Here is a 72,089-nt window from a genome sequence, read left to right as displayed (position 1 = left end):
TAATTTGACTAGTATCCCAGGCATTCCAGCCTGACAGCTTATTGTCTGAGGAAAGCCACACTTCTCATGCCTTAACCATTTGGTGGAATCGACAAGGGGTGATATGGTGCTGACGAACCCAGGGATCAACAATTATGGGTTCTGAGGTTCCCACAACTTCAGATCGACTTGTCTTGCCCATGGCTCCTTAAAGGCTGGGACACGTGAAGATCCGAGTTCGAATTGATCTTCAGTAACCCATGCTTGTCGTAAGAGGCGACTAACAGGATCGGGTGGTCAGAATCGCTGACTTGATTGACACATGTCATCATATCCCAATTGCGCAGATCGATGCTGACGCTGGTGATCACTGGATTGTCTGTTACACATGATACTGATGGGAAAACCCATCAAAAATGAGGATTGGTGAATCTTCAAAAATTACTAACGTGAAAATTAGTTCCATCGTGATCCATGTGTAAAAATGCAGGTTTGAACGAAGATTGATACTAGGCTTTTTCAGTTTACAATAGCAGTTGACATCCATGGCTTCAACATTCAACAGCACGCATGTGAGCATGCTTGTATATATTTGTGTTTACGTTAAGAATACGATTTGCACACATTTCACTGTCACAGGCGAAATTAATATTTGTCACGGTACAGGAAAATATTCCATTATAGTGAGGGAAGGTATATTAGGAAGCATGTTATTTTACAAAACCTTCAGATTTCTGTATCAATTTTAAATTTAAATGACAGATTTGTTGCGTGACGTTGTTGGATAAACACATGGCACACACACACACACTCACATACACACACACACATGCACGCACGCATGCAAAGGTACAGAAGTATTCATTTAGGGCGGTAGCTTTCTGGTTAATGGGCGAAAACGTTAAGCTGTTATCGACCATTGGTACCGAATGCCCTCTTACCATTACGTTGTCTCTTTCAAATCGGCCATGGGTGGATCGTTAGCATATACCATACTCACTCACTCACTCACTCACTCACTCACTCACTCACTCACTCACTCACTCACTCAAAGGAACATGTGTCCTCGTCGATGAGGTTGAGAAAATCAAATCAGGATATGTGAGCTCAAAAAATGACACTCCTTCTCAATCAAAAGAACTCATACAAAAAGACATTTTATTCACACATCGTCATGAACAAAGTTCGAAGTCGCAAAGCGCCGGAAACATCAAGATTAAGTCCTGAATAAAATCATGCGACATTTTGAAGAGAAATATCTGCTTAAAGAGCTACAAGCAGGATTATTATTTTAAAGACATCCAAGCGGTTTCATCAAAGTTCCCGGGATAAACTGCACAAATTGTTCTTAGGGCTACGCCTGATATAAGCCAAAGTAAAATAATGGGATCAACAATGGTAGTGTTGAAATATTTGTGTGTGTGTGTGAATAGGCTCTGATCTTGTATCCTATGACTGGGGATCGTCTTCACGAAACGTGTTTATTGCTGATCGTAGTATTAATCCTTGGCTCATGAGGATCGCATTTCCAACACGTAAGTAGATGCTTTAAGCTTCCTCTGTCCAAAGGCTCAAATTTGGTGTCTTAGCAATAATCATAGTCGAAATGGTCCATGTCCAAACATGCAAGTAGTACGCTGGTACTATTTGACTTGATTGCATCAAGGTCATTGACTTGTACGTATGATACAATATCGACCTACAGCAAACTGTTGACAGTTCTAAATGCATAAAAGACGTGGATCGTAGAACACAAAGGACGGGACAGTCAAGTCGTGTCTGGTGAGATGATGGTCGAATCTTCGTGTCTGGTTGTCCTCAAGCGAACTGTCTGCCCACTGAAGGCATGTGAACTCTCCCTGACCCTGCGAGGTTGTTGTGACCGCCAACAGCAGACCCGGGGTTGAACCAACCAAGCTCCCAGATGTCTGTCAATGAGTAGTCTGGAAAATAAACATAGGTGAGAAAATAGCACTGCGAGTGACATCATGATCATGTATGCTTGGAGGTCGAAAGTCAAAATCCTGAACCATAAACCTACTCCACCCATCACATGCTCACCGAAGGCTCTGGCTTGTGCAGAGTTGCGTCCCGTGCGTGTGCCATGATCCTGAATATGTCCGAACTCCAGGACCTAGATTTTCGTAAGTCGTAAGTGCCATGCATTAGCATTACCTTACGATTATCATAGCGCTAGGAGAGCATCGAATATTTGGACCCAGAGCCCTTATTCCCGGTACGTACGTAGCCTTATGAATTCTTAACTTCGAAGCCAGTGCGTTAAGAATGGGCTTAATAAGTTCATAAGGCTACGGCGGTTTCGAGAATAGCTGGTCTGGTCTGTCTTTAGTATTTTGTCAACGTTATACCCTTGTTCATGGGTGTCAGTGACGTAACCGCCAGGGTCCCAATGCACAAAACGTTTGTAGTGCTATGACATTCGTGAGCATATGATAAAGTATAGTGTTGCGAAACGTCGCAACGTTACGAAGGCTACTTGCTTAAGCTACGTTTTAGCATTGCAGAAAAAGCTGGGCGGAGATTTGAAATTGTGGTTCAGGGACTGTGACAGACTGTGGGTATTAGTGAAACAGACTATGGGTATTAGTAACACAGACTGTGGGTATTACTGATACAGACTGTGGGTATTACTGATACGAACTGTGAGTATTAATGTGTGACAGACGGTAGATATAAGTGAAACATACTGAGGGTATTAGTGTGACAGACTGTCGGTATTAGTGTAACAGACTGGGTATTAATGAAACAAACGTTGGGTGTTAGTGAAACAGACTGTGGGCATTAGTGTGACAGACTGTGAGTATACGTGTGGCAATCTGTGGGTATTAGTGTGACAAAATGTGGGTGTTAGTGAAACACACTGTGGTATTAATGTGACAGACTGGGTGTAAGGTAACAGACTGAGGGTATTAGTGTGACAGACTTTGGGTATTAGTGTGACAGAATGTGGGTATTAGTGAAACACACTGTGGTATTAGTGTGACAAACTGGGGGTGTTAGTGAAATACACTGTGGTATTAGTGTGACAGACTGGGTGTAAGGTAACAGACTGAGGGTATTAGTGTGACAGACTTTGGGTATTAGTGTGACAGAATGTGGGTATTAGTGTGACAGAATGTGGGTATTAGTGTGGCAGACTGTGGATATTAGTGTGGGTATTAGTGTGATAAGACTTTGGGTATAAGTGCACCAGCGGATAATACTTACATCCTGTTTTACTTGGAGTCAGCACGGATGAGCGAACATCAGACCAATATGTAGAATATTCCTTGACGACCACAAGCCTGAAACACCGGGTAATGTAGTCATGTTAGAACATCGTCTTCCATGCAGGGTCCAATTAGACCCAGTATGTCCCATCCGTGAGTTAAAGCGTTCGCGCGTAACGCTGAAGACCCAGGTTCGATTCCCAACGAGATTGCTAAAAGCGGCCTTAACCTCAACTCACTCCTCTATCAGGAACACGGAATTAAAAGTAGATAAAACCTTGGGGAGGTTATTAAACACTTTTTTGACGAATCAACGACCATCAACCGAAAACAGGCATCTGGCGTGAGGAATTCCAAGACGACACTTGCTGATGTAGATGTCTGTGTGACATGACAGTACAAATATTCACCAAAGAAAAGATTAAGGACCTATTCTTTACAGCGTTTACACAATGTAATATTTTATTGCATGTTTAACGGCAACAAATGACACTTTCTAATAACAGTCTTGTCACCTGTTCCCTTCAAAATGGCCTTCTTGTGTCATGCTTTAAATAAACCACGCAAGTTGACTGGACGCTGCTGTTTCGTGAGACAACAAATGGTCACGATATTGCAAGATGCGGGAAAACCTATATCAATTATTCATGTGGTGGCGCGTGGTCGCAGAGAGCTCAGGCCACATTCAATGGAGTTACGCACCAATGGGAGCTGACTCAGAGAGTACCATGTTTAGCAGCTTGACCCCTGAGAGTTTTCAGTACGACGCACTTGTGACATGTGGTTTCATCAGGCAAGTGAGTTTGTTCACAACTGCCTTTGTTCACCCAGCAGAAAATTGGTGCCCGGTGGGATAAGGCATATTACCATTAACCTTCTCACAAACAGCGTGGGTTTTCCGGGGTAATAATAATCACATTGTATGGGCGCTTCGAGCATGCATTGTGCATGGGAAAATGCGCACAATAAATGGACTGTTATCATTATATATTTAGTCTCTGGGCATTTTCGTGTCATAACTGAACCACTTGACGCTCGAATGTAGATTCCCTGAGTACACAGAAACCCATCGTCACTAGTTCGAATCCCGGTTCATCAGAATTCTTGCTTTGTCAGCACCAACTGCGACTGTTCGTGGGTATCACTGACCCACTTATGCCGTCCTCTGTTCTCTGTTCTCTTCACTGCTCTTGCTGTTGATCACTGGACTGTCTGGTCCAGACATGCCGCCATTTAACTGGGATATTGCTACAGTGTGGCATGCACCTACACCCTCCTACTCATCTGTTCCCCTTACAGAACACAGCATTTGAATACATTACTAAGATCACCATTCAGAACCCGTTAAAGGATCGATTCTGCAAATGAAACTAATTCTTCGACTGTACTTTCAGGCTGCTGTTGCCAATATTTCAGCATGATCATGACTGGAAACATCAGGAATGGACTTCACACAGGCTATGAGGAAACAGAAACCATGATTTTAGACCGTGTTTAGGCGATGGTGCCACAATAAGAGAGCCTTGTTTTCCTGTCTTTGAATATGGTTTTGCGACACTTTTAGCAATATTCCAGCACCATTTTGGTGGCCCTACACCAGGAATGGGCTTTGCACTTTGTATCCATGTGGGTATCGAACCTGAATGTTCCGCGATAGGGGCGGGGCAGCCTATTGGTTAAAGCGTTCGCTCGTCACGCCGAAGATCCGGGGTCGATTCCACATATATGTATAATGTGTGAAGCCCATCATTGGTGTTCCCCGCCCTGATATTGCAGGAATATTGCTAAGATCGGTGCAGAATTAAATTATTTTACTCATTTCCGCGTGATGTGCGGACGCCTTAACCACTATCACCACCCCGTTTTTATGAGCACTTGTAGATGAAGTTGTGCTTACTTGAACTGGATGCTGCCGACGTGCACGATGGTTGGAGGGTACCACAATAGCGTCACTGATGTCTTGTCACCACTGCTGGAGTGAGTCATGCCACAGTTGGGGACGGCCTTGGCATCGGCGGAGGTGTTCAGGCAGGTACCGTCAAACATCCCCGTTGTCGTGTCAGCTGTCACGAGGAAGCCTTTGAATGGGACGCCGTTGCCATGGATGGTAACTACAGCAGAATTAAACTCGTGGTCAAAAGGAAGTATACACTGACTCCTTGAAGAAAAAACCCCGAGAAAATATTTTAGTTATTTTCTATGTGAAATAACTTATGGCAAAACGCCCCCTTCTGAAAAGTATCGAATCTAATAGTCGAAGTAACGAGTAAAATGATATTGTACTGTCTTGAAGATTGAAATATATATGAATGTAACAAAGCAATTTAGCGATGTAGTGAGTGTGGTTTTACCCCGCTTTTAGCAATATACTAGGAATGGACCCCGAATCTTCGGGGTTACGAGCGAACGCTGTAACCACTAGGCTACCCCAGAGCCCCCAAGAAACCCGATTAGGCCTCTGTTTGCATAGAACACTCTCCCATACGTTCTGATATTACAGACCGATTAATACGACGTTGATGTTTATAGAACGGTCATTGATGTACCAATCACCACCTATATCGACCTGAACTCTCTTATATAAAGTAATGTATATTTAAGGACCGAACGTTATCAATAAATAACGGACATAACTATTACAGGAGTTTAACCCTTCTTTTGAAAGAAAACGCTCAACCGAGATCCACTTTGATCACAATATGTAAAGGAATTATTTCTATGCTGTTATATGTATTCACCGCCAGTATGTGTCACTGAAATAAACTAGATCTCTGTGGAGTGAACAGGTGTACACGCATTGATTAATGGTCAATATCAGCGTCTGTCTCTACTCCGGGATACATGGCGTAGAACAATCATGTTTCTCCCCCTTAAGGCATCTAAACCCAGGGAATACCTCAAGCGGTTTTGTTCGGTTTATACTAATAGAGTATTGTGTGTAGTTTAAATGGAAGCGGTTATCTGTCCTTGGTTGCCCGTGCACGTGATTTGTTTTTAACTAAAGGGTATCCCTGTTTGTTGTAGATTTGAACTGGGTTTCTAATTTACACATTATTTAAGTGTCCAGCACGTTAGTTTTTGCATTAACGCAAACGATGAACAAAAAATCTGTGCATATTCAAAGAGAACAAAATAGAACAGCCATACATTATCCTGCGGACAAGTTGTCGATCGGATTGGACCTATCTGTTTGCGTGAAATATTTTAATAAAACAAGGAAAAATATAACAATTTTGTGATCACAGTTGGTGAAAAACAGCAAAGTTTAACAAAATGATTGCACCAGAACATCCAAATCCAAATTCCTTAAAATAACTCAACACACGATTGACTTCAAAACAAACCCATTATAAAAAGATTCGAAATCATCCAAGACGAGCATGCAGAACGCGTGAATCTTAATGTCGATGGAAGGGAACCAGCTCTCGCCAACCAAACCACGACTTTATGCTTCACCCTTCTCATTTTCCAAAATCACGAAGCTATCAATCTCTAAACACAGGACTTCACTTCACACGAATTCATGAATGATTCACTGTAACTTCATGGCATTTACGGGAAGCTCTTCCTCTTCACTTAACACATTTGTCATTTTGTAATGGTTGTAAAAATGAAGTATTTGAAAATATAAACTATAAGCCGATGTTATACAAAATACACAAATTTATTAATGATTGATTGATTTCTGGTTTTTAGAATTAGGTATCTGTCTTAAACCGGTTGTAAAATATGATGATTGTGAACATTAACTGGTTTCTTTGACTGGCATTCAAGAAGTTGAGAAGTTGAAGAATGAGGGCATTTTTTTAAGGATATACAACTTCTTTAATCTGTAAAGGCGACGTTTCGACATAGATTCTAATGACGCTGCCGAGAAAATGGTTGACGACGACATTAGACTGTGTCAAAATCTGTCGATGTCATTCTTCAATGTGTGATAATAATATCCTAATATTTATTTTTGGTATGTCTGATAATAGTACTCGTAGTACTTCCGCTGCCCATTGACTCACACTGCAGTGTATTGGATAGATCATATGTCCAGAGGACCCCGTTATACTACAATACAGCTGCAGATAGTTCGTGGATATTTAAAGGTTGGAAGGCAACACAACGACATATGGTATGGATTTACAGCTGCTTTGATATTTACAACATGGCATTTCTAGGCTTCTTCTTGCCCCTTCATCAGGCGAATGACAGAATATGATCGCAAGTTCTATATGTAGTGCATAGATGAGGCCTGAGAGATAGAATTACGGATTGAAATGCACAGAGATCAAGGATATTCAGTCATATGTTTTGATTTAGATGTACGGGGCTCAGGAAGATAAGTGGCGTGTTTATACAGCAGAGTGGCATTGAAATATTACAGACTGGTATGTAATAATTTTAGAGTGTTCATACATAGCGAAGGATGTGTATATATCCAATTTTGCATAAGTCATTTTCTGTCTTCACCTGATGAAGAGGCAAGAAGAAGCCACGTGTTGTAAATATTACAGAAGTTGTAAATCCATACCATACGTTGTTAAGACAGTTGTACTTGTTGTTACCTTGCCTGGGCGGGGAATAAAGGCGATAAGAGCTGGTAGTCACGAGACCGTTCCCTTTATCTGGCATCTACGTTCAGTGGGATCATGGTTTCTGATAGACTGATACTATATTTATTCTGGACCAGTACAGGAATGTGTGAAGTGCAAATTTAGTTTGCATGATTGTAAAATATCCACAGTGAAACGATCATATTAAATATAAATCACACGAATATTCTTTGTTAATGACATGTATGGTGTGTAAAATTCGACATGTGTAATAGATTCGACAAGCATAAACTTGTAAAGAATTATTCTCGGGACACAGTAACTGTCAGACGTTCCTTTGACACCAGATAAAGTAATCTCAAACTGCCAAGAATGTACTTCATGCACTCGCCTCCGGGTTTTACATTTTTTAAATATTTAAAAATGTAGTTCACAACAGACATGCTACAATGGAGGCATGACACTTATTGTCCTGGATATTATGCAACAGCTGAAAAAATACTCTCACTTCTTCATATCGGCATTATTTCTGTTGTATGACCAACAATACAGTCATGTAATTTTGAGGGACGATCAGGACTGACACAAGCAACAGTTAACCAAGACGGACCAAGAATCCGTCATATTGTCTTTCACAAGCAGCTAGGATTTCTGGGTATCTTTCGTAACACTGATTCCAAACGTAAAACAGTGTATTCAATGATGTAAAGAATAGTGTATTAAGTGATATGAATAACAGTTTTCTGTGTAAGTAAATAACAGTTTACTGCGTAATGCGATAACAGTTTACGGAGTAATGTGAATAACAGTGTATTGACTGGTGTGAATAACAGTTTTCTGTGTAAGTGAATAACAGTTTACTGCGTAATGCGATAACAGTTTACGGAGTACTGTGAATAACAATGTACTGAGTGGTGTGAATAACAGTTTACTGTGTAAGCTAAGAACAGTTTACTTTGTAATGTGAATAATGGTTTACTGTGTAATGTGAATAATAGTGTATTTACTGATGTGAATGGGCATGACACCGATCAGCGGAAATGAAGTGGTACTGGGAGGTATGTCGACTGTCCACTATTTACTGAGAAATATCAACAACATAGTTTCCTTGGAAACAATATCAAAGTTTACTGAATGGCGATGGCATACTTCGACCTGTTGAAAGACTCTAACGTTTTACTGAGGAGGAACAATGTCACTATTTACTATGGAATGACAGTAACACTATCTATTGAGGAATATCCATTTTGATACAGTTTTACCTTAACCCTGGCAATATCTTATGATAATAACCCCACTTTCATGACCTACATGAGTAAGAAGATTTTTCTTGACTTTTTTTTCGGTGGGTATAAAGAGTCATTTCAACACTAAATGTGTTGGTTAGGTTGTTTAACGCCGCACTCAGCAATATTCCAGCTATATGGCGCTGGTCTGTAAGTAATCGAGTCTGGACCAGATAATCCAGTGACCAATGTCGTGAGCATCGATCGACACACAATGACATATGTGTACCCGATCCCGTTAGTCGCCTTTTACAAGCATGGGTTGATGAGGACCAATTTAATCCGGACCTTCTGAGCGCATTTTCAGCGGTTATCTGTGGATCTATTAAAGCATTTATATAGCTGGTTGAGCAGGCGGTTAATTGGGAATGCGATTAAACAGACTTACTGTTGATTGGTTGTTGTGGTCCGTATTCAGTGGCATTCACGGAGATTTGAAACGGACTGCAAGTGCTCTGTGGTAGCGTCTCGTTGTGCATTGGGCGTCCGAGGGGACTGCCGCATAATTCCGCAGGGGCACCATTTGGAAAAGCAAAAACACATGTCACAGCTGAGAGACAAAACGCGAGGGTCAGGGTGGCTACCATGTTGTTCTTTGACGGTCGTCTGTCGTCTGCTCGGATTGTCGTCTGCTCCCTCTTAGAGCTCAGGACAGGGGAATGACCCATTTTGTTTAAAGGGGTTAATTTTGTTAACAAAGGCCCTGTCAGCCTGATGTCAACTTTAAGATTAGTGTTATTTGAAGAAACAAAATATTTCCTGCCCTTGCTGTTACACACATTGTTAGTGGTAAACAAACTGTGTAAAATGTTTATATTAATTCTGAGGATTTCAAAACCAAGCTTCCCTATTCATGAAATGGACTTGACCAATGTAATTAAACAAGATTTCAAGTACAAAGTATTGACATTTCAACAGGTGCCTTTTGTCAAAACGATGGATGGACAGCTGATTCATGTCAAGAGAGGCGAGGTGACGAGTGCAACGGTGACGTCATAGTGGAGATTGTGTCACATGACAGGTCACCTCCCACGGCTATAAGCGTTTCGCCCTCCAGCCGGTTGTGCTGAACATAGACAAAGACGTGCGGTATAGAAACTGTGACATGACAGTAAGATTTATTTCTCTTCATGTTGGCAATTTGAAAGAGAGAGAGAGAGAGAGAGAGAGAGAGAGAGAGAGAGTGTGTGTGTGTGTGTGGAGCGGGGGGGGGGGGAGGATTGGGTGATGATGACCCCGTGAAGTATAGTGGATTTCTGTGCGGATTTTTACCGAGGTATAGCAATAAAAATGTGTACTGGGAAATAGCAAAGACAGGGTTTACTGTGAAATAACAATAACAGACATTACTGAGAAATAGCAATAATGTAGTTTATCGGGGAATAGCTACATAAGAGTTCGCTGAAGAATAGCAATAGCAGTGTTTAAATATGTAAAACAAGAAAATATGTTGTATTTTCTATTGACGATTCTGCTCGTATGGGGGATTTGGTGAAGGTGGCTCAAACCTGTACGCTCTCTTTCACTTGTTTCGCCTGTATGATCATTTTAATTTAATCTTCCACGTAATTCTACTCCGTACACCAAGCGTCTGTTTCATTTTACGTCGAGACCAAGTGAAAAGTGATATGTTCTAAACTGGGAGATGGTTGGATTAGTGTAATAACATCTGTTATACTTATTCACATCATAAACACGTTATAAGAACAGAGACGTGGCGTCTGATGAGAAATTACTCATAACTAATAACAGTTTTCGTATGCATATAATGTCACTGCAATAGCGTGCAAAACATTCTGCAAAATTAAGAAATATTACTGAATTTCCTACCCATGTGAAATCTCTTCTCAAGAAAACCCCTTCATAATCTAAGCTGTCTGTGATAAACATAATATACTACCCATCACTAAATGTTATGCATGTACATGTACATCAAAGATGAATTACTCCACTAACTTGGGGATCCAACCTAATGGAAATGAAATGGAAGAGCGCCATGCTTCAAATTGCTGAGAAGCATGCATGTGCAAATATCGCGCACGGGAACAGATGCTTTTTTTGGGTGAATTTCATCATTTTTTAACTCATGTCAATAATCTTTTCAACGAATTTGTATTATATTACAACAGCTCGTGTGTAAACGGTACCTTTAAACGGTATCGAATATTTTGGAAAATCTAGTCTGTAGAACAGCTGACTGAAAAGGTGGCTAAATATAGTCTAAACTTATGATGGGTAGTGTAATATATAAAGATAATATGCAAAAGTTGTATAGTGCCCACCAGGATTTAGGAACTAAAATACTCATAAGCACCATGAGACATAGTTTCCAAATACATGCAACAAAGTCCATTCATAATTGTAAGAATTTTCCTCTGAACGCAGGCTCTATTGTAGACAGGTGCGGTGGAGTAGCTAAGTGGTTAGAGCATCTGTTGGTCAAGCCAAAGACTCGGCTACTATTCCCCACGTGGATCTGTGTTGTCCCTGCCGAGATGCTGCATGAATATTGCAGAAGAGGAGTAGAATCTATTCCCCCACTCACTCGCCATTGTAGAGTTGTATAAACGTGTGCGTATGAAGCAATAGAGTAGTCACTTCACAAAACGGTGCGCCTACCCGGAATCTTAACACCCAAGGGACACTCAAAGTTCTCATTAATCTCCGAAGACGTTCAGTAAGAAGTAATCTTCTAACAATTAATCAGCCAATGCTATAACCTGTCGACATCGAACAACATACAAAGTTCATGATTGTTATATTTCCAAATCGACCCTGAACAACGACAGCAGTATGTTGGTTAGAGGATAATTAATGTGGATTGTTTCCCCAAATTCAGCACCCTTTGTTTATTCAACTTCTGAAAGGTTCACTTTGAGTTCAGCTGTGACAGTAAGCTTACATCAAATCAGTGACGGTAAAACCTGACTGAAAAAATATTACTTGATTACTTGATCTAGGTCAAGAAAATCGGGGTTAAAGCTGGTCTTCAGTTACACATGTTTGTCGTAAGGGCGACTAACAAGATCAGGTGGTCAGGCTCGCTTACTTGGTTGACACATGTCATCGTATTCCAATTTCGTTGATCGATGCTCATGATGTTAATCAATGAACTTCTTGTCCTGATTCGATTATTTACAGGCTGCCGCTGTATAGCTGAAATATTGTAGAACGTGGCCTCAAACAACAAACGCTGAAAACCAGCTACAGCTGTTGGAGTCAGTGACCGAGCGCCTCCGGTATAAACACCATCAGACAAAGGTTGTGGAGCAACGTATGTTCAGAGAAGTGTTCCATAGAAAAGCGATATACTGATGCGATCTACAATACTGACGTCTTTCTTCAGAACTGTAGCCAACATTTTATAAATGGTTCACTGTAAAACTCCGACACCGGGTGTCCGCAAAAAGGGTATGTCCTGTTCTTTTCGCTGCACCCAACCCGAGAAGATCCGCGTAAGAACTGATCTTCAGGAGCATATGCTTGTCGTGAGGGAGGAGTGGGTTTGCGCTCTTCATCCCACCCCACCCAACCGAACCCCGGCATCCGCCCCAGTTGGCTGACACTTGTCACCGTATCTCATTTGCGTAGATCGATTTCTGGTGTTGTTCACTGGATTATCTGGTCCAGACACAATTAATTACAGCCCAGCGCCATTGCTGACTGCGGCGTAAAAGTAACCTCACTCACTCATACCCTCGATCGGTGCATGCGTTTGGTTTTAACCGTACGGACCACCAAGACCAAAACATTCGCCTTGTTTTACCGAGGTTAGCACATCTGCGTCATCCTCAGATTGAAACTGTCATAACTGCACAACAAAAGGGGCGAGGGGCGAGGGTTATTCGTCCTCATTTTTTGTAAAGTCGGTTTGTTTTATCTCTAAAGTCTATCAAGATATTTTCTTTGCTGTTTATGGCCGTAGTCATGAACATTCCAGTTAAATGGCGGCGGGTTGTAAATAATCGAGTCTGAACTAGAAATCCGGTGGTCAGCAGAAATGAATATCGATGTACACAACAGCGGTGACATGTGTCAATCAAGTCTTACGAGAAGGTTACTGAAGACCAATTCTAAAGCGGATCTTCACGGGTATTTAATCAAAATATAACAATTTCATAAAAAGCTTTGACATGACGAATGTTACTAGTGCATATGGCGGTGAGGTACGTGTTTTGTGCGAATTTTGACACAATAATGATGAATGCTCCATGCACGAGCACTTATCGTACGGTTACGAATGTGAATATTTTCTGTATATTTTGTTATTACATAGGTTATAATTATGATGGGTCACGTTTCGTATAATAGATGGTCAACACTTTTAGGATTCTGGTTTTCCTGACATTATCTGCTCTTGGTTTTCTATTTGCTACTTCCGGGAGACTGCTTGAGAACAGTGTTGGCGATGGTCGTATGTGCCCGAACTTTTGGGAAATGACTGAATATATATATTTATATATATATATATATATATATATATAAAGGCAGGTTTACTGGCGGTACATCACCAACATATCCGTCAACGCCTGAAACACACCCATTGCCTTAGATTTTGTCTCACTTGCATTGTATTTGAAATCGGTAAGTCACGTTTGTGACTTGTCTTTGTTCTGTTTTGCTGGTTCACGCGATGTTTCTTACGTCGTTTGTCACGGCAAATTCTTAACCGTAACAGTGCAGAAAACCTAATCGTATAAAACCTAATTGTCGTGAATACTGAACAATCACTTGACAGAAATCTCACAAGAAAATGCCACGGGGCAACGGGAATGAGCCACAGTATTGTCATGAAATGGGTGCTTCCAACAGCCATATTGCAAGGACATCGGGTTGCACAAGACAAGCCATAATTCGGCAACTTAACCGTTTCAGTATAACAGGCGAGCCATGTGATCGACCCAGAAGTGGACTTCCTAGAGTCACAGCACATCAAGAGGACGCTTCAACGTACATTTTCCATTTCATCCAAAGACTTTGTTGTTTCTAACTTATTAGAAGAAAAACAACCTGTATACTTTCTTTTGCTCGTCAGTTTATTATAAACTGAATCAATAGCATCAATAATATCAGACTCGACCGGGAGCTTGCTGAATAGGATACGAGCAAATACGCCCGAGTACTTGTTAGTCCAAATAAGAAAGAAATACTCTTCAAAGGTCAAGGCATGCTTGCCATACAATCAGTATACAATATATACCCTACAAACCAAATGTTAAGTGCTCATTACGATATATCTCAAAACAAGATAATCATTTAAAGCCCTACCTGTCATTAATTTTCTGGAGATGTCCATTTATTTACGTTTTCGAATGAAATGCTTATATTGATCTATGGAAACCAAATCGCTAATCAGATGTCATGATTATACATGATTCGTACTTGAACGACGAATCTATAAGATGCTCGTTCTTCTAGAATTTCATTATGCGACCTTGAGAGACATACTGTGTTTTTCCACTAACAAGTGGCTAAAGTGCTCGCTCGCTCGCTCGCTCGCTCGTCACGCCAAAGACACAGGTTCAATCCCACGTATGGGTACAATCTATGCAGCCCATTTTTGGTGTCGCATGCCGTCATATATATGGTATATGTGTGACGGTAAAAGCGGCGTAAAACTTATTCTGAAATGAAGGGTTGTTGAGAAAAGAATTTCAGGTGCATATTTGTAAAGCAAGCATGTTTTTCAATTAAAGAGTTAGGTAGATTATCTGGATGACGTTATCTGACATCTACCGCGGACGCTTATAAAAATAGAATAAAAATGGTTAAAAATAAAAGCATCCAGACAAAGAGCGCAATATATCAAAGCTAGCACATGTAAAAAGGGCATGAAATATGGTCGGGTTCATCTAAAACCGTGCTGTAGTTTATGGGGAGGAGGGAGTGGTTTCTTTTGCTAATTGATGGCGTGAGAAGACATTTCTTTTTGATGGAGGGAGCAAGTTGTGGCTTTCTTTTACAATGAACATTTTATGTACGTTCACTAGTACGTTCACATGTTCACTGCGGTTATTTCCTAGAGTAAATATGGAACAAGCAAATATTGTAATATTTGTAACATTCCATATCTTATCACTCCTCCACACAAATGTTTTTTTCAGCGGTTTTATAGTATTTGCAGACAAGAGTGTGGGTGGTTTTAGTTTTCCCTCGCCCCTTTTCCGCTGGCCGTTAAACAGAACAGAACAGAACAGAACAGAATGTTATTCTCGTAAATCATCCAGAATGATATAGAGAACGTGCAATCGTCTATAATACAATAGTGAGTGAGTTTAGTTTTACGCCGCACTCAGCAATATTCCAGCTATATGGCGGCAGTCTGTAAATAATCGAGCCTGGACCAGTCAATCCAGTGATCAACAACACGAGCATCGTGCAATAGGGAACCGACGACACGTGTCAACCAAGTCAGCGAGGCTGACCATCCGATCCTGTTAGCCGCCTCTTACGACAAGCATAGTCGCCTTTTATGGCAAGCATGGGTTGCTGAAGGTGTATTCTACCCCGGGACCTTATAATACAATAACATGCGAGTACAGATATATTGCTTAAGATACGACTAAGTACGGTTTGGGCAGAAAGTGATAGTTTCAATAGGAATAAGTAATCCGATTATACAAGTGAGATAAATTTGTCCACATGTGGTTTATTACAGAAATGGGAGAGAAGTATCTTCTTACGTTCAAAATTAAGATATGTACATGATAACATGAAATTCGTCACAAATAACATTATTTCTTTTGCAAGCTGCTCATATTCTGTTTTCTAGATTAATATTAAACCATAGTCCCGCGTCAGTTGGTGATCTATGACTAGAAGTTCTTAATTTTGTTAACCAGATACGACATTTTGATGGTATATCTAAACGATAAGATTCTAAAGTGAGTGAAGTTTTATATAAATGATCATATTTTCCTTTGGATGAATTTAGTACAAAGCTATCGTTATGCAACATCATCCTACCCAGCCTCCCTATAGTGAGTGATACGTCACGCTCCGATGTCTCAACCACACAGACACGTGCTTCTGACGTACCCTCCGGGAGTATGGGAGACGAGGCTCACACAGATTTGTCACTTCCCATACTCTGTGACAGGTAATGGAGCCTAATAATCCCGCCTGGGACAGTTCTCTCAGGCCATTCATCTTCCACACTCGTCACTCTTGTGGACACTTGCTCTTAAAGGCACTATTTCACGCCAAATATCTCTAAAATCTCAATTATGCATTTAATTTTAACAACAATAACTACCAGCCCCAAGGAATGCTACTATATAATTTATTCTGAACAGATTACGTACTTAGATTACAATATCAAGTTCGACTGAATTGATGCAACATTGCATTAAATAGACTTTTGTGCCCTCTATCGACCGAACATTAATTCAAGCGAACCCCATAGTTATATCCCCTGGAGCGCTTTATATAAACATCCAACGCACGCCAGTTTTCGATGAACGCGGTAACTTTTTACAAACCATAAGTGGTAAGTGGTATCTGTTGGAGGCTGGTCACCTCGAAGTCTCGCGGTCTTTCATAGCAAAAACAGGAAGCTAAAGTGAGTGCATATGCCCCAATATGTGTAATAATATTAATCCAGCAATATCACAGAGGGAGACACCAGTGGGCTTCACTCTTTGTATCACTTGGGGAATCGATGAAACGCTTTAAACAGTAGTACTTTCAAGGACTTGATCAAAGGGGCCATGTATGATGTTTAGAAACACCAGGTCGGTATTTGTTTTATGTGAAATTGGTTTAACGTATTTTCAAATAATTACAACGAAACTCTTGCTATGCCCACAAGGGAACTCTACTGAAAGAGGTCGACAGTGCGATTCCGTCTTGGGATGTTGAGTGAGTGAGTGAGTTTAGTTTTACACCGCGTTTAATAAGGCTGGGGACACATGAACTGGACATTAGAATTTTTTTTACATGTTTGTATGAATAAGTCTGAGATATTTGAGAAATTAGATAACGTGAGGATTGAAATCTTTGAGAAGATTGTGACTTATCTATCTCATACAAGACGATGTTGCTATGCGACGAAGAAACTTTTTATGTCTTCAATTAGCGACATTATACTGGATGAATCAACAATTTAGCTTCTTATTCAAGTGAATCTGATACTGTCTTTGCCAGTAAATGTAGCATGCAGTATGTAAGATATGCAGTACATATCAGGTAAGACCTAGAATTGGAATGTATTTGATCTGCATCTGTATAGAAGAGCCCTAAGATCGGCACCAAATGGCACTTAGTCTTTTCATGAATGTCATACATTCAGTGACCTACACAACTTGACCATGTAATCCATGCATGACTTCCAACTATGAGTAACTCTAAAGCATACAAACGCACTTCGCAAGCCTTTAAAATACAATAATCACGTTAATAACCCTAGTATGGTCAATGATGACATGTGTCAAACGAGCCTGACAACCCGGTCCTGTTAGTCGTCTCTTACGACAGGCATGGGTTACTGAAGACCAGTATCCTAACCCGGACCTTCACGGGTACGATTTAAGGAGAAAAAACCTTAATGGTTTTGCGTAAGGCTTTAACTCCAAGATTATCCGATTACCTCTCGATCCTATCATAATTCAGTGTTAATTGTATGCCTGTGTAATGTTTAAAACCCTAACAATGATCTGTCCATTCCTTCCACACCAATATTTATACAAATCGTCAGAGTTATGTCAATCGTTAATAATATCAACTGCAGGCAAAAAAAAAAAAAAAAAAAAACACAAATGAAGCAAACATAAAAAGTAAGGAACCGATCATTTTTAACCTTCAAACATTTATTTGATAATTCATCACAATCAATCATTTATTCTGCAAAGACCTCTGCAAATAGGGACTTCATCCAAGATGTCAATATTGGTCACACGAGGTCTGTGAATATCAGCTATCGGATATCCCGATGGGGACAACGATGAGTAGTCCGCTATAGATTATGTCAACACCAATAACTGGGCGGCTAAAACCAAGCATATACTCGGCCTCTGCGTTGCAGTCAGGTTTAGTATATAGGATCGGCAGACATGACCTTCGATTTTATCACCTGGGGTGCTATCTATTTATATATCTATACCAATTCGAGTTGTCATCTGCGCAACGTCATCACAGAGAAAGAATAACGTTAGGCGTTCTGCATTCCTAAGAAAGGAAATAGCGGGACATCTTTTATTGGTTGGTATTTTCTTCAGAACGTCTTCAAAATAGTTTGCTTTGAGACCATAGTTTTTGATCGGTCACAATGGATCGTAGCTACAGTACGTGTTGCGGTATGCTGGTTCTGGCCGTGACGTTGATGGGTCTTCTCGATGGCGCTGTGGGTATACCCAAAGGGGCAACTTGCAACTTGTCTTGGGATTTTGATGTGTTTCTTGGGAACCGTCTCATCGACCACGTGACAGACACAAAGCAGGGTTTGAGTCTGCTTCAGTGTGTCCGGGAGTGTCTGGACATGCCCTCATTTGACTGCAGATCCGTGAACTACAACAGACAGCAGAGAGAGTGCGAGTTAAACAAAGAAGACGAGAGGTTAGAACCAATTGCTTTGTCATTGAACTCCGGATGGAACTACTATCAGAAGAGAATTACTACCCCAGATGTAAGTTCCCTCAGCTATGTCTTTTCTTGCTAACATACAGTATCAAGACTAAAACATAATTTTATGTATCTCTGAAGGCCACGACAAGTTAATTATTAGATTCCCATCCTCAAGTGAAATCACACCGTCTCAGTTTAAACTAATTGTGACACTTTCAGTTTGACAGCGACTTCTCCGAATATTTCTGTATCGTGACCAGACAAGCTAAGTAGAACCTGCCTTGCAGATGTGGTACGACTCTATGGGTTAATTTGGTCTAGTGACATCAAAGTGCAGAATGTGTTAACATTCAGTGAGAGTAAGGACTCACTGACATGATAGAGAGTTGTTTTCAGTTTTACAAAGGAGACTGTGAAATATGTACAAACACAAGGCATAAATTTATCTGAAAACACCCAAACAATACTCGTAGATACTTTGAACAGAGACAAACTGGATCACTATTCTGACTTACCTTTACAAGCCATGTGAATCTGTAATATGTTTCTCCAGAGAAATGTGTAATGATAGGAGTGACGTAAGTGATGAGGTCACTTTCTAATTGGAAAAATAGTTTCGGTGACGGGTATTAATTGAATATTAAACATGATTCCTTAGATACTCGAGGATGTAACGGACGTAAATTGGTATTTATGTTTGAAGCATTTAATAGATCGACACAAACAGGATTACTAACACAACGTATTCTCAATGTCATGTCCTCTGTTCCTTTTCACAACCCAACAACACTGACTGATTCGCCAGAGAATCGCGCCATACAATGGAGACCATTGCTTTGGTAAGTAATAACATAAGATCATTGTGCAGATACAGATCGGATTGGATGTCAACAACACTAATATTTTCCATAACATCTATGCAGTTGGAAAGACGGGTATATTAATAGCATTCCTCTAGACTAACGCATAGTCCTTGTAAATATATAAATCTGAGGGAATAAGGCTGGCTCGTTGATGGTAAGTTGCTTTTAGCAATATTCTAGCAATATCACGGCTGTTGACACCATGATTTGGCTTGGCATGTTGTATCTTGGCCTTCGGGCTTTCCCAAATCCATAAGAGTTCCAATCTGTCCGTGGATTCATGGTCCCGTTTCACAAAGCTATCGTAGCGCTTAGACTGTCGTAAGTCTATGAGACAATGCCTACTTGCACAGAGCGACCTTCTCTACGACTAAGCCTATGTTGGAGAACGGGGTTACGATCATGGTAGCGCTAAAATCTCTTTGCGCAAGTGAGTCCTGGTCCCCGTATCACAAAGCTCTCGTAACTTTAAGATATCGTAGCTTTTACCGTAGCATTCGTCCTTCCTATACTTACGATAGTCGTAACACTGCGAGAGCTTTGTGAAACGGGGTCCTGTAAAGGAGGTACGACAGCCATAGGTACGATAACGTCAAGAATACATCAGTGTAAAACTCTCAGGCACAGGCAATACTTTATTTGAACATAAGATGGATTATGAATGAATGAATGAATGAATGAATGAATGAATGAATGAATGAATGAAATATCAACATCACCAAAAGGCATTGCGCGGTCGCGGAGATAACCCTAGGTCCAAAACACTACTATGATACCCATCTCACAAACATCCCCAGTGAGTAACAATGCATCTCAGATTCAGTTGGCCATACCTGGATTGGATTGTATTGCAATAAAGACATTGTTTTCCTCACAGTCAACAAGTGCCCTCCTGGTACCTATGAATATCTCGACACATGTGTTGAGATCAACCTCAACAGACCAGGGTCATTTGAGTCCAGCAGGTCAAGGTGCCAGTACAAGTATGGTGACCTGCTCCAGATTGAAACTGAAGAAATGTACGACCACCTCCTCCCACTGTTGGAAGGTCAAGGCACTGAAGCCAAGTTCTACATAGGTAACTTCCGTCTATCCTTTAACAAAGCCTGCTTGTACACTGATGGAAGTGTGCCTCTGTGTGATACATAGCAATGTAGAGGCTTTGCTCTCATTTTAACGGGACTCAGTGGTGAGGTTCGCTGGCTTGTCATCGTTGTCATCGTTGCGTAGATCGATATTCATGATGACGGTCACTGGATTGTCCAGATTCCATTATTAACACACCGTCGCCATATAGCTGTAGTATTCCTAAGTGCAGCGTTAAACAAACATATAAACAAAAGTAAAAGCAGAAACTCACGCCCACCCGCCCGCCTGTCCGCACACACGCATACACGCACACACACAAACTCACGTTTGCTGCTGTATAGTTTTATGTTCCATAATCTTGAACTCGTCGCTAAACTCTTTATTTCACCCAACATCACGTGATCTTACGGATTAGGTAAAACGGCTGTCTCGAGACAGACTTGATTCAAGGGATATAATTCATCTTTGCAGGATTCAAGCGACACCTATCGGGAGAGCTGCAATGGTTGAATGGGGTTCCGGTGAATACCGCCAGATTCTTTCTGAACGGAGAACCAACAAACATGGACGGTAAGTATGCATAATGCATTCGACTTTGGGCTCCTCTTGTATTGGTCTTCATGTTAAGGGGCGGTGGGGTACCCTAGTGGGTAAAGCGTTCGCTCGTCACGCTGAAGACCCGGGTTCGATTAACCACAAGGGTACAATGTGTGAAGCCGATTTTCTGGTGTTCCCCGCCGTGATATTGCTGGAATATTGCTAAAAGCGGTGTAAAACTAAACCCACTCACTCTTCATGTTAATCCTCAACCGTGACGATCCTGGTTAGAATTGATCTTCAGCGGCCAATACTTCTCGTAAAAGACGACTACTACAATATTACAGCAATATCTAGCAGCGAAATGGACACGCAATGTACCTTAATAAGGTAAACGATCGCCATAGTTTGTCACGTATCAGTTACGGATACTTTTAGTCAGCTGACTCTGAAAATCAGATTTCTAAACATTCGTTATTCTGATCTCATCAGGCATCGAGAACTGCGGTGGCTGGGAACATAAGCTGGGCCAGTATGGGACGAATGATGTCCCCTGTGACATGGACTGGAGCTACGTGTGCCAGTATGGTAGGTGTCATACATGTCAGTATGGGACGAATGATGTCCCCTGTGACATGGACTGGAGCTACGTGTGCCAGTATGGTAGGTGTCATACATGCCAGTATGGGACGAATGATGTCCCCTGTGACATGGACTGGAGCTACGTGTGCCAGTATGGTAGGTGTCATACATGCCAGTATGGGACGAATGATGTCCCCTGTGACATGGACTGGAGCTACGTGTGCCAGTATGGTAGGTGTCATACATGCCAGCATGGGACGAATGATGTCCCCTGTGACATGGACACATGTATGTGAGTATGTGAGACAGTATGGTAGCTGCCTTATATGTCAGTATGGTAGGTGTCATAAATGCCAGTATGACATGTGTTATATATGCCAGTATGGTAGGTGTCTAATATGCCAGAATGGTAAGTGTCATATATGCCAGTATGGTAGGTGTCATACATGCCAGTGTGGCAGGTGTCTCTCATGCCATCATGGCGGGATTGGGTGGTCAGGTTCTTTCTATCCGGTCCCGAGGTGTACAGTACGCCGTGTGTGAGCAAGTTAAATAAAAAAACATGTAAGTTTTCTAGTGGCATACGCACATTTTCAAACACAGAGTAAGCTCCCTTTTCAACTATGACGGTGATTTCGCACAGTGACTTCCGGTTTCAGTTTTAGCAGAGACCATCCACTAGATATGGTCTCTGGTTTTAGTTTTGAATTCGCAACATGCATGATGGTATCACGTGTCGTATTGGGGCAGTCTGTGCAATGGATGTGGGTGGGGAAAACTTCGTATGTTTCTATGTATTTTTGAAGACGAAATTTAGCGAATACCAGTGCCACGTTCGTAAAATATTATCCACTCTTTCTTGGCCCGCGGTGCAATAATGTTAGCCGGTTTGTCATATTTTTATTTAAGGGTATGATACTGACCATATCTTACGCTTTTTCTGAACAAACTACCCTTTGGTATCATACTTGAAAAGCAAAATGTCACTTGACTGCTTCAAATGTTAACCAAAATATTATTAAGTCAATCCGATTTCGTGTTTTCATTTATCTGCATCCCCTGTTTCGGGGGCATTGTATGGAATGTCTCCTTATATACATGTAGGTCTCTAGTTCAGTTTAAAACTGAGACGTGTAACATGTATAATATTCAGCACCAGAACGAATAGCGATGGGGTAGGGTGGGCAGGATTGACGTGAAACTTGCCTCACAACATCCAGAAACGCTTCGAGTCAACCGCAAACGTACCAAGTTCCTATCTTTAATTGTCGCATGGGGTCCAAGTGTTTGTGTAATTATACGGATTATACATATGACAGTAAAATGTATCCCCTCTCTTGCAGACTCATACGTGTACTCATTGTGGTGACGCAACGAAGGTCACAGCCTGTGTCCTGGAGCTTCACACAGACATATCAACTATAAGATTATTTTAGATTCCATTGTTTAACTCAGACTAAATTCAGAAGCATCGTCGATATTCTATAACTGGAAAAAGGACATCGGAAGCAGAGAAGAGAGGTGTGCGCAAGCGTCAAGTTATTAACTACATCAAATATCATCAAATAGCTTGGATTGAGCGGGACAACGCAGTCGGGGTCTTTTGGTGGTGGTGTTAAATGTGAAGAGGTATCCGCTGGTTATTAAATTGCATTGGTTAAACCTACGCAGTAGTAAATGGCATAATAATGTACATATAAAGGTCTTGCAAAACGAAAACGTATTTGGAATTTTCCGATCCTACTGAAGTCTTACCCTTTACCTCTCAGCGTGAAGATTTGACATCTCTTGCACAGTTCATGTCATTAGTGCATGACTTAACTCTCACCAGGGAGACTATATAGAGATTATCCCTGCGCTCACCGACCAATTCCAACACATATCCTAAATATAATGGCGCCACTGATCACTTTCGAGGTGGAAATGTAAGATGTGTTATTCTTTCTAAATGCTATACAAACTCATGATAAATTGAACGTTGACTAGAAAGTTCACCTGAAATATGCCCCGTTGGAATGGTCATGTTCCCTTGAATGCTATTGACAGTTGTCTGTAACCATTTCGATCCAGCTAAAACACGAGCGGGTGACTAGCACGTAACACAATACAAACTTTATGTAGTGTCTGTCCGAAACATGGACCAGGGGCAGAAAGTATCTGTCCATAGTTTATATTCGTGAAATGTCAAAACCCTTAATCCTATTCCAGTTAATAATAACACATAACGACAGTGACATCTGAACGTTGTGTTGTTTGAACTGCGCTAAATGCCACACACACTGTGTTTTGCATGCGCTCATTTATTTTCGTTATCAATGAATGATTCTGAGTTAAAGAATCAACAACTGAAAAATCGTCGGGAAAAGATGGTTGATCAGATATTCTCTCTCAGAGGCACTACTACTGAAAAGGTTACATTTAAAATTAAGGACTTCTTCAGTATCAGTGCTCCTTGGGGTACACAAACGATGCTGTACATTTCAGCAAGAATCAATGATCTGTGCAGCACTGGTGCACATTGAGACATCATAGGGAGATTTTTCAAATGTCTGGAGACTAACCACTTCAGGGCTTTTGGTGAACACCAATCAGGAAGGTCTTCAGCGGCGTTGACCCAAGGGAGCCTTTGTTGTCATAGCTCTTGGGGAAGACCAATCAGCACATATATATATATACAGGGGAGTCCTCAGTATCATTGTTCCTTGGGAACATCAGGCAATGACTCTTTGGAGTCCTCAGAACTGGAGCTTCTGAACAATGAATGCAAACAGATCCGGAACATGAATATACTTTATTAAAGTCAACATTCAAGAACAAAGCAGCAGAAATTGGAACATGTTGTCTTAACAGCAAATAACCGCTAACATATACACTCAGATAAAGGTGCAGGAAGACCCCCTCAATCTAGTCATTTCTAAAGGCTAGAATACTAATACTATTCATTTTTGGCAAAACATTATTTCTGTTTACAGAGTGACGTGTTCATACTGAAGTCAAGGCTCTTGTATGTTCTTTTTAAGTAGGTATCGGACGTACAAGATATATATTGATGTAACTGTTATTAACGATATTTGCAGATATTTCCAAAATACACATGAAGCACGGAGATATAACACAACGAATGGGAGGTGATGTTGAGCTATATTCCAGACATATCTTCATCAGGATGTAACACTGAAAACGCAGCCGTGTTCACTATTTCTTCTGATTGGAATCGTTGATAATTGAGGTCTAACATACTTGGATAAGATAATATGAGGTAGAGTTGCGTCCCTTGTCATAGCGAATGTATATTTCTCATGTTTTGTAACTTTTGTTATTGTGTAAGGTGCTCATTTCTTTCAAATGAATAAAGTGTATATTCATGCACGTGCATGGCGCAATGGCAACGTGCTATGGCAACGAACTTTTATGTTCTCCCTCAATTAATTTGAACTTGGTATATCTTCTTTTCAGAGAATTCCGACTTTTTAATTGTCACGTGTTCAGTTTCTTTTCAGACAATTCCGACTGTTTAATTGTCATGAGTTCCTAGATCATGTTTTCATTGTGCAACATTCTTGTGTTGTTTTGCTTTGTTTATAGCTAATAAAGACTGTTTTCTCTTTTTATTGTTTGTCAAGAATGTCTGATGTTTTCACAAGATTAAAACCTTCTCCACTGGCAATAACAAAGTGTATTATTTCGGTGTGTAATTTGACCTATCATTTAATATAAGCAGTTGATTGTAAGTCGATGAAATCCCTATCCCTCCTCAAGATCAGTCACCCCAAACATAGCTTCAAATTTGCTGATTCTGCATTAAGCAAAGCCCAGTCAATCCTGGTCAAACTTTTTTTCAGGTTTATGTCTGACTTTATTGTATCAAAACTAGTTTATGCAGTTATTAATATTTTAAGCAGGAGATGACCAGTTTCTGTCAAGTCTTGCCATTTTTTCAGTTTAAAGCCTTGTTTGCATGATAGATATGTGTACTAGGGGAAAGGAAAACATAGACTGAAGGACTGATTTAATTTTTACACATCTTTTAGCAATATTCCAGCAAGATCACAGTGGGGGCACCAGAAATGAGTTTCACACATTGAGCCAATGTGGGGGAATAGAATCCTGCCTACAGAGTGATGAACACTTTAACCGTTAGGCTACCCCACCACCCCTTAAACTGGGGGAACAGGCTTATGGACTCCAGCCTGTTCAAACATACCCCAATTTTCATTAAATTTGACTGCCTTTCCACATCTCCCCAGCCTTCGATATGATAGATGAACATACATGTGAACACGCTGAAGGTTATTTCACAACTTGTAACCCAGGCCACATGGCAGACATAACTGCAGATGGATATTCCTTAAAATGTATGTACATGTGTGGTTTCTCTGACAAATAGATCACAAGATACATTTGCTGACAAGAATGCTTTCTGCTGTCCAATGATGGCATGCCACAAATAATTCAAAGTGTCAATATTTTTGTGATATAAATAATGATTTGTTGTTTTACCCTCATCAGTTATTGGATTCTTGTAAGTTTAAAAATGGTAAACAAGAAGAAAGATTAAGTGCCCATGCTATGAATGTAATGAGAACGATAACTCACGATCCATCAATTAATTAAAATGTATTGACTGACAAAATTATAACCTGTACAACATTATCTGTTTGCTAAATTATCACAATAACTCTACATATGTTTAGAGATGATATATACCATTCAAACAAAGTAGGGGATATAGGATTGACAAGACTGATAAATGTACATGATGACGGAGGAAACACATGATGTAGTGAAATTAAGGGAAAATGTAACAATTTATTCCATTCCTTTGGAAATGTTTCATCTGTATGGATATTACTTTTTCTAATATGCATAGGCATTGGCTTGTGGTATGCTCACAAAATGGAATGTCCCTACATTTTTCAATGGTATATAACTGAAATGACAGATTAGGTTTAGTAATTTGAAAAAAAAGGACTTTCCATAAGTTTTTTTGACTGCTGTCTTTTAATTGACAGAACTTACAGATAGACAACAAGGTACATGTTTGGAGTTTTGTCATCAACTTTCTATTTTGAAGACAGTGTATCACTATAACCATTAAATGATTAACTGACAAATAAGAACAGTAACAGCTTAAACCAAAGCAGTAACAGCTTCAACCAAAGCAGTAACAGGTTCAACAACTTGTATGACACATGATACAGACTGGCACCACAAAACACAACATGTATATAGTCATTATACAAACATATCAAATTAGGGCAAGAGTCAGTCACAGCAGGGACCAGTCATTAATGAGCGATGTCCAAGTTTGGGGTATCGGTAAGTCTGCCAGAACTGGTCAGCAAAGATGATCGTAATGTAAAATACACCATCTGAGCAAGGTTGCTTATAACTTTCAAAAGACAAAACTACTTGTCTTGCACAATGGAAAAAAATACCCAGTTTTGTTAATGACTGGTCCCTCATATGTAATGATAACTGATAAACATAACATAAAGTATACAGTATATATCGTGTGAACTGTCGACTGAATGACGTTATTTTCAACAATGAACAAGAACATGTACATGAAAGAAGTCGTGACATATTCCACATGTCTACCTTCATCCATCTCTGACCAACCTACTACATGCCAACTTTAGAAACCTATCAAAGATGCAACCTGCTGTCAGTTGTCAGTAACAGAACATACTTGTACTCATTAAAGAGAAGCAGCTGGTAATTTACTTCCGTCCATACCATCATGCCATTATTTCTTCTGAAATAATCATGTTTCTTTCTTGAAGTTGTTTCCTGAAACTGACCAACTAACCCAAACCATAAGAACAAACATTATAATCAAGTAGCCATATATTTTGAAAAAAAAAACAAATATGCCTCCTCAGGAAGAAAGAACGGTTTCAGTTATCATGTCCTTGAGATGAAACAAAAACACATATTGTTTCTCTCACTATCTGTTGTCAAAGCCATCAAAATAGGATGATGGTGTTTCCAGGAAGTCTTTTCTGTTTTCTATTAGATTCAATTTTAAATTCTACTTTCAGGGAAAACTTGAACATTATATGTGTTAGAGGAAAACCACAGAGTTTTGTAATGACCAAGTCCTGGCAGAATGAACCTTGATATTTTCTTCAAAAACATTTCCTTGTAGATAAAATAAATGTTCATTAATCAAATCTTTCTTCTGTATCAAAAACAAATATATTCAATAAATTTTCACTCCCCACACTGCTTTTCATATTCGTACACTTTCAATATATGGCCACCATTTACTAAAATTTCTTTTCCATTTGTTCATTTTCAATAGCTAGCTTTCGCAATTCCTGCTCTTTCAATATCTGGCCTTTCCATTCCTACCATTTCGCTTCATGCTTTTTCCCTTTCTCCACATTTCTTACACAGGTTTTCCATCTTACCCATTCCATATATGTATCTGTTATCCATTTCCATCTTTGTTCTGCCCCTCCCACCACACATTGCTTTCCACGCCAAATTTCTTTCTTCCCACCTTCATGGGTCTTACTCACATCTGAGTCATTTAGAGCCATATCTGTCAAATTAGTGTTCATCTCCATATGTGGTTGCTTCATTGAAGTGTTCCCTTCCATATATGGTGTTGTCCAGGATTCACTCATGTCTCTGTATGGACGGACAGCCAGACAAGCATCATGTCCATATGCACCTGCTTCATCATCACACCAAGTTTCAAAACAGATGAACATATTACCCAAGTTAAAAATGTCATCAAGATTTGGCTCCAGTATATTGCAATTTGAATATAACATTACATAAAGTTTCAGTTCAGCATGAAAAACATTCCCAAATCTGGAGTTCCAGATTGGAAGTGGTACATCTGCTGCTGTCACAACCAGTGGAGAAAACATGGAGCTGATTCTCTTGAATTTTAATCATAGCTTGGCTCAAGTTTGGGGTGACCTTGAAAGAAGGTCATCACCATGGATTGATCTCCAACCAGAATCACCACACAGAACACTTTTTTTTCGGGTTCATGCGACTTCCCACTGGACAATTGTAGGCTTCAGCAAAGTCATGTGAGTTAGAGAGTGGACCCAAGATCCGGAGAGGTCCAGGACTGTGGACTGCAGTGCGGATCTTGTGAAGAGCTTCTTCATCTCGCATCTTCCCACACCAGATCTGGAAGGATAACGTGAAGTATCAGTGTTGCAATACAAATGCAACTTTGAATATGATGAACTGGCATCAAATCAAGGCAACCGGAAGATGTGACTCTTTACACTGTCATGAAAACAGCAAATGGATTCTTCAAACAAACAGATTAGGAGGTCCCAGCAATACAGAAAAAAGAGAAAACATCAGAATATGATACTATGTTGATATAGATTTAACATAATGATTTCCCCTGTGTCTTGAAACTGTTCTGAAACTGACTTCACCCTGCACCACTTACCTGAGCATAGTTGAGGAAGAAGAGCTGGTTATGACTCAGCCCAATTCCCGGGAGAAGCTGCTCTTCTCCATTTTCCTGCACCCACTTCCTGTAAGCCTACACCAGAAACACAGTTCATGTGACTAAGGACAGCTTGGGACTATATGAAAAAAAGTCACTCAAACACTTTGTGTAAGTGAGTGAGAGTGTGGTCTGATGCCACTTTTAGCAATATTTCTGCATCATCACAGCAACCAGAAACTGGCATTTACACATTCCATCCATGTGATAAATCATACCCAGGTTTTGGCATGATGAGCGAACACTTTAGACCATTCCCCATTGCACTTGAACACTTTTCTTTAATGTAAAGTTATATCAGTGAATGTATAAAGGTCTGAAACATTTATTTTTACAACTGTTTGAAATGTAGAGACGGCTTGCCTTCATGTCACAAATAGGCCAGACCAATGATATTTCTTGTTTTATGGATTTTGTCCTCTGAAAACCTAAAGGCAGACAGGAAAAAAATAAAAATGAAATTACCAATCAAAGTAATATTCCTTCTACATACTCAAAGTATTTTAGTTTTGGCAAGATATGAAGTGAATATGGGTAAAAAAACAACCTAAAAGGTTGTGAGTTTACATTTTTAGCCAATAAAAACATCTGGATTTAATTTTTTGAGGGGGGAAAATTAATATTTATTTTTTTCTTATTCTTGAAAAATATGGCAGGCGGATCCATAAAACAAGTATTAAATTGGTCTGGCCTTATCAGAACATCACAGACTTGAAATATATTTCTCTTAAAACACTGCACTTGGCAATCTTGCCAGGCCTTGTCAAATAATGCCAGAGTAAAGAAGATTCTATTTTCCTGGTGACTATCACACTGAACTTCAATTGCATTTCATTAGTTCAAAAAGACAAATATATTTTACAGCCTGAGTTGTAAATATTACCACTGTGCAGCAGAATGGGAAAGCATTGTACTGTACTCTTCCTGCATCACTTTAGAGGACAGTGGGAGGAACTGCTATTTGCAAATCTGGTATTACAGTGTTTGCCCTGGCACAGAAAACCTGCATATTTGATGCACAAATTATCTAAAAAAAATGCAGTGAATTTAACAGCTTGTGTCATTGTTGATGCAGTGCTACTGGTCCTTAAGTTCAGATAATCTTAACACGTACATGTTGAAAACTACTTAGTTTATTTTTTGCCAGTTAACTTCTAAGTGCTGATCAGATACCTGACCTGCTTTACCTTGGTTTTAATCATTATTAGAGAAATCACAGTTGATGCCTTGTTGAAAGTTCCATACTGATGTTGAGTCCCATAAACATTTGCATGACTCCCTCTCCTAACACCAGAGAGTCATGATGACTCCTAAATTTGCATGTCTATGGCAACCACTGGTTTAAGCCTTGGCATCTTTGTAAGGGAAGTAACTTACTCTGTATGCTTGTTTCAGTCCTCCATTATCGGCGATGTTCTCACCCTGGGTGTTCTTGCCATCCAGCTGGATATAAGAACAGAATTTCATAATCATGTTATCAGTTCTATATGCAACAATAGATACTTTGTTGGGTGGCAGTTGGTAACACCCTAGTTGTTTTGTTCAGTATCCATTGAAGATATCCAAACACAGTACCTGCTTGGTACCCCCACACTGCTAGCAAAGCACGATACTTGAGTTGTTTTGGGGGTGGGGCTGGATGGAGCAGTTATGAAATCTTACTTTTTTCACATGGTGATATGGGTATACAAAACTCTTGGTAATCCATGCATCTGCACGTGACACTGCAAAGAGGTTTGCATAACCCTCTTCATTTTGTGTTTTTATAGTCAGTTTGGCTCAAAAGTGGACCGATGAATTGCAATGTAACTCGAAAAACACTATGTATAACATACTCAATGAAATGCTGATCATAATCAAAACATCATACCGACTCTTTGTGGTTTATGCAGAATGTTTGTCCTAATACTAAAAGTGTTGTTTAACAAACTATCTTTCAAATACCTGCACAGCTCACTGTTTTATTACAAGGGGGGAGTGTAGAGAAAGACACAGCGAGGTGTTTGAGAAGCATGTGCACAAGTGCTGATAAAGTTATTTATTCATTAACCTGTGCTGTGCTGTCTCCATGCTTTCTCACACACCTGGCTGTCCCTTTCTCTGCACTCCTCCCTCATAACAAAAAGTGAACTGTGTCAAGATTTTAAAGAAAGTTTGTTAAACAACGATTTTATTTTAAGGAAAAATATTATGCAAAAACCTCACACTGGTATGATGTTCTGATTATGATCAGCGTTTCATTGAGTATGTTATATTTACTAGTTTGAAAGCTAGAACGCAATGCATCAGTCGGCTTTTGAGCCAAACAGACTATAAATAATACTTACATACATCCCGATCTGCTCCAGCTTGTAGCCTGAGTACTGGTTGATCATACACTGAGCCTGGTTACGGAAGGCCTGGATGGTGTCCTCGTCCCACCACTGTTTCAGATTGCCGTCTTTGTCGTACTGACGTCCTGTAGCAGAATAACATTACGTGACATTGAGTTTGATGAAAGGTCTCTTTGAAAAACAGTCAAACATGCTTACAGAATCATGAATAACACAACAACATGAATATTGAACCGATGACGTGTCAACCAAGTCAGCTTGTCTGACCACCCGATCCCGTTAGTCGCCTCCAACAACAACCATATCACCTTTTATAGCAAGCACGGGTTGCTGGAGAATACCTATTCTATATGTTCGTGAGCCTATCATAGAGATTGATAATCATAATTATGTTTAATATCAGTCTCTTGTAAAGCCAAATGAGAAATGTCTAACCAAACTTCCAAAAAAAAGACATCAGTCTATTTCATGTTACTGTTTTCTCCTGCTTGTTTACCATTATTATGGGTTTCTCCTGGTAAACATTCAAAACTTGCATCAACTTTGAGCTTTCACCCACATTCAACTGACATACAATGATGTAACAGAATCCTGTTCAAAGCAGTGTTAAGGAGGTTGGATACAAAATATCAAAACGTGAAGAAATTGCTAAATTTGGTATCATTTTAAAGAGAAATGTGTTCTGAATCTAATTATGTAACAAAAATGGCAAGTCACCACACCATTTGTTTGACACTGCTTGTGGCATCTTCCGTGAACAGTAATATGTCAATAAAAGTTCTCTTAAAAGTCAATTATTTTTCAGAAGATGATTTGAATATAAAAAAATTAATATAGTAAATTCATACTAGCTTAATATTCAAAAACTCTTAAAAATATGTTACCATAGGGTATCAACATTATCTCCAATTAAAACTGCAAACCCAAATCGACTTTGAGAAGGGGGGATAATTTTTACTCAGGTTTACCCCAGGATAACTGCTTGTGAGTCAAATATCATGAAGAATGATTAGAAGCAAGATAAAGGGAAATAACTGTGTACCACAAATGCACGCTCTTTTTGTCACATGCCATCGCATACAAAATGCACAGAAACCATGTTATCCAACCTCTTTAAACCTTACAGACTCACTATTGACTTTGTGAAGGGAATATCTCACTTGAGAGATAAATTCACTTGACAGATATATTTAGTGTCAGAGTGATAAGGTTCCACTTTTCAGTTGATTGTTACAGCTTAATAAAAACACAAAAAGACTTTGTTTCACGTCACCTCAGATGAACTTAGTTGACTATCCTTAAATCTGTACGAAAAACCCATCTGTTTAATAATCACTGACAATTGTTCATCACTACTGATGTATGTGCTTGTTTCATGCTTTGTGTGATGTCAAATTCAGCAGCATATATATTAAGATCTTTGAGAACTCTCCCTTTAGTACGGTAGTCAGCAATACAGAAAGCAAACCTTCAGTCATTGCTGGGTCACTGTGATGAAAATTCAATTACCTTTATCATCAAATCCATGTGTTATTTCATGTCCGATCACTACACCAATGCCTCCATAGTTGAGTGACCTGCAACAAACAAACCATCTGTTAGACATCTTCAGATGATAATACATCACTATTGTTACATGCAACAAAGTGAAACCTGCCAACATCAGCACCCTCTTATCCAGCATTTTACAACAATATTATCACTATTAAAACATTGTCTAATCTGGCACCTGTCTCTTCCGTATTCTGGCACAACTATTCTGTATTCTGGCACTTTCCAGCCCAAACAAGAAATTAACCTGTAATTAACACTGTTAAAACCGGCATGGGTTTGAGCAGTCCAATCAAGGACCCATAATCCAAAAGACTAATAGATTAAATAATCCTCTTGGCATCCTAAATAATTAGGAAGTATTATAATTTCATGGTGAATCAATGTAGGATTACCACAGTTACGCTTTATGGCAGCAATGTTGGAAAATGATCGTCACTGTCAAATCCAGAACGCTGTCTAAACCTGCATTTTATTCAGGTCCCATGGGGTGCTGGTTTAGACAGATTTCTCTGTATGGTCACTCGCATTCAAACAAACACTGTAGTGAAGAAATTGTGGTAAAAAAAGATTGGGAAGAAACGGAAACACAAAAAATCTTCACTTGAAAAAATTCAAGTAATGGGGCTGGATGCCATTGTTCAAACCTTTGCACAAAGGTACCACATTGCAGTCATGTGACATTTTGTCTGGATGCCTCTCAGGAGAACTCAGTAACTATGTTATGATATAACATAATAAGTTTCCACAAACGCATGTGTAGTGGCCAAACAATGTCCAAGTCCAATGCAGGGATTTAAACCACTGACCTTGTGGTCCCAAGTTAGACACCTTGCACTTGATTTTTTAACCTCTCTTAGCACTAAGATAGTCATATGTTAATGTTAATGTATGGCACTTAGCGCTAAGAGAGCTTAAAAAATATATGCCCTGGTCTACACAACAAAAGAGGTTAATCCCATCAGCCAGTTGACAAGGTAAGGAGGTCATCTGTGGGATGACTCCACATCCTGTCACACAGGATTTACACATTAATGTAATCCTATTTTGGTACTTGATGCAAGGCGCCAGTTCCTTACTTGGGAAAGTGTCTGCTGTAGAAAAGTGGCTGCAGGATACCGGCGGGGAATACTGCAACATGAACAGAGGACATGTAGGTGAGACAAGTGTCATTTAACACAAGGACTTCACTAACACAGCTTTCTGGTTATGGAGAGAAAAGATTCAATTTTGAACCTCCTTTCTTCCATTGGTCCATCCATTTATCACTCAATCCATCTATCCCTCACTCCTTCCATCTGTCAGTTCATCACTGTCTCCCTCCTTCCTCCTCTGTCATTCTTCCCGACAAATCACTTCTTCCCTCCATCAATCATTTAGCCCTTCCTCCAACTATCCATCATGCAATCCCTCCCTCCCATCATCGATCATGCCCTTCGTCTCTCACTCGGCCCACCCCTCCCCCACTCATTCTCCATTATAAGAGAAATACAATGCTGTGATGACACAAAGGAAGATAATTACAAATACTTTCATTATACTGAACACATCTGGTTAGCAGAATTCACAAATAACATACTAAATCGAATTCAGTGTGATCGATTGATCAAACTTTTAATTTAATTAATGCTGTGTCTATTGCAAAAGGTAAATACTCAGGAAAATCATTCAAACAATTAAAAAACTGAAAGATTTCTTGGCTTTGAATAACAACTCAACTGCACAATGCAGCCCATGAAATTATTCCTTATGCTTTTATCATGATAATTTATTTTTCGGTGCATCTACATCATACCAATATCATTCCTGTTGGGATTGTAGAAAGCATTGACAACAGCAGGGTCCTGCTCCCAACTGAAATTAGAACAAGTACAATCATATGGTTAATATTTAGGTGCAAGGAATAAATCTGATGAACACGGTATCAAGATCAAATAGATATGTGCAACAGGGATAGCTCTGGGTCCCCCAAATACAACTCTGTTAGTGCTGTAAGTCTGTTTTACTCTGTGCACAATGCATGCTCGAAGAGCCCAAACAATCTGATTACTATTACCCCAGATAACTCAAGTTGCCTTTTAAGTGCTAGTCACATGACGGTTTCCTACCAGGTACCCAATTTCTACTGGGTGAATAGAAGCAACATTGAACAAACTCAGTATCCATACATTGATGCAATGCCTTCAGTGTTGACTTCAGTGTTCCATATTTTTAGGTAAGAGTTTCCCAATCCATGATATGCTAGGTCCTCCTTAGAAAATCCTTTTGAACTGAAACCACATTAAGGCAAGAAATCATCTGCCACATAAGTTCCTGTCATTTATGGGGTGCTTCTTTCAGTATGAAATCAAAGGACTCACGTGTCCTTCCTGACTGGTTCACGCAGTTTCTTCATCATGTTGATGGCGCTGTATTCTTCAACACGAAGAATGTTTTTGAAGTACTGCTTTGCATCAAACTGAACCTGTACACAACAATCAGACTGCAAATACAATACTTATTTTAGCTGCATTTTTCCTTAAATTCTGATAGCAATAAATCGATGGAAGAAATGAAAACTGTTGATGTATCGATGGTATGTGACTATCAATAGTTCAGTAACTGACCTTATTTTATCAATATTTATGGGTTTCTTACATTTTGTTTATTGTTTGGGTGCAGACTTGCAGCTTCCTTGAGTTTATGCTTTAACTGTTTACTTGATCTGGATTACAAGCTTCTTCTCAGTTATTAACATATAAACTATGCATTCATTTGGGAATTGAGACAACTGAGACAATTCATATATAAGAAATGCTATCATAGTGTGCTGCGAAAGGCTATCGCCATGGCATGAGTTGTTCCCGTCTCAATAGTCAATAGTATCTAAACATTAAAAAACTGCTGCAGGTGCTAATAGGGCTGCGGTAAAAGAAGAAGAATATTTCTGTCTCGCTCACTGACTGATGATGGTTCAACAAGCTGAAGCAGTGACAGCCAATCAAACCTTTGTTATGTTTTGGGGCAGTGGGGTAGCAAAGTGGTTAGAGCGTTCACTCATCATGCCAAAGATCCAGGTTCAATTTCCTACATGGGTACAATAAGCCCACTTCTGGTCTCCCCGACATGATATTGCTGGAATGTTGCTAAAAGCAACATAAGACTAAACTCACTCAAGGTTAAAGGCAGCAGGAAGCCAAACTCACTAACTCACTCATTCACTTTTATGAAAACTGTAACACATCAAGCTTTCCTCTACCAGCGAAAGTCAGATAAGTTGGATTACCTCCCCTGTTTCAGACCATCTTTCAAATGCTTGTGACATCACAAGCAACAACTTGATTAATCCATTGCTGCATGCATGTATGCATTCACTGATATGCATGCATGTATGTGAACCTATATCGACAAACGCACATACATGCATACACACTTATATGCACACACGCATATATATAGGGGAAGAAACCTTTCAAAATTTCCCCACTAGAATACAGGACCAGTGAGTTTACAAACATTAGTGGTCCCATCTTAACTTCAGTGGTCCAACGTACCATTTGTAGATTTCCTTAACTATCAATACAAACTTCACTAACCATCAGGACCACTGCAAACTAATCATTTAGTGGTCCAGATGAATTTGTACTAGCTAGGGAGCACAGCACCAACAGAAATTTCGAACACTGCTATGCATGTACACCTTTGCTCTGTTAAGATCAAGTCCACAGAATAAAAAAATCTCAGCAAGAAAAGTGAGAGTCTCAAGACAATCACCAGCCTTCACCCATAAGACAATCACCAAATCAACCTTCATCCCCAAGACAATCACCAACCATCACCCACACGACAAACACCAACCATCACCCACAAGACAATCACCAACCATCACCCACAAGACAATCACCAACCTTCAACCATCACCCACAAGACAAACACCAACCTTCACCCCATGTGCATGCAGAGTGTGGAAGCCATGTCCTGATCATGAGTGATCATGAGTCAGTGTTTCAGTCACTGTATTGCCCTGACTGGTGGACACTTACCTGGCTATACTTTTCATCCAGCTTCTTGCTGTCTTTGATGAAGTCTGGATACCCAATTCTTTCATTCATGGCATTGGCCTGAAGACAAAATATTCATCATTATAACACTAATTTATAATGAAAACAACAACATTTATGAATGGTTGCAGATTTCAAACAGAGTTCCAAATGAAGTTATGAGTTCTTAAGATCAATGCACGCAGATAAACAAAGTATGATGTCTTCACGTCATGAAATCTTCACACACATATGCTGGTCCTTACATATGCTTCAGTTTGACTGGGTACATCTGATTTTCAAGTTTGTTCTATATTACACAATTACATCTTAAGAGAGAAAATACAGAACAAACTTGTGAGATGTCATCCTTACAAAGAAACTTATCTGAGCACAAACATACACAACACTGTGCAAAACAGAAACTGGCCCATGAGCTTGTGGCTAGTAAAAATCCAGTTGGGCAAGTAAATCTCCACAGTCACTGACCCAAGTGAATTTTCATGGGATCATTTTGTAATTTTCCCTCTCTCCAACATTTTAAGTTAAAATATACTGAATAAGCAAAATTATATTCATCATATTAGCAGCATCTACATCCAAATTTCAGACTAGTGAATTATTTTGTGGCTTAGTTTCAGGCATAGTTTGCCTTACTGGAATGCAAAATTTGGAAACTGTTTTGCACACTGAACTAGATGCTCTTTGATAAATATCTGTGTGCAATAGCCCTTGAGCAGCTGTTGATAATATGACAGTTAACGGTGACCAAAACATTTCTCATGTCTTGATGAATGGGTGCTGATGCTATTTTGTCCATTCATGTGACATTCTCAGTTGGGGACTACCTTCTGCTTAGCGAATGATTTGGTGATTTCATCCATCCAATGGTTCTCTTCCAGGAGTTCGTTGAAGGCTTCTCGGATATCATGGATCATCTCCAAAGCCTGCAAAAATACATGAGTTAGGATCAAGTTTATTTTATGATATTCCAGCAACATCATCAAAGGAACACAAAAAATGGGCTTCACACATTGTACCCATGTGGGAAAATGAACCCAGATCTTCCGCATGACGAGTGAACTCTTTATCCACTACACTACGTCACTGTCCCTCAGTATAATGGCTTGGGTACTTAATGGCCTAAGATGCTATGACATACTTAATGTAGAGTTATGTAACTTGGACCCACAAGGATCAGCTGAATGAAGATCTGCATCCATATTGACCTTGACTAAGCTCATTGGTTTATTATTTCAAAACAATCCCCATGTCCCAATCCACAAAGCTTTTGTAATGCTATGAATTATCCATAACTTTACACTTCATCATGAATGGTTTAGTGCCACTGAATTGCTATTGGTTGATCTCATAAAACCGATGTAAACTGAGGGGACCACAAGGGAACACCCCTTCATCAGTGTCCCTTTATTTAATTTCAGATTGTCATCCACAGTGCAATAAAAAGCTTGTGAAGAAACAATGAAAAGAATATTGGAATATGTATTTCCTTATTTCTTTCCATGAGTATACAATGATTTGATGAACAGATGACTCCATGAATCCAGCAACATATATTCAATCTCACCGTGTCCTTGCTCTCCTTCTTGAAGTTGTCCCTGATAAACATACTGCCCACAGCCATGCCCATCCGCTTGTTGACATACTCCACACACTTCTGCCAGCGTATCTTGTCACGTTTCACACCCTAAGTTGTGTGGGAAAGGAACATACAATATAAGACAATTCTTGTTTTTCGGTCAAGGATGGACGCTGACTGACACTTTTTCATGTACTTGATGAGCAGGATGTGTCTCGATAAGCTAATATGATGTCATAATATAATGCATGCAGTGCATGGAGTTAAAAAAACATTTGACTGGCTGTTTTTTAGTTCAGTATGTACACATTTATCTAACCGACTTTCACTGTTTTATTTAAACTGTTTTATGCATTGAATGGTTTGCACCCTCAACTTGAACATACCATTTTTAAAGCAGATTTAAGCTTGTCAGAATATGATTTTTAAAATCCAGTCAAGACGCAGACACCATTTTGTTTACATGTCATATAGTTGGCAGCAGTCTTCCAAATAAAATATAATGATATTTTGTACATAAAGATAAATACATTGTATGCTTCTTCCTCAGGTACTACGCCCTGATGTATGATTCTTTGGAGCAGCGTAATCCCTGGTAACACTGAAGAGGCATACATCAAGCCATATTTCCCTATAACACCTTATAATGTCAAACAGAAGGCCATATGACCACATCAGGAAATGGTGGATGGTTGCTGGGAGGTGAGGGAGAGAGGTGGAAAAGGGGCCCTGGGTCTTCACACTTAATAACTAAGGACTGCATGATAGTTGCTGACCATCAATACACACTAAGTAACATGGCTTCTCACCCAATTATCTTTTTCCTTGAACCTCACCCAATAATAAATGACAACTTCACGAAGTGCAAACAACTACTTCCATTCAAAACAATATGTGTAAGTTTAGACTGTGCCTCTTGAAAATACTGCCCATTGGGCTTAGAGACACGGACAGAATCAATTAAAGAAACTGCCTACCTAAAGGCCATGCTTAAACACTGCCTACCCCGTGCCCTACCTGTAGGCTGTGCCTGAACAGTGCCTACCTGAAAGCCATGCTTAAACACTGCCTGTCCTGTGCATTACCTTTAGGCTGTGCCTGAACAGTGCCTACCTGAAAGCCATGCCTGAACACTGCCTACCATGTGCATTACCTTTAGGCTGTGCCTGAACAGTGCCTACCTGAAAGCCATGCCTGAACACTGCCTACCCTGTGCACTACCATTAGGCTGTGCCTGAACAGTGCCTACCTGAAAGCCATGCCTCAACAGTGCCTACGTCTAGGCCATGCCTAAACACTGCCTACCTGAAAGCCATGCCTGAACAGTGCCTACCCTGTGCCCTACCTGTAGGCTGTGCCTGAACAGTGAATACCTGAAAGCCATGACTGAACAGTGCCTACCATGTGCATTACCTTTGGGCTGTGCCGGAACAGTGCCTACCTGAAGGCCATGCCTGAACAATGCCTACCCTGTGCATTACCTTTAGGCTGTGCTTGAACAGTGCGTACCTGAAAGCCATGACTGAACAGTGCCTACCATGTGCATTACCTTTAGGCTGTGCCTGAACAGTGCCTACCTGAAGGCCATGCCTGAACAGTGCCTACCCTGTGCATTACCTGTAGGCTGTGCCTGAACAGTGCCTACCTGAAAGTCATGCCTGGACACTGCCTACCTGAAGGCCATGCCTAAACACTGCCTACCCCGTGCCCTACCTGTAGGCTGTGCCTGAACAGTTCCTACCTAAAAGCCATGCCTAAACACTGCCTGTCCTGTGCATTAACTTTAGGCTGTGCCTGAACAGTGCCTACCTGAAAGCCATGCCTAAACACTGCCTACCATGTGCATTACCTTTAGGCTGTGCCTGAACAGTGCCTACCTGAAAGCCATGCCTGAACAGTGCCTACCATGTGCATTACCTTTAGGCTGTGCCTGAACAGTGCCTACCTGAAGGCCATGCTTAAACACTGCCTACCATGTGCATTACCTTTAGGCTGTGCCTGAACAGTGCCTACCTGAAAGCCATGCCTGAACAGTGCCTACCTGAAAGCCATGCCTGAACACTGCCTACCATGTGCATTACCTTTAGGCTGTGCCTGAACAGTTCCTACCTGAAAGCCATGACTGAACACTGCCTACCCTGTGCACTACCTTTAGGCTGTGCCTGAACAGTGCCTACCTGAAAGCCATGCCTGAACACTGCCTACCCTGTGCACTACCTTTAGGCTGTGCCTGAACAGTGCCTACCTGAAAGCCATGCCTGAACAGTGCCTACCATGTGCATTAACTTTAGGCTCTGACCAAGCCATGCCTGAACACTGCCTACCCTGTGCATTACCTTTAGGCTGTGCCTGAACAGTGAATACCTGAAAGCCATGCCTGAACAGTGCCTACCCTGTGCATTACCTTTAGGCTGTACTTGAGCACTGCCTACCTGAAATCTGTGCCCTAAATCTGCCTACCTGTACCCTGAACACTGCCTGCCTGAAGGCCATGCCTAACTACTGCCTTCCTGAAGTCGATGACCAAACTCTGCCTATCTGTAGGCCATGCTTAAACACTGCCTACCATGTGCATTACCTGTAGGCTGTGCCTGAACAGTGCCTACCTGAAAGCCATGCCTGAACAGTGCCTACCTGAAAGCCATGCCTGAACACTGCCTACCATGTGCATTACCTTTAGGCTGTGCCTGAACAGTGCCTACCTGAAAGCCATGCCTCAACAGTGCCTACCTCTAGGCCATGCCTAAACACTGCCTACCTGAAAGCCATGCCTGAACACTGCCTACCATGTGCATTACCTTTAGGCTGTGCCTGAACAGTGCCTACCTGAAAGCCATGCCTAAACAGTGCCTACATCTAGGCCATGCCTAAACACTGCCTACCTGAAAGCCATGCCTGAACACTGCCTACCATGTGCATTACCTTTAGGCTGTGCCTGAACAGTGCCTACCTGAAAGCCATGCCTGAACAGTGCCTACCTGAAAGCCATGCCTAAACACTGCCTACCTGAAAGCCATGCCTGAACACTGCCTACCATGTGCATTACCTTTAGGCTGTGCCTGAACAGTGCCTACCTGAAAGCCATGCCTAAACAGTGCTTACCTCTAGGCCATGCCTAAACACTGCCTACCTGAAAGCCATGCCTGAACACTGCCTACCATGTGCATTACCTTTAGGCTGTGCCTGAACAGTGCCTACCTGAAAGCCATGCCTGAACAGTGCCTACCTGAAAGCCATGCCCGAACACTGCCTACCACGTGCATTAACTTTAGGCTCTGACCAAGCCATGCCTGAACACTGCCTACCCCGTGCCCTACCTGTAGGCTGTGCCTGAACAGTGCCTACCTAAAGGCCATGCCTGAACAGTGCCTACCCTGTGCATTACCTTTAGGTTGTACTTGAGCACTGCCTACCTGAAATCTGTGCCCTAAATCTGCCTACCTGTACGCTGAACACTGCCTGCCTGAAGGCCAATCCTAACTACTGCCTTCCTGAAGTCGATGACCAAACTCTGCCTATCTGTAGGCCATGTCTGAACACTGCCTACCTGAAGTCTGTGCCTAAACACTGCTTACCTGTACGCCATGCTTAAACACTGCCTACCTCTAGGCTATGCCTAAACACTGCCTACCTGAAGTCTGTGCCCTAACTCTGCCTACCTGTAGACCTAATCTTAACATTGTCCAGTGCTCACCAGCTACCCATATGATTCATCTTAACATGGCCTACCTGTAAGACTCGTCTGTACTGACGTCTTACATGTTGATAGGATTCCGTCAACTCAGCAGCAAAGTTCAGAATCACTCTCCACATGATGTAGTTGACGACTGTCCTAAAGACAAAATCAAAATTTCAAAATTTTACTTAATTTGCACTTAGCTGGATACATTATCCAGATTATCGTGGGAAGGATGATAAGTCAAAGATAATCACAATACAAAGATAATCACTATACAAAGACACAACAACCTGATTCACTGCCACTGGGAGAGTGACTAGGACTTACTGTCTGTCTGTTTCCATAACAGTGTCAAACATGTCATGAAGATACTCCGCAGCAAATACAACCACTGGCTCCTCCTCTGTGATTTCATCTGGCATGAACAGGTTGAAGTATCGCACCCAATCAAACTGCAGCATACATACACAAGTGTCAGTCCATGCGGGAACATTTTGAAACATGAAATATTATTGTATATATTGTAAATTAGTTTGCTTGTTTGAGTGAGTTTAGTTTTACACTGCACTCAGCAATATTCCAGCAGTCTGTAAATAATCGAGTCTGGCCTAGACAATCCAGTGATCAACAACATGAGCATCGATCTGCGCAGATGGGAACCGATGGCGTGTGTCAACCATGTCAGCAAGTCTGACCCCCCGATCCGGTTAGTCACCTCTTACGACGAGCATAGTTGCATCTCAGATAGAGAATTCTTTACTTTTATCACTGAATGAGTTTAGTTTTCCACCACCTTTAGCTATATCCAGCAACATCATGGCGGGGACACCATAAATGGCTTTACATATTGTTCCCACGTGGAGAATTGCACCTGGGTCTTTGGCGTGAAGAGCGAAAGCTCTAACCAACTGGGCTACCCACCACCCCTTGTCTTTTATGGTAAACTCATGATCAGCTGAAATCTAAGAGCTGATTATTCCATAGTCAGTAAGAAGCATGCAACATATGTCATATTTGGGATTTCACTTTCTTAGTAAAGTACAAATTCTAGTACTTTTTTCGGTTGAGTCCCATCCGTGCGGTGGCTGAGCAGGCTAGGCGGCTGACTTTGTGTGCTGGCGATTAGGTGCCCGACTCTGAGGGTGCGGGTTCGAATCCCGGATGGGACTCAACCGAAAAAAGTACTAGAATTTGTACTTTACTAAGAAAGTGAAATCCCAAATATGACATATGTTGCATTTGACCACTTTCTAAATGGCATCGTGTAATCACAGTAAGAAGCATGATATAATGTGGGTTACTTCGTCAACACATAGGGTGGTGGGTCTGTGCATAAAGTGCTTGCTTGTAAGGCCAAAAACTTCCCCCTTGTGTACAATGTGTCAAGCCCATTTTGATATCCCCTGCACAGATATAGCTGGAGTATTAGATAAATACTCATAAAACTCACTTCCTCAAGAATCACAGAAATTTTCTCTAAAAAGACTGAGCTGAAAAAATCATGAAGACTCAAAACAGTTTGTAGACCATGCCAGGGCTATATATCTTAAATATTGTTTGTGATATCTGAAGTAATTATTTACTTCAGGAGAAAATTATCTTTGAAAAACAATTTTTGCAGGAAACCCCAAAACCTCAAGTGGTGTCACATTTGCCTATGCTGAAAGGTTCAGGAACTGAGAGGAAAACAAAATCATGTGAATCACTCATAAAATATTAATAAGCTGATACCATGGTTCACAGGGACAGTCACTGGCAAATCACCTAGTGCTTAATTTGTCATTTATATCTAAATTGTAGTTTAGGTTTTTTTTCATTTGATTTTAGCTGCAAGAGACTGAACTATTGAGATGTCATTTTGCTGGTTAAAAATGTGTTATTTCTTTTAAGCCATTTGAATACTGGACAAATTCTGCAAAGTGAAATAAAATAAAAATAAAAGTGTATGAAAGCTGGAGCATTCATAGTTACTCGACATGAATGATAGACATGTATACTAGTACTTAATATACCATGAAACACAGACTAATATAAAATGATGTTAAAGAAACAGTGAAAGGAAGAATTGTGATAGATTTTGCATGTAGAGCTTCTATATTAAAACATATTTAGCATATAGTGCTACTAGATTGAGATATTTAGCACAGAGTGCTATAGAATGTAACGGAGATGTAGCATATAGAGCTACTATATTGTAACAGAGTTAGAATACAGATGCGACATCATCTGTGAAGAACTTACTGTTGGTGTTATTTGTTGCAGCTCCTTTAGAGTCATCTTCTCATAGATGGCGCCAGTATCGTGGCGCTCTGATTGTGGCTTTGTCACCTATAATAAAGAAATTGTACGGTCAAGAGTTCCACTGACGTGCAGAAAAGTCAGATGTTTAGAAGTAATGATAGCTATTCGATGTGTTCATGTATTGGATAAGTAAAATATATTCCTGTGGACCAAACAGGATCCCAGATAATCCCAGAGAACAAACTGATCCACATCAACCTGTTCTACATCATTTAATATTACAGTGGAAGCTGTCAAAACCAGCATCTGTCCAATCCAGCAAGCTGTCAACACCAGCACAAAAAGTCAGTCCCTCCTGTGGCTTGTACATTTATCTCTACAATCCAGCACACTGTCTAAGCCGGATTATTTCTTCAGTGCTGGTTTAGACAGTTTCCAGTGTATATCCACTAGCTGTCAATATTTGATCCGCTAAACCCAGGATATAGTTTGACTGTTGATGTCCATGAGGTGTGAAGTCTAAATAACAAGACTGGAAGGAGACTGAAAGATAATACAATGGATTAATGTTTTTCAATGAATAGAAGAACTCACATTTGCCAGTTTGATCTCAAACTGGAGGACTTCATGCAGTTCGTCCTGAGCCATGTGCATGTCTGCCCCGAGTAGGTGAGCCACATCCAGCATGTACTTGTAGTAGGCATGGAAGTACAGGGTGTCCTCCGCCTGCAGGTAGTACTCTCGGCTGGGCATCCCCAGCTTGGGCTGATCTATCTGTTACAGTGAGTGAGCGAGTGAGTGAGTGAGTGAGTGAGTGAGTGAGTGAGTGAGTGAGCGAGCGAGCTTTGGGTGGGTGGGTGAGTGAGTGAGTGAGTGAGTGAGTGTACTGTTTACTTGTGAGTCAAGTAAAATATGTTACCAACAGTAATGTTAGTCTGGTGAAAGCAACTGCACACCAAGCAACAGTCTTGCTATGGAGTAGTTTACTGTAGGAGGTTGTATGCAGTGATGACAACAAATTATCAAAAAGACAAACAAAATTCTAAAGAATATATACCTTCAAACATACATTAAATAATAGGAAAAGGGATTGCATGTAATTTTCGAGACTTCTGTTCTCTTATCTTTACTGGCATGCATCGTGATGTCAGTTACCAAGGGTACGCTTGATTACAAAAAGGAAGACTAATATAGCTCAGTGAGGCCAATACAATGTGAACTGATACAAAATATGTACATTATCGCCTGATAAAGTACTCTCTGCACTTTGGATATTTCACCAAAGTATCTTAGAAAAATGTATTTTAGACTGTGGCCTTTTGTCTGTTCAAAACCATTTAGGAGATAAACATCATTTGTTGGCCAATTTCTGTGTGTTATTGAGTATTTGAAGCAAGGGAAATACATTTGGAACCGATGGCAACAGCTGGAAGTTTCAAATGACAAAATGAACATAAGAATCATTTACTCTCTGATCCAGGGAAGCTAACCAGGTGTTCCCTGTTCCTACCTGTAGAATATTGACAGAAGAGTTCTTGTCATCAGCGCCGACCCAGATGTCCATTAAAACTGGAGCATTGTACTTCCCTCTCAGTTTTCCAAGCAACAGTTCAAGGTCAAAGGTCGATGGATCCCAAGTAGCATCAATAAGTGGCCATCCCCCAAGACTGTCCAGTACCTCCCGAAGAGGAGTGTCTCCAACTCGCTCCACTTGAGCTGCCAACAATGAAACTCAACATTACGGCTGCAATGATTCACCCAGATTTCAATCCTGTTTAGTTTTTGCTTCCGGACCATTGGTTTGATAATTTTCAATTCGAATCTTCATACAAAGATAAACATCAGATTTCATTAACTCTCAGAGTGTTTTTTTTTTTTTTTCCATTATCAACTTCGCAAGGTCAGTAAGAACAACTATGCACTTTGGATAAATACCTCAGTGTCAACCAATTACTTTTTTGCCTTATTTCAGCACTTGAAACTGCTTGAGTTAGAGTCAAAACTAGGTTCTGACTGTGTGGAAATAATTGAAATAGGTATAAATCAAATTTGTGTTAATGGTTATGAAAAATCGAAACTAAGGGGTCAGATTCGATTATCAATGAATTGAACCAAATCATTGCTCAGCCCTTATAAGTGCTCAGGATTATTTCAGCCAAAATGATGATGGCTTGAAGATAGTCAATCCAGTGATCGATTCTGTGAGCAAAGTCCCACACAATGACACGCCATGTAAAAATCTTGAAATTGACCTCTTTCTACAAAGATGGAACTCTTTCCACAAACTTGACACAATGTACATCAAGGAATGAGTGAAAGAGCTGACACTATTGTATTAGGAATATTAACTCATGGAGACGTTATTATGCAAATACAAGGACTGAAAGACAAGCCCACCATAAAATCATGCTGCTGGTCACTATAGATACTTCTCTCTTAAGACACAGGATACAGACGCTAAACCAAAATAGGTAACATGAGAACCCTCTTTTGATATAGCACCTGAAGGCATCAATTCATTTTTGCATAGGAGAAATATAATATCCAATTAAATTCCCTGCTCTCTGAGCATCATCTGACTGATCATATCATGTGACATCTCAGATATACATCAATGTTTCTTTCTTAATTATAATTCTGTCAAAACTGCATTAATTTCTGATACGTGCCTTTTAGGAAAACTGAATTCTGTCATACATTTCACAATCAGATTACTATTTCAAATTTCTTTCTTAAAAAAAATGTCACAAACAAACCGAGTCACATAACTAAGCTGCTGTCTTGACAAGAACAAACTTTGTTCCTGATGTAGAATTTGTAACATTACAGTATACATTGTTGACTATGTGCTTGGCTCACATTCCATAAGTGTCTACGAGGTGGAATAACTCTTGAATGGACAACCACTCTAAAAAAATATTCTTCGCAGCATAGTAACATTACAGTATACACTGTTGCCTGTGTTCAGCTCACATCCCATGAGTGTCTGCAAGGGGAATAACTTGTGGATGAACAACCACTCTAAAAAAATTACTTTTCGCAGAATATGTAACATTACAGCATACACTGCTGACCATGTATTCAACTCACATCACATGACGATTGTCTGCAAGGGGAAATAACTCTTGAATGGACAACCAATCTAAAACAGTATTCTCTGGAGCATATGTAACATTGCAGTGTATACTGTTTACTATGTGCTCGGCTCACAGCCTATTATGATTGTCTGCAAGGGGAAATAACTCTTGAATGGACAACCAATCTAAAACAGTATTCTCTGGAGCATATGTAACATTGCAGTGTACACTGTTTACTATGTGCTCGGCTCACATCCTATTATGATTGTCTGCAAGGAGGAATAACTCCTCTGAGCCTACAACTGTGACAGACACATACTCACAGACATTGATGCAGGATCGATACAACACCTTGGCCTTGAGAGTGGCCTCGCAGTCATGGGGAGTTGGGGACTCCTCTAGAAGACCTGTGGATAGCAGATTTACCAGTTGTGTCTCGAATGTGGACAGGCAAATATTTTTTGTGACAATAAAAAATTATCTTCATCTTTTTTCTTAATAACATGGTATGAGTATTTTAAGAGACTTACAGATACAATGAACCTTTACTTTTTACTCATATTTATTAATCAAAGGGATTGGATAAAGTTATTCAGTTTGCAGGGCTCTTTTGACAGGACGATTTTTTATCTGACTTTTGAATATTCTATGCAAATGCATACCGTCAGTTTCAAGAAATGCTTGAAATTATAAGAAAGGTACAAGGTTCTGCTGCTCACTGGCATTTAGAATAAATATTGGCAGATCATTTAACAAATGTCAGACCTGTGCGAGGATTATTCAGAAATGACATTGTGTGCTGGCAATTAGGTGCCTGACTCTGACATTGTGGGTTCAAATGCCAAATGTGACTGAACCCAGCAAATGTACAAGATTCTGTACATAGTCAAATATAATTAGCATGCAATGAATCCACTTGGAGGCGATATGAATATTTGATAATGAACATGATTATAATAAATTCAGTGAATTACAGAAGAGGTGGTAGGGTAACCTAGTGGTTAAAGTGTTTGCTTGTCTTGATGATGACCCTAGTTCAGTTCCCCACAGGGGTACAATGTGAGAGGCCCATTTCTGATGTCCCCGCCACGATATTGCCAGAATATGATAAAAGTTGCATAAAACTTAACTGACAATCTCTAACAGAAGACTGAAAATATCAGTGGTTATTATCCTGACTGCTTATGATAGATTTCCCGTTTTTCTACATAACACCAAAGTTCAAGTAATAAAAGTATCTTTTAAAATCCAATTCAAAACATTGTCCACTTTGATAAACAAATTGAAAATTAACCAAATTTTCGTCAAGCAAGATTAATTCATTTGACAAAATAGTAAGTGAAAAACCTGTAGCTTTTAACTTTTTTACTTAATTTTTAAATGCCAATGTAGAAAGAATATCTCATCATTTTTTTGTGTTTTTTGGACCACAAAATGTATGGTTTTGAAGAAAAGGCAGGGTTTTTTATGTCTACTGATTGATAGTATGGCATCATTAATTTCATCATAAAGCGAAATATGCCACAAGTTACTGTATTCTTTGCTCCTTTGAGAAAACACAGAATCCCAAAACATATAAAAAGTTTTTAAATCTTCTCAAAATTCAGTCAAGGTTTCATTTTTTAGACCATTGTGATATAATGGCCTTTACAACTAAAACTTTTTCAAGAGGTACTTGACCCGCGAAGGTCCTGGGGTAGAATCAATAGGCCTTCAGCAACCCACACTTGCCATAAAAGGCTACTATGCATCTCGTAAGAGGTGACTAATGGGATCGGGTGGTCAGGCTCGCTGATGTGGATGACACTTGTCATCGGTTCCCAATTGCGCAGATCGATGCTCATGTTGTTGATCACTGGACTGTCTGGCCCAGACACGATTATTTACAGACCGCTGCCATATAGCTGGAATATTGCTGAGTGCGGCGTAAAACTAAACTCACTCACTCACTCAGGAGGAACTATGTCTCAGCATAATTATACATCTGAAACTTCTGGGTTTTTCTTTGTTTCTTTGCTGTTTAATGCTGCACTAAATCAAGTATTTACTGCCGCCCCAGTCATAGGGACATATTAACATCTGTTTTACTCAGAGGTTGTTATAATGATCTGAAACCTCTAAGTCTGATTTATGAAAGTCAAGTATTTCTTCTCCCTGTGATAACATAAAACTGTGATAACAACTCTGTAAAACACCTGTTTTCCTCATAGGTTCTTAGTGTGATTTAAAACCTCTGAATCTGACTATCAGGGTCAAGGATTTTCTCTCTCGGTGATAGGGAGATAAACACCTCTGTGTTACTCATAGGTTCTTAGTGTGATTTAAAACCTCTGAATCTGACTATGAGAGTCAAGGATTTTCTCTCTCAGTGATAGGGAGATAAACACCTGTGTTTTACTCATAGGTTATTATTTGAATTTGAAACCTCGGAGTGTGACTTGTGCTCTAGCCAAATCAAGTATTTGTTCTCTCGGTGATAGTGGCATGATTACCTGTGCATCATCATAGGTTGTTACTGAAACCTCTGAGTCGCTTGAGGAAAGTCGAACATTTTTAAATGAATTGTACAATGTTCCTTTAGTAGCCTTATTATAGCTAAAGCTACTGTATTGTTCTCAATCCAGTGACTATCACCTGCCAGTTTTGATTTCCCCAGTTTGGGGGAAAGCTGCCAGGAGTTTGGTCAAAAGCTGCCAAGGTAACTCTTTGATGTGGAATGAACTCTCTGATCTTTGATGCCTCTCCATAGCCTACTAGTAACATGACAAACTGACCATGATGAAAACATCAAGATGTCAAAAGTCCCTAACCTGTTTGACCAATGTCACATGTGGTTCCAGGGTTAATGTTCCTTGGCATGTATATTTTATGGCTATTAATGCCTTTGAAGACAAATGTAGAGACACAGTTAGACCACTGTCAATGGCATGATCAAAAGCCAAAAGGTTTCCCTGATCAGTGTGTAATTAGTAGGGAAAGCAATCTGGCAGATCCCCTACCTATGATACATATATGTTAGTGTGGCCTGTAAATAATTGAGGCTGGATGAAGCAAATCACTGACTGAAAGCTTAACAATCATCCACGCATGCACATGAGCCATTATGACACAGTCAAGCAGAGTTTGATCATCAAATGACAAATCCCTGCATCCTTAATTGATTAATTCCTGCAAGAACAAGTGAAACTCAAAGTTAACCCATGCTATGGACAATATTTTTCTGCCAGTTATAGTTTGTTTGCAGTGAAAATGTACTGATGAATTTCACTTTAAACAGTAACATAAAGTAAGGAAGAATGAACAACTTCTTTATTGCAAAGAGAGCGACTTTTCAGTGTAGGTTCTAACATCATTATCAAGCATATGATATGTTTGTACAGTTTGATTGGGGTAGGAAGCTAGATTGGGGTAGGGGTCAGGAAGCCAGACACAATAAAAACACATGAGTTAGTGGGTCAATGACTGTTTTGCACACTGGAAGACTTTAATGTAGTAGGTCAGTTGTAGGACGGCAATGAGCTGAATACAATATGTTTTAAATAAATAAATGAATGAATGAATGAATGAATGAATGAATGAATGAATGAATGAATGAATGAATGAATAAATAAATAAATAAATAAATCCCAACCATGTAATTGCTGAAGTTGAAAAATGTTATACATATTTTTTGTAACACAAATATCATTGCAAACAATGTTTTTATTTGTAGGACGGCAATGAGCTGAATACAATATGTTTTAAATAAATAAATATATAAATAAATACAACATGTTACGCAAATGCTTGCTTAGATGTATTCCATTTTGCATTTCTCACATAGATAAACAACAAACTAATTTCAAGTAAAAACACTCTTAAAACATTCATAATATTCAATTAAGTTACCATGGATAATGAATTCATGGCGAGATATGCTTTAATTCACCCAAAACGTGTGAATCATTACAGGATTAGTCAGTAGAACGGGGAAATATATTCCAAGTCCATGGCCCTGATAACAACTGTATTCTCAGTTGTGATCGGTTCCTTCCAACTACATGTGGTAGTTCATGCCTATACTGAACCCATATACTTTAGGATAGACTTATGACAGTCATAGCTCTATGGTCACTACAATTGCCCTGATCCACAAACTGTTTTACTTTCAGCTACAAACTTTGGCTTCACATTCTTTGATGAAGATGTTTACAGATGTTAACAAGTTCAATGTAATATCAAAATAAGTGAGGGTTGCCAGAAATGGTCTTCACAGTTTCTACCCATGTGAGGAATCAAACCCAAGGCCCTGTTTCTCTTAAGCCTAAGAACTAACTCTCATAAGCCTAAGATCTCGTAAGTTTTCTCGCAGCCATTGCACCTCCTGTACTGTAACACAGGAGCCATGGATGCTGCGATGAAGGATTACGGGATTTAGGCTTACGAGAGCTTTGTGAAACGTGGCCCTGGTCATCATGCATGATCTTGCAGATGCTTTAGCCTTTAGCCTACCCGACCGCCCCAATATAAAAAGTTACAATTCACCTTTTAAAATAATCTGTAGTTCATCATGCAGTTTCTCAAATGTGTTGAAGCTGGACTTCTCTTCAGGGATGACGTAGGTTTTGTCCCACTGACCGCAGGCGAACTGGTAGAAGTCCTCGCAGGGGTTCACTGTCCTGTCCATCATTTCCATCAGCTGGGACGCTATGACCAAAAACACAGCAATGGTCATACAGTGAAATCTGCCAACACCAGCACCTGTCTAATCTGGCACACAGTGTAAAATTTTGATCCCACCATTCTACAACAATATTATGATCATTAAAACATTGTCTAATCTGGCACCTGTCTTTTCCATATTCCGATATTATGATTATCTAATCCTGCACTTTCCATATTCTTTTCCATATTCTGGTATTATGATCATTAAAACATAGTCTAATCCCAACATGCAATTTTAACTGTAATTAACACTGTCTACACCTTCATAGGGTATACGCAGTACAATCAAGGACCCATAACCCAACAGACTAATTAATCCTCTTGGTATGCTTGATAAGCAGGAAGCAGTGATTGCGCAGTGAATCAAGTCATCTAAACCACCTGGGGAATCTGCTGTCTAATCAAGGTCCCTTAATCCAATATGTCTATCATCAACACTGTTTTACAAATAGAGATACATGATAGAGATGAAGATTGATGAGCATAAATGGATGCAATGTTGGAAAATGATCATCACTGTCTAATCCAGCACCCTGTCTAAACCGACATTATATTTCAGCTCAATGGTGATGGTTTAGACAGGTTTTTCTGTACTTGTTTAACACAAGAGCAGACAATCCAATGTTACATTAGCAAAATGATGTCCCATTTTGACTTGTACCATACATTCTTGGGTTTTATTTCAGGTGATCAGTAGACTTGCCTTTGCTCGTGTTTGTGCCCATATTTCGGCAAACAGCTCTTTGAGTGTTTGATAGTGATTCAATATAGTCTTAAGCTTACAAGAACAGTTGTAACAGAGTTGTAGCAGAAATTCCTGGAGGCTGTTGATGTGTATTTATGACAAGCAGCACGGAACACAAAGAATAAAAATTAGAATAAAAATTATCCATTTGCAGAGTTCACTTCATTTTTTACAAAAATTGCATGATGTGAAACATGTAAAATCAATTTATTGCTGCAATAAAAAAATAATAATAGGCTTGATTGAAAGTGATGTACTCGTCCTTGAAAGATGTTCTGCTTGTTTTTCAGCCTAATCCATTTGCAGTTTTTGTGAAGTTGTCCAAAGTTGAACTGTCATATTAATCATGTCTGCAGTGACAGTGGAACCACAAAACCAAAAATTTAAACAATCGTGCCAAACTTCACGTGTCTCCTGAATTCCAACATTTTGTTCATATTTTTCAAAATGGCCTTCAGAGAGTTTTTATTTTTGTCAAGGAAAGAATTAAAGCTGTAAGTTACAAAGTTTTTAAATTTCCTGAAAGACAATAAATAACATCACAAACCAAAATCATGGAAATAAACCCAGACATCAGACTGTTAGCCCAGCAGGACGTGTGTCATTTACTATGAATATCATCCTAGTTTGACTCTTTACAGAGATTTGATATTTCTCACAAATTCATCCCCATTCTCAATGTTTTTGACACTATATCATCAGTAGGATTGCAGCTCTGATGGATATTACAGATGATTTTTAAAATATTTTTGTTTGTAGGCAACCAACAATTACCATAGAAACCTAACTGGGATTTATAAGTTTTCATCCATTTTATAATATTCGCTTGGGTAATAGATATCAATTCTTCATTTATATTCTCATGCTTAATATAAATATCTTCACTTATAAAATTTGACCTTGCACCTTTAAAACTGATTAAATCATATTATTGATTGGAGGTTTGCGATGAAAAATAATTGAGTTTGGATTTTCATCCCATCATCTATTATCTTCCACATGACCTCAACTGAACCTTTCCTGGAAGTGTGCAAGACGGAATGAGTTAATGGCATGTTCTGGAACTAGAATTTCCAAATAAAAGCATACACTGAATCTAAAGACACATCTGTCAACATAACGTTCACTAGAGCCTTGAAATGTGTAGTTTATCCCATTTAATCCTATTACATTACTACTGACTTGGATGAACAGTGATGTGTTTTCAATCTACCTTTTCAGTCAAACAGCATGCATGATTCCAAATTTTCAGTAAAAAATAACTGGTTTCTGTATCCCAACATAAAATATAATCAGGGTGATATTGTTGTTAATATTACTGAGAAAGGACATAGTACCCTTGAAATTTTTTGCGCTTTCTGTTTTACAAATATGCCGGTCATATTTTCTCAAGAATAAGAAACAAATACAAAATTTTTCCCATTCTGAAAGTAAAATCACTATGTTTTTATCAGCCAAAAATGTAAACTTGCAAGAAAACAGTTTATTATTGTTTTTTGCCCCATATACACTTAGTCAAATGCCAGAAATAAAATACTCTTAACATTCAGAAGGAATATTACTTTCATAATTTTGTTTCTAAGGAAAAAATCCATTAAAAAAGAAATATAATTGGTTAGGCATTATGTTGCAAAGATCAGGATTTCTAAATCAAGGTGTGAAGAAAAGAACACAAATTAAAAAAAGACTGACGTCTGAATCAGACACAAGAATCCAAAAATCCTTCATTTCAACTGGGGAGAGTCGAATTTCACTCGGTTTAATTGACATGATCTTCAGTGGAGGGGTTGTCAGTTCTTTGTCTCAGAACAAATAATTTAATTGTAATAAAATGACAAAGGTTACAACATACATCAATATTCATCTCATGAAAACCTGAAGCCAGTCTAGCTTGGCTAATATGAAACAGCCAGTTGCTCTCTCTAGCCTATGCCATGCACAATGTTGGTTATCATGAAGATTTTGGAAATTCCACAACACAGGTGGATCCAGAAAGGGTGAGGGTACAGGGGTCCACAACTCCCATACTGCCCCACTCCACCCCATGCATGGCTTCTGGAAGGTTAACATTGATTCCTTTTCACAATACTCTTAATCTATTTACATTTCAGAAATTCTTAACTTTTGAACATTAATATTCAATAACAAGCTGAGGTTCACTGATTGTCTGAGGGCCAGTTTAAGTTTCTGGTTTTACACAATCACAGGCTGTTAAACTACTACGGCCACTGTGGAACACTGGAGGAACAAATAGGACTAACTGGCAAACATTTAGACAAGTGGAATTTAGAAGTGATTGGTAACTTCTGATGTTTAACTGACCTACTGGTAGACGATGTGGTCAATGCTAATTTCACACTTTTTACTGATCTGAGGCAGCAGAAATTCTGCTGTCCTCCTATAAGGGACCTGTACAGGGCTACTCAACCTTCCACAGGGGAAGTTAGATTTATCATCCAAAACACCTTTTGCTTGTGTGAGATCATATGATATCTCCCTGGTGATGTTTTTGACATGGCAAGTCAATAGTTCACCCTTTTAGAATTGTTTCATTGTGGATTGCTTTATCTGACCTTGTTGGGTCCAAGAACCTCAGGATTGATTGTTTTCAAAGGTATGGAAAATTTGATTTGTGGTGAAGATATCCCACACTGGACAACAAATTGCATCCACTGTTCCCATTTTGTTTGAGAAAGTCACACCCCTCAAAAGTGACAGAGTAGAATCCTTATCCAGAACCTTATAATAGTGATTGCTATTTTCACTATTGGGAATGTCTTGCTCAAGTTCACATTTGAAATTACCCATGAAGGTCCCAGGGTAGAACAGGCCTTCAGCAAGCCATGCTTGCCATAAAAGGCGACTATGCTTGTCGTAAGAGGCGACTAACGGGATCGGGTGGTCAGACTCGCTGACTTGGTTGACACATGCCATTGGTTCCCAATTGCGCAGATCGATGCTCATGTTGTTGATCACTGGATTGTCTGGTCCAGACTCGATTATTTACAGACCACCGCCATATAGCTGTAATATTGCTGAGTGCGGCGTAAAACTAAACTCACTCACTCACTTACATTTGAAATACAGAAGTCAGATATGAATATTAGATTGCTTCATGTCAAGTTAATGTCCTTATTGGTTGAAAAGAAAGTTCTGTGTGAGTTCATAACTTCAGATTTTAATCAGAATGAATCACATCCTAAATTTAATTCATGATTATAAGATTAATTTAGACCAGACCAATGACATTTCTTGTTTTACAGATTTTTGTCCTCAGAAAACCCAAAGGCAGGAGGGAAAAAAAATAAAAATATAATCACCAATCAAAGTAATATTCCTTGTAAGTTCGCAAAGTACTTTACTTTTGGTAATTTATGAAGTCTGTATGGAGAAAAATAATCTTAAAAAGATTTTCTTTTTAGTTTACATTTTTGGCCAATAAAGACAATAGGATTTTATTTTCTTTCTGCTGGGAAAATTCACTCTAATTTTTTTTCTTATTCTTGAAAAAATACAGCAGGGGGATTCGTAAAACAAGAAATAAAATTGGTCTGGCCTTATCATAAATAATCATGGTTGTTGAAAATTGTTGACAAGTATAATGTTACCTGTTTTAATACATTCAGCTGTCAAACAGTGCTTGGATTCATCTGCAAAACAAACATACATGGCATGATTCATAATCAGACAGTCAGACAGATATTTCTGTTAGTCATTAACATGCCCTTTGCAAACTATGCAGCTGTTTGTGATTGAAAGGCCCTCCATAAATACTTCAAGCAATCCAAACTTCAACAAAGCCACAAAATATTGTGTACAGGAGGGAACTTTCATTTCCAGACTAATTTTGACGCATCAAAATTTGACATAACAATGTTTGACTGCATGGAAAAACCACTGAACATGGATACCAAAACTACAAGAAGAGCCCAAGAAGAAATCTGGGTCTTCCAAGGGAAATGCTAGTTTTTTCCTACACATAGTTACAAGACTCACAAAATACTTAGGAATTTTGTGTATTTCTAACCTGAGTCAAGAAGGTATATATGTTGGGTTGTGACATTTTCTAAATCTACCTTTCACCTTGATGAAGGATTATTATGAACCATAGTTGATTGTACATTGTGTCTTCATATATTCAAACATTCAGGATATTGAGTATGAATTGTGGTGAGTGATCAGCCATTACGGGAACCTTATTTTATGTGCCATTGCTATCAATCACTGGTTTGGCTAAATTCACACAGCATGCTGCCATGACATAACAGTATGACTTAAACAATAAAAGTATCCATGGCCGGCCATCCATCCATCCATCTATCCATCCATCCATCCACTTATCCATTCTCTATCCACCATCATCAATCAACTAATCCATCATCTATCCATTCCCCAATCAGTCAAGCAACTCAACCACCATCCAAGATGGGCAATGATACCGGAACACTGCAATTCAGACTTCAAATCATAATATACTGTGTTACAGTTTTGCAAACTGTTCACCTGATACAACCAGCAATTGTCATGACCATGATTGGTTATTTTCATAATGATGCATTTCCCTTATATCACTGCAAATTGATAGTTTTGTGAATGTTAATTGGTTATATAACTGTATTTGCATGACTTTTAAAGCATATAAATTGAAAAGACATATATTGGTACCAGTACTAATGCATTAACCAAGCTGCTGCAGGTGCTTTTCCTCGAGGTCCAAACTTTACAGCGAAGTCTTCAGTTTGAAAAAAACTTTCAGTTATACTTGTACAATCGTTTCTGAATCCCAACAGTGGCCAGTGACATTGTTTCAAAAGACAGGAAACAATAATTTCATTCCCTAAACCACGTGTTACACTTTCGCATTGTATTGCAATACATATTGCAATACATATTGCAGTACACCAACACATATTGCAGTATGAAAATATGGGCAACACCCAACACTATACACCATCATCTAGCAACTCATCAATTCATCACATTCATCCATTCAACAATGATTCATCCATCCACCTATCGATCAATCCATCTATCCATTTGTAACATTGCATCAGCCATAACCCATCCATCCATCCATCCATCAATCCATCCATCAATCACATATCAACCAACCATGACATCATATCAACCATCAGTCACCCATTCATCCATCACATCACCTATCCATCCATCATCAATCCATCCATCACATCATATCATCCATCACATCATATCATCCATCACATCACCTATCCATCCATCATATCATCCATCCATCACATCATATCATCCATCACATCACCTATCCATCCATCCATCACATCACCTATCCATCCATCATCAATCCATCCATCATATCAACCATCCATCACATCATATCATCCATCACATCACCTATCCATCCATCACATCATCCATCCATCCGTCACCCATCCATCCATCCATCAAATCATCAATCCATCCATCACATATCCATCACCATACATCACTTCATCCATCCACCTATCCATCAATCACCGATCCATCCATCCATCACATCATCCATCCATCCATCCCCTCACATCATCCATCTGTCTGTGTATCCATATATAAGTTCATCTGTTTAAACCTTGTCAAGTATCTGCTTTAAGTTATTTCGTAACTTTACATAAATAATAGGTCTCTACGAGGCAGGAATGTTTTATTAGGTAATAGAGAAAAGTGGAATAAGGTTGATGTTAAAATAACCTTTTAAAGGTCAAATGCAACTTAAAACACAACTTTGCAGATTCTGATAACTTTTGCTATGCACTTACCAAAACAAATCATCAAATATGCCAATTCTACCTATAAAGTTAAAAAAAAAAAACACAACAGAAAATAGCCTGCCAAATCGGAGTTCAGATGATTCACTAATTTTCCCCCAGTGTTGGGCGGAAAAAGTGGTTTCAACAGCTATGCTGCAATGTGCTCATAACGCATGAGAAGTGAATAGGTTCGCGGAACTTGAGACAGTATGCCTGGTTGGACTATGAAGTTGTGAGCAGTAGTCTAATCATGGTTGTATACACAAACAAGTAAATAATCTACTTATTACATTAAAAAATGTTGATTGTGATAACCAGTAAGCAGACTCAGTCACAAAGAAAACTCAATGTCTGGTTTATTGACACCTATGCAATGCAGAACTTCACATGCAATTTGAAATTAACACCCATTGGGCTTATAAACTATAAACAAAGAGCCGGCTAAGCATATTGGCAAATGAACCAGTGGCCAATGACAAGGCATCGTTACACATAAGTGCACAAACAACGGCTCTGACTGGGTTCAGTACTGTGGCTTCTTCGTTTCGAGGGAGGTAAACAAAAGTACAAAATATTGCACTTTAGATTTGCAATTATACTCTTATAACTTTGTTTATTTGTTTTTTCACAATCACCGGTGCTTTTTATATATCATGAACAAGTGATAAATGTGTTTTAATTATGTTTGAATTTTTGGTTGCATGTGACCTTTAACAATGATTTGTTCTCATCCATGAATCGGTCTTAGCAAAGAAAATGCATCAGATATCTGAGTCAATTACGGACGTAGAAAAACATTGCCCTTTGAAAAGCTGTTTCACGAATCTCTTAAATCACCTAAATAAAACAAAGCGTTTGCGGTTTTACAGTTAGTTGCTTACAAGAAACATCCAAACAGAAACACTAGAAATTGGCTTTTTAATACTCATATCAGGAATCAAACCCAGACCTGTAAAGAAATGAACCCTTTGTCTACTCAGCTAACTCACTATCCATAAAAGTGATGATTTTTGTGACGACTTCTTTTATAAATGTTTTGCCAAAATAGCAAACAAAGCTCTCCTTCATGATAAAGTGTTATTAATAACTCTAAGAGTGTAGGTTCGAATCCAGGATGTGACTCAACCCAATTAAGTACTAGAATCTGTACTTTACTCAGATACCCACGAAGATCCAGGTTAGAATGGATTTTCAGTAACCCATGCGTATCATTAGTGGCGGCTAATGTTATTGCATGCCTGACATCATCATATCCCGATTGTGTATATCAGTGCTCATGCTTTTGATCACTGGAGTGTCTTGTTAAGACTGAATTATTTACTGACTGCCTCCATATAGCTGGAATATTGATGAGTGCAGTGTAAAACTATCCTCACTCACTTTACTGGGTAATATCAAATATGTTAGTAAAATACTCTCTCAACAGTTTTGAATCACATATGGCTATTTCAGCAGAGAAATCCTGCTGTCATGCCTGTGAAAGAAAACTGACAATTAATGCTTCAGATTCCAACAAAAGGGGTCTGGATATTCTTTTAACAATGACATGTTCAGATGCAAAAACCACAAACAATATTTCACATCCGTGTCTATGATTATGAAATTTATGCAACAGAAGCATCTGTCTTGTGTGATATTCTCATGACTTTCAATCATCTAAAAACATCCACCACCAAGAGATCCAGCCATTTGATTAGCCATCACAGTTACCATGCTCTTATACAACACAGTCCCTGCCACCAATGATGTGAAATGTAACTCTTGGATCAATTACTGCAACATTGTCTGGTCGAGAGGAATCAAGCCAGCGAGGAGTTGTATTGGTGTTTTGCAGTTGAGCGGAAGGACCTGGAGTCTAATGAAGTGTTGAGTAAACTCACTATCCAAACTCACATCTTCAGATGTCCTCATCACAGAGAGTGAAACATTCTTTGTGTGTTCTTGTTTATCATGTTCCATTGAAAATAGCATAGCCACCAGGATCTGTGGAACTCAGTCACTATGTCACAAAAACACAAACCTATTTAGCTGTTGCAGAAAAGTTTTTTATACTAGTTTTATACCAGCAATTTTATACAAGTTTTTATACTAATAAATAATGTTTCTTTCTGATACACACTTTATCGTTACATACCCTTTTTAGCTGCAACTATTTTTTTACATAACTATTTAATCTGATACGCCAACCTGCTACCTGCAAACTTTCTAACAGTTATATAACCTTGCTATCTGTTATGTAACATTTCTAGTTGCTAAACTCTCTTATAAGCTGTTATGTAACGTATTTGTCTGTTATGAAACCTATCTGGCTGTGGGGTAATATTTTAGAATTACTGTCATATGACCTTATGCAACCACTATGCAACCTTTCTTGCTGTTGTGTATGTAACCTGCCTTGCTGTTATGTAACTTCCTTGCTGTTGTGTAACCTTTCTTGCTGTTATGTAACTTCCTTGCTGTTGTGTAACCTTTCTTGCTGTTATGTAACCTTTCTAGCTGTTGTGTAACTTCCTTGCTGTTATGCAACTTACTTCCTGTTATGCAACTTACTTGCTGTTGTGTAACCTTTCTTGCTGTTATGTTAGCTTTCTTGCTGTTGTGTAACTTACTTGCTCTTAAGTAACTTTTCTTGCTGTTATACAACATTTCTTGCTGTTATGTAACCTTTCTTACTGTTATGTAACCTTTCTAGTTGTCATATATCCATTCTTCTGTTATGTAACTTACTTGCTGTTATGTATTTTCCTTGCTGTTGTTACCTTTCTTGCTGTAATGCAATTTTCTTGCTGCTATGTAACTTCCTTGCTGTTATGTAACCTTTCTTGCTGTTATGTTACCTTTTCTTGCTGCTACGTAAGCTTTCTTGTTATGAAACCGTTCTTGCTGTAATGCAATTTCCTTGCTGTTATGTTACCTTTCTTGCTGTTATGTAACCTTTCTTGCTGTTATGTAAGCTTTCTTACTGTTATGTTACCTTTCTTGCTGTAATGCAATTTTCTTGCTGCTATGTAACTTCCTTGCTGTTATGTAACCATTCTTGCTGTTATGTACCTTTCTTGCTGATATGTTAGCTTTCTTGTTGTTATGTAACTTCCTTGCTGTTATGTACCTTTCTTGCTGATATGTTACCTTTCTTGCTGTTATGTACCTTACTTGTTCTTATGTAACCTGTCTTGCTGTTATATAACATTTCTTGCTGTTATTTAACTTCCTTGCTGTTATGTAACCTTTCTAGCTGTTATGTTACCTTTCTTGCTGTAATGCAATTTCCTTGCCGCCATATAAATTTTCTTTCTGTTAGTTAAACTTTCTTGCTGTTATGTAAGCTTTCTAGCTTTTACATAACTTTTCCTGCTGTCATGCAACCTTTCTTGCAGTTATGTAACCTTTCCTGCTGTTAACCAACCTCTTCACTTCAGTATATAAGGTAACTGTTCTCTAACCTTTCCTGCTGTTAACCAACCTCTTCACTTCAGTATATAACTTAACTGTTCTCTAACCTTTCCTGCTGTTAAGTAACTTCTTCACTTCAGTATATAAGGTAACTGTTCTCTAACCTTTCCTGCTGTTAAGTAACCTCTTCACTTCAGTATATAAGGTAACTGTTCTCTAACCTTTCCTGCTGTTAAGTAACCTCTTCACTTCACTATATAAGGTAACTGTTCTCTAACCTTTCCTGCTGTTAAGTAACCTCTTCACTTCAGTATATAACTTAACTGTTCTCTAACCTTTCCTGCTGTTAAGTAACCTCTTCACTTCAGTATATAACTTAACTGTTCTCTAACCTTTCCTGCTGTTAAGTAACCTCTTCACTTCAGTATATAAGGTAACTGTTCTCTAACCTTTCCTGCTGTTAAGTAACCTCTTTACTTCAGTATATAAGGTAACTGTTCTCTAACCTTTCCTGCTGTTAAGTAACCTGCATGTAATGTTTCTAGCTGTTACGTAGCCTTTGTAACTGCTGTATAATCCTTTAGCTGTTATATAAACTTTCAGTTTTATATAATCTTTTAGCTAATACAATTTAAGATGTTTCGCTGTTATGCAAACTTTTAGCCATAATGAAACATCCTTAGCTCTTATGTAACCTTTCTAACTGCACTGTAACCTTTTTGGTTGTTATGTGGCCCTTTTAGTATGCATTTTTTAAGCTTTAATAACCTTTTCTGGTTGTTATGTAACCTTTCTAGGTGTCATATAACTTTTCACTGTAAGTTCTCTAACTGAATCAACCACATCATCACACTTTCCTCCCAAAATCCTCCAACATATACTAAAACCTCATCGCACTTTCTCAGTGAAATTATCCAGCTCTCACCATCATCCAACCATAATCCTCACCATGGAAAACCATTCAACACCAAGAAATTTAACACCAAGTGCATCAGCACAGTACTGCCCTTCATACCCAATATGGAAAACAATTCCGGCCTTAAGGCACATCCTTACCAGACCTTGTGAACGCCACAGCAATAAAAGCGATACATGCCAGGAAGAGCAATGTACACACTGCCATCAGATACTTCTCTCTGCTCGTCCACCACGATCCCGACACTTCCTGCACAGACACCTGGGGTAGGAACCTAAGCAAAGTTGGGTCGTCCCCTTTCTCCACATCTTTCCCTACCATGCCTTCGGTGTGATTCGAAGTCATTACACATCCTGTGCCACCATTGCACTTGTCCTGAGATCTGAGGTTACACCCTGTTGGCATGGTTGAAGACTCTTTGGAAAGTCACACCTTCTTCACAATCATCAAGGTCATCTATAACTTGAATTTATTGGGTTTATCCAATAGTTGTTTATCCAGTTGTATAGTATCACTTTCCCCACTTCAAATCACACTGAAACAGGGTAGCCATCATTGAAATGTCTCATCTCACTATTTGGGTTTTCTTCTGACAACTCTCACAGGTTTGATCTTGCAACAGAAGGACGAACACAAAACTTTTATTATCAGAATATCAGTAATAACAGACTTCCACTTATCACATGTGGTCAGAAATCACAGATTTGATTTTGCACTTTTATCACTGGTTTCAAAGTTTCATCATAAAACACATTCATCTGTTACAAGTTGCAGCATGAAATAATTTCAGCCAAGAATTATGATGTCAGAAGAACTCATCTTTGAAGGTTATCCATAGTTTATGAATGTGCAAAGGTCATCATTAATGAAGCTTGTCCAGGGCAAACCTAAAACCTGGTATTAAATACTTCAGTGTAAGGAAGCAGAAGAAACATTGAAGTCTTGTTAGGAGGAACTTGAATTGCTTGGATCACAGCTCTGGTAAAAAATATCCAAAACACTTGTATTTCAACAGTTGTCTTCCTTATAAAACATCCACTTCGATATCTTCAACACAATTGAAGAATGCTAGTATCCATGTAGCTTACTTCTAACTTGATTCCTAATGAATACTAAATGCACAGATGTTGCAATAAGTGTGCTGTGTATCTGATCAGCATTTGCAGATCCGTCATCCAGTGTTACACACCCTTCTGTACTCAAATCACTTCACAGTCAACACAGTTTAGCTGCGAATTTTTCAGTCAACCACCTGTACAATGCTTCTGAATCTTCACATGTATAATCTCAAAAATCTTTACAAAGATTGTGTCTTGGAGAAGCATCGAATGAGTTCAGCATGTTCCATCAAACAATCCCGAACCAAACCCTTCCTGGTTGTTGATTTCCACCATGAAATATCATTCCAACTCCTGGTGAGAATACTGTATGACAAGCACTGGTGTTTGGTGATCCTTCCATGATAAATCTGGGATGAATGGCATTTGGGGAAACCAACCGTTATCAAATTGTGGCATCAGACAGCTTCAGCTCCCTATCTGAAGAAAAACAATGTCTAGCTTTAGGGCATAATTACAGTAAACAAGGCTACAGCAAGGGTTGTCATTACTGTACTTAATACTGCATGCAGAGGGAGTGTACACTTCAGCGACCCCACATCTATCACTTCTGCTGTCCTGCAACACCGTTGACAGCTTCGTTGACAGCATCGTCGACAATGCACCGCGGTCTGAGCTGCAATCAATTAAGTCTTACCTTTGTCTGTGCTCATTACAAGCAACTACACATGTGATGGGCTTACACACAACACAAAGGGTTATGGTAGAGAGACTGGTTATACATTAAGTTTGACATCTGATGGTGGTATAATATTGGTTAGTACACACTTAGAGCAAGGTATACTTTGTGATAACCTTCGTCAGTACACAGTGAAAACTGGTAACACATTGTATTATATACCTGATGGCGGTATGACTCAGGTCCTCAGTCCTTTAGTAATAAATTGTGTTAACATGTCAGTAAACACTGAAAGCTGTGTACACCTTACGTCAGTTGAAACATGATATAGATTGTGCTCCATTTCTGATTGTGGTTCAATACCATGTTACATGTGTGATGGTATAAAACCTGAGAGTAAACTCTCAAAGCTGAGGATTGATGTAAAGCTGATTGTGTTGAAGATATGAAACAGTAGACCCGTGAAGGTCCCGGGGTAGAATAGGCCTTCAGCAACCCATGCTTGCCATAAAAGGTGACTATGCTTGTCGTAAGAGGCGACTAACGGGGTCGGGTGGTCAGACTAGCTGACTTGGTTGACACATGTCATCGGTTCCCCATTGCGCAGATCGATGCTCATGTTGTTGATCACTGGATTGTCTTGTCCAGACTCGATTATTTACAGACCGTCGCCATATAGCTGGAATATTGCTAAGTGTGGCATAAAACTAAACTCACTCACACTGAAACAGTATAACAAAAGTCAGTTGACACCAAGAGAAAGTGAAATACAGTGATGGCAGTGTGGCAAGACATGGATTCATCATATAGATGACATCCTCACTCTGTGTTACATTTCTGGCACAGCCAGGGTCAATACACACTGGGAATATCTTCTACATTCTGTTACATTTCTGATTGTGGTGTAACACACTGGATCCTGTTCTACACTGTGCTACATTTCTGATTGTGGTATAACTTTGGTCAGTACAAACTGGGAATATGTCATACATTGTGTTACATTTCTGATTGTGGTATAACAGACTGGATCCTGTTCTACACTGTGCTACATTTCTGATTGTGGTATAACTTTGGTCAGTACAAACTGGGAGTATGTCATACATTGTCATACACTAATTAATGTATAATGGCAGGTGTAATTCCACCATCATTAGACATATATAACACACTTTGTGCTTAACTTGCTTGTGATAAGTGAATGTCAACTTGTGTTATCTCTGGGTGGTGCAGTAGCCCTCATTTTGCTGGAATATGGTAAAAGTGGCATAAAACCATACTCACTTTCTCAGTCCTGTGTTATCCTGCCATGACAGGACTCATACACCATGGCATGTCTTTGTATAATTAGCTCTTACTGCTTGCTACCCTGGGTTATGCCACCATCACAAGACATACACAAGACATACTAAACTGCTGCAGAAAAGAGACAGTCAGCATACCACAGGAACAATATAACCTGTGGAGCTGCCAAGAACTCATCGACCAACACAGACATAAACAAGGTACTCATATTCTTCCGAATCACAAACAGCGTACTTCAAAGGTTATTTATTCATCCTGAAGTAATATTATTGAGGTAATTATTCCCATATCCAAAGTCTTTGATCACATTGAGGGTCAGACAGTGCCGTTGCTGGCAGAGAATGGGTCCAAAGGGATATCAGATGTGGTTGTTCATGGGGGTATATAAAACACTGCTGTTTATAACAGGGATGTCTCACAGATATAGTTCACTGTGTCACTGCTGGGGAAGAGAACTGGGTCATAGCTAATGGAGAATCTGTTGTCGCGTCACCTGTATTACATGTTTGATCAATTACAAGGGTGACTTAATTAATTATTACATGTTAGCAACTAACGTTCACTTATTCTCTTTTCAGAGGTGACTAGCCTTGATTATATAATACATAGGTGATTAGCTTTGACTAGTTACTACACAGGTGACTAGCTTTGACTAGTTACTACCAGGGTGACTAGCCTTGACTAGTTACTACACAGATGACCAACCTTGATTAGTTACTGTATGGGTGACTAGCCTTGATAAGTTACTACACAGGTGACTAGTCTTGATTAGTTACTGCACAGGTGACTAGCCTTGACGCGTGACTGAACAGGTACAAGTCAATAATTACTACACAGGTGACAAACAGTCACTAATTACTATGCAGAGCTGAGAAGCCTGTAATAAGTATAAAACAGAGCCAACATACCCTGATAAATTCTCCAACAAATTGTAAGACTTGAAGTGGTAGAGCAAAGAATAGATATAAAGTAAAATCTCCTTCTCTCACATGTATCAACAACTTCAGCCTCCTTTGCTTGTTTTCCTTGAATTTGAGATAGAAAGGGGAGGGTAGGTCCTATCTCATACTTTGGATGCAGTCAATATTTTCCTTTACTGGCAAACTTCAGATTTTCATTTTGAAGTTGGCACTGCCATGTTAACAGTCTTTAGAAGAACAAGTTCATGAAGGTTTTTTGTAACACATCTAACATCGCTGTAAAAGTGTAGAGCATTTTTAACCAAATGTTAAATAAATCACACACATTTCATTTAGATGGTAAAAATTATGAATGGGAGAATGAGGAACATGATGTTTCAGAGTAATGAAGCCGAGAAAGAATATACTCTCAAACGTCATGATGCTCACATTGCAGAAATTGGCATCCATCAATTTTCACTTTTTATGTGTAATACTTCTAAATGCCACTCAAAGTCTTTACTTTTGATCCAACAGTCTTTTGATCAAACAGCTTTTTTAACAAGTAAAACTTTGTGAGAAGACTTCAGTAAAAACATGGCAACTGTTCATGGTTACATCAAAAAGTTGTGTCAAGGTGGAATTCAAGGAATGTTGTCTGTGTGATGCTACTCACAGAATCCAAGCTCTGCTTCAACAGGCTGGAGATGAAGGGAACATTTTCTAAGATTTTCTGAAGCCGGCAGATTGAAAATAGATTCCTGTTATGACTAATAGTGAGTGAGTGAGTGAGTTCAGTTTTGCGCTGCACTCAGCAATATTCCAGCTATATGGCGGCGGTCTGTAAATAATCGAGTCTGGGCCAGACAATCCAGTGATCAACAACATGAGCATGGATCTGCGCAATTAGGAACCAATGACAAGTGTCAACCACATCAGCGAGCATGACTACCCAATCTCGTTAGTCGCCTCTTACGAGAAGCATAGTCGCCTTTCATGGCAAGCATGGGTTGCTGACGGTCTATTCTACTCCAGGACCTTCACGGGTCTGTTATGACTAATGAGGTCCATGTGTATTAAATTATTTGTCCCAACCATTTCAGTCACTGCTGGCAAAGTACTTGCATACTTGTACATTTTTTCTTCATTTTTCATGCATGAAATCATACTGGTGTATATGTATAATACTGTTACTTGATCTGTCATGTACATGCCTTGTTATCTAGCTACATACATTTGGAATGAGTGAGTTTAGTTTTACATCACCTCCAGCAACAGTCAAGCGACATCGCCGTGGAGGACCACAGTATTGGGTCGTCCCCTGGATTCCCCTATATGTAACTCATGATTCATAGCATGAAAACACATGTATCAGGGCAACTATAGTCTTGTTTACAAGATATATGGAAAGACAAGAAATCAAAGTGAAAAGCTTAAAAGCAGTGAAATTCAACTTTTGATGGACTTTTTTACAAAAAATTTACAATATTTAATGAGATCTTACAATATCCATTTGTTTTATTCACCGTTCCGTTTTTCCTGATTGCTATGTTGACTTCTTTTTGAATTTGTAACTGAATTTCAAGTTTCTTTAATTCCAATTTATCTGAACATTCCTCTAGAACCATTTCCAAAACATCATGTTCAAGAACTCCCTCATTAATATAATGATTCAACACAATTTTCATTGCAGGTTTGGCATCAAGTTTGAGATGTGAAGAAATCTGATTTGCGCACCTAACAGACTGACGCAATTGTCTCAGGATCAGGGGACAATACAAACTTCTCAAGTTCAAACACCACTTTCTTGATTCCACAAATGAGTTGTTGCAAAATTGCAAAAATTTGAAATAAATCCCTCAATAGGTCTCTAATGTCAAATGAATTCAATCTCGGATGAGCCCGTAATTTTGCCCTATGCAAAAATGTGATCTCACAAATACTGACATACAAAGGCATATTTTAGGCCCTTAACATCCATCAGCTAAGCAATATACAAAGCAATAGAGTCAAATTCAATGGGCACAGGCTTAAGGCCAAGTGTTTCACAGAACTGCACAAGACACTTTAGCTGACACTCATATGTCCACTTTGAAGACTCTGCCCATGAAAGCCACTGTAGACTGTAAATGGTCAGTCATTAGACTCCCAGTTGGAAGAAATAAATTCTCTTGACATATTTCTTACAGCATATCTTGATCAAAGGTTTCAAACTGTAAGTTACCCATGCTGTCAAATATCTGTGTCAATCTGCCTTTTTCATGTAGTCTAGATATAACATCCGCTAGCTTATTCTCATCACCTGGTATAAACTCTGCTTTTAGACTAAAGCTATAGGATACTTTTAGCCACCATGAATATTTCGAACACTGCATCAGGTAAGGATCCCTATATGATCCTTATCAATGAAAGAGCTGACTGGTTATCTGTCTGAACTACAACTGATTTGTTTGACCACACAATACACTACACTACGGCTAACCGCAGAAATTGTCTCTTTGCTGTTAATGTACATTGCATAAGCCTCTGGCAAGTCTGTCTTTCAATTCACATAATAAAAGTCTCCATTATGGTGCCCGCCTTCATTACATGCATCTGTGACACGCTGGTCACCACTGAAACACCAGCACATTCCAGTTAATTCAAAGTTGCTAGGGTGCAAACTCACTGAGGCATAAGCACTTTTCAGGTCAAGTTTTGCTAGATAATAACCCATTTGATTAACTTCAGAGCATGATGTAGATCCATATATTCCGTTTCACAATTCACCATGAAACTGTTCATTCCCTTGTCACAAGGTACAGTCCCATCGTGAATCAGTCTTTAAGTTCATTAGTCGATGTATGATTGGCTGTAAACACAGATTGCATGTTTACAGTGTGGCTGTTTCTGCAAGTTTAAACCCACATCTAATTCCTTCAAAAATATAATCTCTTTCCACATCATCCTTAGGTAACAGTCGACACCAACCCTCATAGTTTGCAGTGTTTGATTTTGATCTGCGAAATTTTTCTTAATCTTTTCTCTTTCCACTTTCCTGATGAATAGGATTGCTTGTACCAGACCTGTAAGAGGGCTCCATCAAATGTGTAGGTAGCCACTGTGTCCTGATCTCTGACACCTGGAAGACACATGTGCGCAAGCGCACACAAGCCTTCTTGAATACTGGTCCCGTGATTACATCTTCTGCATGTGTCTACCCCGTCAGCAGTAAATGGAGCATGTGACTTGAAGCATCGACTGGCAGGGTCAGGTAATGAGTCATGAGGATCCATCTGGTGTAGTGCCTTGGACGTTGCCGATGTGAACTTAGGGACAAGTTGAAAGTCTCTTATCTCTTAACAGGGATGACCAATGAGTTGTGAGGATCCATCTGGTGTAGTGTCTTGGACGTTGCCAATGTGGACTTAGGGACAAGTTGAAAGTCTCTTATCTCTTAACAGGGATGACCAATGAGTCATGAGGATCCATCTGGTGTAGTGCCTTGGACGTTGCCGATGTGGACTTAGGGACAAGTTGAAAGTTTCTTATCTCTTATCAGGGATGACCAATGAGTTGTGAGGATCCATCTGGTGTAGTGTCTTGGACGTTGCCAATGTAGACTTAGGGACAAGTTGAAAGTCTCTTATCTCTTGACAGGGATGACCCAAGGGATCCATCTGGTGTAGTGCCTTGGACGTTGCCGATGTGGACTTAGGGACAAGTTGAAAGTCTCTTATCTCTTGACAGGGATGACCCCAACGAAAACCCTCTTCTACATGCTTTGCACAGTATGCATGGTTGTATAGGAGTATACTGGCCCTTAAATACTTGGAGGAGAATCAAGCAGTATCTTGCATGTACTTTAGATAGTCCATAATTCCTTGCTGGTCAAGTTCCTATTCAGCAATCATATCTTTCAATATTCCTAAGCTCACATACGTCCACATATCTGAAGTTTAAGACTTACCTCAGACCCAAACTTCCAACATCAAAGGTCACACCATCACCCAAATCCAAAGTCTTTTTGGTATTACCCAAACTATCTAAGGAAGCTGCCCACAGATAATCCACTATCTTCTGTGCTTTAGTGGTTTTCTAACCTCCTGCCGTTAACCAATATTGACATGAGCACCATCTTGTTCCATGTGGTACCCCTGAACTACCCCGATGTGAATCAGCCAAAATCTGTTCATTAGAGGGCTTATTTCAACCTTTAATTTGTTCTGTTTAGTCTCTAGTTGAAGTCTTCTAATCTCTGTTTCCAATATATCTTTTTCCAGATCTTCTGACTTCATGCTCAGCTTGAGAACGGTGACAGTCATACTCACACTTGGCGATGACGGATGTGGCAAACTTGACGATGGCGTTTTGGGGGATTGTTTTATCAAAGCCTCCATATTCTCTGGCATGTGAACTCCTTCTGCTTTCCTATTGGGTTTAACGCCAACCTCTTCTGCCATTGTTATGACCAATATGAAGAAAATACAAAAATCATGAGTGCAGGTGTGCTACTATGTGCAGTGGAAGGGAGATAGCTCCAACTAGACCTATGACGATAGGAAATCTAAGGGAGGCAGCTGTGCAAACATTTACATCCCCACATTAAAATAGATTTTAAAGCATTAAAACAACACATTTGATATTTCCATCACTTTATATTCCTTTATGAAGGTTTTGAAAATTGATCAACAAACAAGTAGTATACCATGTTGCTATCCACTAAGATTTTTAGACTTAGGACAAATCAGAAGCCTAGTATTTGTCATAAGTTAATATATCTTAGCATGGGGATATTTTTCAAGAATACTGTAGAACATCTATCCTAAACTTTAGGATCAAAGTTGAAATATCAAATAAATAAGAAAACCAAGATAATGTATAATCCAAGTGATATTTTTTGTTTCTGTTATCTGTCTTGTTATTAAGCATCAAAACAGAGGGAAATAAAATCTATTAGTTTGTTCATTTCCAATTTCTTAAATGTAT

At 39.4% G+C, this 72,089-nt stretch overlaps 2 protein-coding genes across 2 annotated transcripts; both read right to left on the bottom strand.

The window, feature by feature from the left end:
- Positions 1–1,123: 1,123 nt before the first annotated feature.
- Positions 1,124–9,676, bottom strand: LOC137268438 (putative defense protein 3). Its single transcript, XM_067803005.1, has 4 exons — positions 9,428–9,676; positions 5,107–5,320; positions 3,208–3,284; positions 1,124–1,922 (listed from the first exon to the last, which is right to left on the bottom strand). The coding sequence occupies exons 1-4, from the start codon at positions 9,624–9,626 to the stop codon at positions 1,798–1,800; spliced, it is 615 nt and encodes a 204-aa protein (XP_067659106.1). The 5' UTR covers positions 9,627–9,676; the 3' UTR covers positions 1,124–1,797.
- Positions 9,677–26,653: 16,977 nt separating this feature from the next.
- LOC137268630 (neprilysin-1-like) lies at positions 26,654–64,717 on the bottom strand. Its single transcript, XM_067803206.1, has 20 exons — positions 63,324–64,717; positions 56,718–56,759; positions 52,185–52,346; positions 47,984–48,067; positions 46,094–46,299; positions 45,178–45,357; positions 44,584–44,670; positions 42,670–42,794; positions 42,393–42,495; positions 38,652–38,771; positions 37,912–38,010; positions 37,067–37,144; positions 35,405–35,508; positions 34,840–34,898; positions 34,124–34,175; positions 33,003–33,070; positions 31,488–31,618; positions 30,538–30,603; positions 29,101–29,196; positions 26,654–28,826 (listed from the first exon to the last, which is right to left on the bottom strand). The coding sequence occupies exons 1-20, from the start codon at positions 63,586–63,588 to the stop codon at positions 28,650–28,652; spliced, it is 2,304 nt and encodes a 767-aa protein (XP_067659307.1). The 5' UTR covers positions 63,589–64,717; the 3' UTR covers positions 26,654–28,649.
- Positions 64,718–72,089: the final 7,372 nt, after the last annotated feature.

Source organism: Haliotis asinina, chromosome 16 (assembly GCF_037392515.1).
Source record: "Haliotis asinina isolate JCU_RB_2024 chromosome 16, JCU_Hal_asi_v2, whole genome shotgun sequence".
In the NCBI taxonomy this organism is placed as follows: domain Eukaryota; kingdom Metazoa; phylum Mollusca; class Gastropoda; order Lepetellida; family Haliotidae; genus Haliotis; species Haliotis asinina.
Note: the sequence above shows the minus strand (reverse complement) of the source record. Positions and strands in the feature narration are given on the sequence as shown.

Bases quoted from the DNA above. Each gene is read 5' to 3' on its own strand.
- LOC137268438 (XM_067803005.1), bottom strand. From the start codon at position 9,626: ATGGTAGCCACCCTGACCCTCGCGTTTTGTCTCTCAGCTGTGACATGT. The intron at 5,321-9,427 runs GTAAGTCTGTTT...ATTCTGCTGTAG, and splicing joins ACCACAACAACCAATCAACA to TTACCATCCATGGCAACGGC. The intron at 3,285-5,106 runs GTAAGCACAACT...CCGGTGTTTCAG, and splicing joins GTCGGCAGCATCCAGTTCAA to GCTTGTGGTCGTCAAGGAAT.
- LOC137268630 (XM_067803206.1), bottom strand. From the start codon at position 63,588: ATGCCAACAGGGTGTAACCTCAGATCTCAGGACAAGTGCAATGGTGGC. The intron at 33,071-34,123 runs GTAAGGAACTGG...TGTTTGTTGCAG, and splicing joins TACAGCAGACACTTTCCCAA to GTCACTCAACTATGGAGGCA. The intron at 29,197-30,537 runs GTAAGTTACTTC...TTTCTGGTGTAG, and splicing joins GACTGAAACAAGCATACAGA to GCTTACAGGAAGTGGGTGCA.